The sequence below is a fragment of the Oryctolagus cuniculus genome, chromosome 9 (genome assembly GCF_964237555.1).
Source record: "Oryctolagus cuniculus chromosome 9, mOryCun1.1, whole genome shotgun sequence".
NCBI lineage: Eukaryota > Metazoa > Chordata > Mammalia > Lagomorpha > Leporidae > Oryctolagus > Oryctolagus cuniculus.
The window spans coordinates 123,417,161-123,489,075 of NC_091440.1; the positions used below are offsets into that span (position 1 = coordinate 123,417,161).

Genomic DNA, 71,915 nt, shown 5'->3' on the forward strand with positions numbered 1-71,915 from the left:
TCAGTTGGATTCCAGAAGTTAAAAAGAAAGGGAAGCACGTATGCCTCTTGGAAAACACGACCAATTTAACTTCTGGAAATGACTTCACAGCTTGGAGCCCAGCAATGCCTATTTCAGATTAAATTGCGCATTAATTAAACGCAAATGATTTCAGCATTCATCACCTTGCATTGCACCTCCCAGAAAAACCAAAACAAATCCTGGGGTTTTGAGCAGAGCGGGTACAAGCTCGTGCACACACGCGCGTGCACACACGCGCGCGCACACGCACACGCGCACACGTACACACACACACACCGCGGATCGGAAGGGCGCAGGCTTTAGGAGGCCAAAGCCCTCACGCGCTTGGCAGCCTGGGCCCTGGCCCGGCGGGCGATGCGTCCCGGCGCGTTGGCAGTAGGCGACCCCCCTCGAATCCCCCCTCTGCTGCGAGCTCCCCGCGGCCCGGGAGGCTCCCGGCGCCTCCAAATGTTTTCCATATTTGTTCAGCCTCCGTAATTCGAATACCAGGGCAGGCTCGGCCCGCCCCGCGCTGCGCTCCAGCGCCCAGGGCGCCGCACACACGCGCCCACCCAGCCACCCGGCCACCAGCCGCCATGGGCAAGGACAGGCAGCCCCGCGGGCAGCAGAGGCAGGGGGACGCCGCCGGGCCCGACGACCCGGGGCCGAAGAAAGGCGCCGGGACCCGCGAGCAGCGCGGGGAGGAGGAGGCCCAGACGTGCTGCGGCTGCCGCTTCCCGCTGCTGCTCGCGCTGCTGCAGCTGGCCCTGGGCGTCGCCGTGACCGTGGTGGGCTTCCTCATGGCGAGCGTCAGCTCCTCCCTGCTAGTCAGAGCCACTCCATATTGGGCTGGGATCATTGTAAGCATCAAGTCTGTTTTGCCTTAAGCGCGGTTGCCAACCCGGAATGCGAAGCCGCGTGGTCGAGTGGAGACTAACCCAGCTGCATGCGCCCGCCCTGCCCCTCTAACTCGCGCCCTGCTTGGTGACCAAGGCGGGGCACACGGCCCCCCCGGGGGGCCTCGCGGCCCTGCTCCCGCTGGTCGCTCCCGCCGCTGCAGCTGGCCAGGCCAACCCAAAGGCAGCTGCTCAGGGCCAAACGGAACAGCCTCCATAACCAAGCGGCTTCACTCTGGCCTTGGCCCTCCCCTACCCCCCACCCCCCCACCCCTGCCTCCACCCTTGTCCCTAAATAAGTAGCCGAAAGTGCAGGAAGTTCATCTGGCCCAGGCAGGCTGGGGAAAGAAACGCCGGGACTTGGAGTTGCTACATCGGGCGGTGTTCAGTTTATTTGTTTGAACAGAGACTCCATTAGTAGGTTTTAGGAAATCATGTTCTAAGGCAGGAAATGGGAACGAAGGGAGCACAGCCTTAATCCACCGGAGTCTACAGTGGGAAAACCCAGCGTGCTGGCCACGGCAGAAGTCAGCCTGGGGCCCAGCTAAGGGATGCCCTGTTCCCAGCCGAACAGGGCCCCGTTGTTGGGAGTGTACTGACACAGGTACACACCGTGCTCCATTAAATGAATGTCTGAATGTCAACTGGGTGCCATTATTGAACGCCTACTGTGTGCCTGCCCAGCTAGAAGGTTTACATGTGTTGTTTCCCCTTATGGGGTGGTTGTTCTCACTGGCGTCTCTCAAAATGGACCCAGGACAGAGTCACCCAGGACCAGGAGTTGCGAAGCATTCGGCCAGGTTGAGTTCTTTGCACACCAAAGGCCACTTGCATTTTCCTCCTTGAGGCACCTGACCGCCACGGGGGGTTTGTGATTTTCAGGGGACATCGTATCACAGGGCGGTGGCTTACTAAACTCTTTCCTGTGCGTCGCTTCATTTGACCCGTGAAACACTTGTCACTTCTTGGGCTGAGGGAAGTGAACGGGGAGAGACCCCACGGCCTCTGCCATGACGTCACTGCCGTTTCTGACCACAGCAATGGAACCGTGTGTAACCATCCTCGGAATGATCTCGTATCAGGGCCAGATGGTAAAAACACCTGATAAATATACATGGAGAAAGGAATTTCTCATTAAGAGTATTTGCCTTCGCAGACTCTGGCGGAGTAATTTAAAACTTTTAATTTGTGTACTAAGAATTCCCGTGAAATTACTGTGATGGGAGTTTTCTCAATCAAGTGAATTTAAAAATAGCAGTTCAGGGAGATACTCTGGATCCTTGAGTGGCCTCAGCAACTGTCACCTTACTCGGAGGGAAACGCGTCTGTCTTTCCAGGAGAGGCGAATTAAAGGGACGAGCAATGGCAAGGAATTCCCTATTTTTTGCTTCTTCCAGCTTTACATGGCCCAGTACCAAAGAAGCAGATCCGATGGCGAGAAAACTGGCCTTTAGTAGTTGAGGCACAAACGTAGAAACTGCACCACTCTGAAATGTCCTGAGCCCAGACTGCTGCGGGATATGACGTCGGTCATTGCTGCCGGAGTGTGACCCCAAGGGGGTGACGTGGAGCCAGGCTCTGGCCCTTCTGGTTTGCTTTATTGGAATCCAGGCCTCATTGGAAGCCTGCTCCTAGTGTGCAGCCCGGTGATAGCTATAATCTCGCTCCTTCTTTCAGCAGAGAATCTGGGTGGAGCAGAGCAGGTGGCAGAGGTGCCCCGAGACCAGCGAGCAGGGTGTCTGAGAAGCCAGGCCCGAGCTGAGGCAACGTGTCACCATGCCGCACAGATACGGTGCTTGTCCTCGCCGTGCTGTGTGTGGCTGCTCTCCGGGGGGACGCGTCCAAGTTCCTGGGGGAAGGTGCAAGACAGTGAGGCTACCGGAGAGGTGCAGATGTGTGCTGGCTGTCCCTGGTGTGGAGCGCAGCCATTCTCTGCCGAACAGTTCCTTCACCTCTCTGGGTTTTCCTTTCTTCACTGCTATCAGAATGGCAGTAATAATGCCAACCTCTTAGAGTTGGCCTGAGGATTAAATAAGTTAAAACAAGTAAAGAATTTTGAATAGCATTGGCTGAGGTGAGCATTCAGTGAGTTAGCTCTTCCTATTGACTCTTGGTGAGACAGCCACTAGTAGTAGTGGCTCTGTTTCATCCAGCCTTTCAGAATGAGATTTATTTGAAAGGCAGAGAGAGAGAGAGAGAGAGAGAGCAAGCTCCCAGCCACTGGGTCACTCCCCAAATGCCTGCAATGGCCAAGGCTAGGTCAGGCTGAAGCTAAGAGCCAGGAACTCCATCTGGGTCTTACATGTAGGTGGCAGGGACCTAACCACGTATACCATCACCTGCTGCCTTCCAGGTACTCATTAGTAGAAAGCTGGAGTTGGGAACGGAGCTGAGACTTGAACCCAGACCTTCTGATATGGGATTTGAGTGTTCCAAGTGGCATCTTAAGCACTGTACTAAACACCTGCTCGGTACAGTCATTTTTAACTCTGTAAACTTTTCATAACAGTTCTATATTTAATTTTATTTATTTAATGTTATTTGAAAACTAGAGAAAGAGAGATCCATTCACTGATTCACTCCCAGCTGAAGCCAGGAACCGGGTCTCCAACATGGGTGGCAGGGACTCAAGTACTTGAGTCATCGCCTCCTGGCTTCCAGAATGGGCATTAGCAGGAAGCTGGAGTCAGTAGTGGAGCTGGGAGTGAACCCCAGGCACTCGAATATGGAGTGCCTGTGTCCCAAAGGGCAGTGGCTTAACCCACTGCCCCACACTGCTTTGCCTCTCCTGCACCGCTATGAATCCTGAAGCTGACATCAGTTTGTCCATCTCACCTCTCTCGATTTCCAGCCAAATGATTACTTGCGATCTCAGTGATGTTAGACTAGTCCAGCGCTTTCTGAATCTCTCTGGAGGTTTATTGAAAAGGAACTAAAAGAAGAGAGGCTCATCTTCCCTCAGTAATATACCGGGATTCTGGGCTGGTATATCCTGTGGGGAATACTGGAAAAGTTTTCCCTCTTCAGTAGACTCACTAGACCGAAGTACAGGTTCATCCATGGGGCTGAAGGAGAGTCAAACCCACACACAGGGAGCAGGCTGAATTCAGACTGACGCACGCACCCACCTGTGGCTTCACATGCCTCCCTCGGCCGTGTCTCTGTGTGCTGGCTGTCTCTTTGCAGCTGTCATCACCTCATTTTACAAGGGTGGCTAGCCCACTGACTTGGGATTTGGGGAAGCTGGTTAAACAGTACACTCTCTTCACCGACTTTTGTTGACCTGTGCCTGGGTGATGTGATGAATATTCATTGAGGGGACAAAGCCTAAAGAAGCCCTTGGAGATGTATGATTGGATATTAAGTCCAGTGGCATTTGGGGAAAACACATTGGTTATTTCTTGCCTACTCATAAATGCGACTCTGCTTGCCCTCAGAGAGGTGACTGAAGTCTTTTATTTCAGTTACAGAATAGTCTGATAAAGGAAAAGGAACTCTCTTCCCCAAATCCTTTATAGATGGTTTGATGGGTGTAGGTCACACCGTAACGACAACACAAAGTGATACAGGATCTTTGAGGATGAATTTGCCAGGCGCAGGAAATCCTAGGAAATAATTTGTTTTGCATTTTCTTCTTTGACTTGAGTGGCTGGGTCAGATGGGATTCAGATCTGCTCATCATTCTGGAATCCTTACTGGTAAAATAAAGACTGTGTATGGATGGAAGGGATGGAAGGAATCTATGACCCTTAGGGTCTTTCCCCATTTCCTTCCCAGATGAACAAAGCTTTGGTTTAGGTGAAGCATTGTGTGTTTGAACTTGGACTTGTTTGCTGCCACTCAGTACTGTTTGTTGAGGTTGTCTGCCACACTAGGCACTGGTCTAAAAATAATGACTCATGTACACTTGTAGGAGATTTCCAGATGTGGATGGACATGTTCCCTTATTATATCTGACAGTCACGAATACTTCCAATTAGAAAATTTAACCTGCACAAAAATTGTTAAAGCCCATTTGCCTTTCAAAGTAATTCATTTGCAGTGATTTATTTCGTTGGTATCCGAGCTCTGAAGTCAATCTCAGAGCAGATCTCCCATCTCCAGTGGGGATGTTTAGTCATCACTGCCCTCTTGGCCTCTGTAGGGAACATTCCCATGGAAAGTGGGACTTTGCCTTATTGTGCTTTTGAACTTCCTCCACTCTGTCTGCACGGGTCCCATATCCCATCCACTGGAATAAGAGCCTTGAAGAAATACCACATTGATAACATTAGAAAGTTTAAAACGAGGTCTTAAAAGAAAGAGATGCATGGTTCCTTTATTTAATGTCATTGGTAGAACTCATCGCATTAATCTGGAATGATTAAAAGTCCTGTCAGATATTTCAATAACAGTTTTCATATGGTAACTCCCCCTAAGGAATTTAACATTCAGATTTTAAATGTTTAAGTCAACTTAATTGTATGCTTATTTATTTTAAAACAGAATACTGCAGAATACAGTATGCACATGACAAATAGCAGGCAAGGAATAGTTAGGGTCAATATCCATATTTTTTAGAGAAGCACATAATAGTTTGGCTAAATCATTTGATCATGGTTATGAAGAGAAATGGGAAGAGAGAAAACTTTGGCAATGGGATCTTGGATGGAACCGTCAACAAGTGGAAGGCAGAAGTATTGATAATTTTCTATGTAGAAGCATTGATGTTTGAGAACTTTGATGCGCAGTTATCTTGTTAAGGGTACATATAGTGCATAGTAATATAAGGGATCTTGAGGAAGTGTATGGAAAATACATATGAAAAAACTATGCCTGAATTTCAGAATTTTTTTGCACCAAGATAAACCTAACTTTCAATTCCATTTTTCCACAAAATTTTGCAATACTCTTGCACTGTGTCCACTTTCAGTTTGGTCCGAGAAAATGGGTGTTTTCTAGACTTTGTTTTGGTGTTAGCCTTGTCCGTGACATTGCTGTGAAGGGTGCTGTTTAATTAGATCTGCTCACTTGCGTGGCACCCTGAAGGGTTTGCATCAACATTAAAGGGTGCACCCAAGGCAAGCCAGGCGTTCAGCTTGCGAGTGTCTGTGTGCCTGTGGGTCAGGGACAGAATCTTGCCATTAAATTTTAATTAGGCAGCATTTCACTGCCAAACTCACTTTGTTTTTAGGGCTTACCTCCTGGAAAACTAAAAAAGTGCTAGTCAGAATCCAGGGCTGGATGGGACCATAGGCTATCAGACTCCCGCCTCGTCCTTACCACTTGCTGTGAGTGTTTGGATCTGGGTTGTATGACGAGTTCATGAGCTGCTGCTGAACTTCTTTAAACAAATAGGCGTTAGGAATGGGACTCATGGCATGAGCGTACGACAGCCTAGCTCAGAGGCACACCCTCTTTCAGATGGCTTGGATGCAGCCTCACATCTGCATGTACTGAGATACAGACTTGGCAGGAGCAGCCGTCAGATGCCTGAGTGAGGCAGCCACTCAATTGCCTTGGTTAATTTTAAAATTCATATGTGTGCACCTACACATATGGCATTCACTAAAATCCATGTTTCTTTCTGTCTTAGTCCGTTCAGGCTGCCATAATGAAATACCGTAGACTGGGTGGTTTGAGCAACAGACACGTTTTCTTACCGTTCTGGAGGCTGCAAGGCCAGGGTAAGAGCATGGCCATGTTGTGTCTCATGTGGCCTTTGCTCTCTCCGTGCGGGTGCAGGAAGGGAAGAGTTCTTTCTTTCTCTCCTCTCCTTTAAACAAAGCCACCAGTCCTACTGGATTAGATCCTTGCCCTCAAGACCTTGTTTAACCCAAATTACCTTCTAAAAACTGTCTGCAAATATAGCCACTTTGGGGATAGGGCTTCCACATAAGAATCTGGGGTGCACACGGTTCAGGCCATAGCACTCTTGGTGAGGTCCATACATTGGACAGCCACATCCGGGATTCCTCAGCTCATTTCACAGATAATTCATGAAAGCCCCGGAGCATTCTGGGAACAGCCAGACATCTGAATGGGTGCCGCAATGGCCTGAGCCACAGAGCCGGCACGTGGTGCTAGGACTGGTGCAGTGCTCTGTGCTCACAGCAGCACTGACAGATAGTAGGAAGTTGCTTTCATTGTATTTCTAGAGTGCTGCCTTTGTCAAATGTCTGCAGAAGCAAGGTCAAGTAAATCTGGCGACCGATCCGAATACACCTCTGAAGAGAGCTTGTGCACTTCACGTGCCACAGTGGTTCCTTGAGGCTTTGGAGCCACCTTTCCTGCTCCAGAGTGTAACTGAGGGTCAAGAAGTCACTGAGTGCCACCTCTGTTGGTTCTCTAGGGGCACTGCTGGAGGCTGCCCGTACTGCCGGCAGCTAGCAGAGCCCGCTGTCCCACGAGGGGCAGTGCCCTCACCATGCGGGTTTCTGGGCCTCTCTGCTATGCGTGTGTCTGTTTCCCACTGCACTGCAGCAAATCAGATAGATGCTTAGTTCTGTGGAACAAGTCAGGGTACGACCATGGGGCGTCCCCACCGTGGGCCCTACTCCTTGATACTTAGTTCTCGGCCCAGCTGTATCACCTCGGTGGTTCCCCGCTCAGACCATGTCAGAGCTTCTCCGAGGGTCTTCTTTGTCCAGCTTATGTGTTCCTTTTTTTTTTTTTTTTTTATCTAAGAGTTATTATTTGGGAGGCAGAGTTACAGACAGAGAGAGGGATAGACAGACACAGAGATTTTCCATCTTCTGGTTCACTCCCCAAATGGCCCCAACAGCCAGAGCTGAGCCAGACTGGAGCCAGGAGCCAGGTGCTTCTTCCACATCTCCCATGTGGGTGCAGGGACCCAAACATTTGGGCCATCTTCCACTGCTTTCCCAGACCGTATACAGACAGCTGGATCTGAAGTAGAGCAGCTGGGACTGGAACCAGCACCCATATGGGCTGCTGGTGCTGCAGGTGGAGGCTTAATCTACCACTGCTGCAGTGCTGGCCCCAAGCTTAGCATTCCTAACTGGGTTCTGCATTCCCTCTCCACAGGGCCACGTGAGACAGACTAGCCTTTCAGAAGGACTGGTCCAATCTCAGGCCCAAAATGGAAAGCCGGTAATAGGCGTGGCCAGTGTCAAGCTCCAGCCAGCATCATCCTGCAGCCCCTTCCTGGTGCCCCCCTGAGCATCCCAGTGCTATGTTTCCTGGGGGCTGGCAACGGACCAGAAAGTACCCAGACCACCGAAGGCAAAGGCTTTGCTCACAGATGCGGTTCCGGGGACCTTGCTCCCGCCCCTGCATGTCTGAGCTGTTCTCTCCTGGCTGGGAGGGGCAGGGAGGAGCCCTGAGAATGCTCTCTTAGTGGTAACCCCCACCACCCCCCCTCCACACTCTTGTTTATAAAGTGTTTAGCTCAGCACTCACTAAAGGAGCCATTTAGAGGCCCTTTTAAGATAAAGTATCAAGACCTGGTTCTTGGATGGGAGGTACGGACAGCAGACAAGAAAAGAGGAGAGTTGCTAATGTGTTGACTGGATCTTGACTAGGGAGAGAATTTTAGCTTTATTCTTACTACATGGGGGTGGGGAGGGGGGCCAATAACACTCGCCTGCCGTCTGGGAGTATCTCAGGCTATTGGGACAGGCTGGGCCTCACCTGCCTGGCAAGGCCAGGAAAGCCACACGGGAGGCCTGTTCCAAGGGGGCCGAGAGCATTCCCTCTGCAACCTTCCCAGTGGCAGGTGAGGGAGCAGTGAGTAGGGTGCTTGTGCCTACCTTAGGGGGACAGTGGGGACACCCAAGCCAGCGCACTGTGCCACCTGGGACTGCAGGTGGGCGCAGATTGGAATAAATGGAGCAGAACTCTTCAGACCTCGGAGTTCCCAAGGGCCCTCTCCCCAGCCCTCTTCTCAAAGGGCCAGACCCAGCAGGCTGCCTTCCTCCTGGGGGATGCCTGCTGCGAGGTTTCACTCTGTGCAGGGCTCTGAACCCACCTGTCCTTTGACACATGGCCCTGGAGTGTGTTCTAGAACCCTCAGTACATCACTGTCCCTCCAGCACCAAATCGAGTGCGTCGCAAACGCTTCCAGCACGAGACCCCCCCTCTCCCTCCCTCGCTGCCCGGCTGCCGTCCTCACACTCACATCACAAAAAGCTCAGTGTCTCGACAAACCATGTTGCCATGGCAGGCCAGGGGCGGCGGGGTGGGGACGGCTGGGGCTACCTGGGGCGCTGCCCTCCTCCTCGTGGCAAGAACACAGGACTTCCCAAGTTTGTGCTCCCCGGTAGCCTGTCGGGTTTTTAAAAGTTACTCCCAATGACAGAAACCACTTGACAATCGTTTGTAAAGGGTTGAACAAGGCGGTTCTCCCACTGCCACTGCTGTTCTGGTGGTGAGGAGTCGCATTTATTTTTATGTGCTGCACAATTTCTATTGGCTGTGCTGTTCAATATATTGCCATTGATTGCCCCATCGCGCATATATGAGCCCGGGGAGGGGGGGGCAACGTACAGTCTTTTCTGCAGTCATTTGTTAAGTGGGACTTGATTTGAGAACCTGTTTATTACACCTGAGTAGTGTAGACCAGACTCGGAGGAGACCATCCCGGGGGTTTTACAAAGGAAAACAAATCAACTCTAAGTTGCTATTTCTTGACCACACACGTGACAGCTCCCCCACCCCCACCCCCCACCTGTGCCCTCTTGTGGATTCATAAGAAATGCTCCAACATATTTCTTTCTCTTCCCTTTGGAAGTGGGTATTTCTGCAAAACGTGGAACTTGCTGGTGATTCGCTTCTGGTAATCGCTACAAGAGTGAGCCAGGTGGTTGATAAGCAACACAGCAGAGGCCTATCAGAGAGAGTGCTTTCCAATCAGACAGCAACTTCTGGTTAGCCACCCTCCCTCTGTGTTTGCAGACCCCAGGCCGGCGCCCACCTGCAGCCTAGTGTCTGGCGGAGGAGACTAACGCACTACAATCACAATGTAGTTGGAAAAACCAAGTGTCTCGGTGGAGCTTGAACAACACGCAGGGGTCGCACAGAGAGGGTGGAACGAGCCCAGCCTGGGAGGATCAGAAAAGGCAAGGGGCTGGGTGTTTGACCCGGTGCTTAAGATGCTGGTTAACAGTGTCTGGGTTCAGGCTCCTGGCCTCCAGGTTCCTGCTAATGCAGGCCCAGGGATGCGTCAGATGATTCCTGGGCTCCGGCCACCCACATGGGCCCTGGCTCAGCTCTGGCTGTAGCAGGCATCTGTAGAGTGAACCAGCAGATGGGAGTGATGTGTATCATGTATTTGTCTATCATCTACCTATCTAAGGAATAATAAAGAAAAAGTTTTTTTACAATTACAATTTTGCATTAGATATTCAAAGTTTCTCTAAGGCATCATCCTAGAAGTTGAACTATTAGTTCATAAGATATAGGCATCTAACTAGATATTGCCATATCACTATCACACATCCATGGCTGTGCTAATTTATACTTCTACCAATACTAAGCAGGTTTTTTTAACCTATCTTATTTGTGTGCAATAGCATCTTTTTAATTCACATTTTTCTGATTACTATTGGAATAGAATATATTTTATGTTGATTGGCATTTTATTTTGTTTTCTGTCATTGATTTAGTAAAAAATTTCTATGGGTTGTTTCTTAATGATCTGTAGGGCTTGTAACTTTTGTTAATTTTCTTGATGTCATGTCTTTTGGTTATGCTTCTTTGTTATGAAAAAAGCTAAGTGTAATAATTTATACTTATCAGTTCTTTTTATGGTATTGCTTCCATTTTTATTTATTTTAAAGAAGTTTCTTCAAGGTCAAAAAGCTATTCTTCTATTTTGTTTTTTTAAAATGTGAAAGATTTGCTTCTTTGTATTTATATCTCTAAGCCATCTACTGAGTGTGTACAGTGGGAAGTGGGGTCTATATTTTTTCTCATTGTTCCAGCACCATTTAGTGCATTACGCATCTTTTCCACACTGATATAAGGATTTATCATCTAAGTTTCCATGTTAGATTGAAATTGTGCTTCTTGTTAGTCTCATTATTGTGTGTCTCCCTGTGCCAATACCACATTGTCTAAATTAAAACAACACTGGAGTGCATCTTGTTAGAAACCTGTCAGGAGAAGCAGTCTTTTTCTTCAACGCTGTCTTGGTGATCTTAGCCATTTTCTCTCCCATATAAAAGCAGTCTTCAAAAATTTCATAGAATATGCCTTCTATGAAAAAACTATGCATGGATCTCAAATTTTTTTTTGCAGTAAACTGATCCTTTAATTTTACTTTTCCCAGGACTCTCTGAAGTACCCCCTGTACACTTTATAATCGGCTTTTCAAGTTCCCTGAAAAATACTCCTGGTATTTTCAAGGAATTTATACCTTCTATACATGAGCAAAGAAAATCCCAGCACTTATTTTGGTATTTTGGTACTCTGATGCCTTTATCTTTTGATTATCGACTTCAACTTCATTACTTAGTGCTTGGTTCATTTTTCATCATATCAATTTTTGATATTTGATGAGATTTACTTTGTGGCTACTGTTTTTTTAAAGACTTACTTTATTTGGCAGAGATACATAGAGAGAGAGAGAGGGACAGAAAAAGATCTTCCATCCGCTGGTTTGCTCCCCAAATGGCTGCAACAGTCAGAGCTGAGCCAGACTGAAGCCAGGAGCCATGGAGCTTCTTCCCAGTCTCCCACATGGGTACAGGGGTCCAAGCACTTGGGCCATCCTCTGCTGCTTTCCCAGGTACATTAGCAGGGAGCTAGGTTGAAGTGTAGCAGGCGGAACATGAACCCCTGCCCATATGGGATGCTGGCATCACAGGCAGCAGCTTAATCTGTTATGACACAATGCCAGCCCCCAGCTACTTTTTTTAAAAATTCATATATGCTTGAAAAAAATGTGGGTTTTCTCATTTCGGGGTTTAGGGTTCTATATGAAATTTTAAAATGAACTTGCTAGTTATGTTTAATCTTCTACATCTTACTGATTTTTTCTTTTTTGGACTAGATCTATAGGTTACTGAGAGATGTACCTCCTTAAATTTCTCTAAATCATGTAGATTTATTTATCTCTCCTTATAACTCTCATTTTAATTTTTTAGTGTACTTAATAGCTACATAAAATGTAATATAAAACATTCCTCTAGTCCTAGGTGGACAACTTTTTGGTTTTCTTACTTGTTTGAAAATGTGATTCCACTGTCTTTGGACTTCAATTATTGCTGTTTAAAAGTCTGCTTACCATCTCCTTGTTCCTTCATAGATAACACACTCTTTGTGTCTGATGGCTTTTAAGATTTTCTCCTTGTTTTTGGTGCCTGGTAGTTTAGCTATAATGTGTCTTAATGCTCATTCTGTTTTTGTTTCTACCACCAGAGGCTTGTCATGGTTCCTTAATCTGAGATCTTTGTGTCTTTCCTCAATTCTAAAAAGCCTTCAACCATTTCCACGCCCCCTTCCCCCAAAACACATCATCTCCCCCTTAGAGTCCCTTTGTCTAGAGCTCCTATCAGCTGGGTGCTTGGTACCTGCCTGTTCTGTCTTCCTGTTCTAGTCCATTTTGTGTTGCCACCACAGAATATGTGAGCAGCGTCTTTATAAAGAAAAGAGGCTTAGTGGCTCACAGTTCTGCTGGTTGCACAGCATGGCACCGGCATCTGCTGGGCTCTGGTGAGGGCCTCCTGGTGGTGCACATCACAATGGCTGGAGCATGAGCAGCGCTTGTAGATGAGGGAAACAGGCGAGCAGGCACAGCCCAGTGCCGAAGCAGGAGAGTGGGTCACAGGGAGCAAGACATATCCAGAGCAGGTGGCAGCCTTCCTAAGAACAGCCCCCTCTTGGGACATCCCTTGAGAGTGAGAACGCGCTCCCCCGAGAAGAGCATGACCCAAGTGTTGGCCTTCACCAGGAAATCAATTCTTCACGTTTGCCAATTTTGGTTCCTGAGTTCATCTCCCAAGAAACTTTATGTGTGACAATTCTGTGTGGCCAGTTTCAGGATGTAGCCCTTCCAAATGGTTTTATCTTGCCTTGTCTCCCAATGGCATCATAGGCCTAGAGCCAGTTTCTTCCCCTAACCTATTTATTATGGAAAGCTTCAAGCAGACAAAGTAGATAAAATTATATAATGAGCCTCTGTGTTCCCATCACCCGGTCTCAATAATTATTAACTCATGACCAGTCTCGTCTCGTGTGTATGTTCTTTTGCTTCCTCCTCACCCGCACACCACACACGGGCTGTTTGGATATACATCCCAGACTTGTAGGCATTTCATCCTGAAGTCTTTCACTATGACATTCCAACGATGAAGATTATCAAGTAACCAAAACAGCAGTATCACATCTAGCAAGTTAAATTCTCAGTAGGATCAAGTCAGTGTTCAACTATCCGTAATTAACTCATGAATATTTCTTCAGTTTGTCAAAACCACTCTCACAATAGAATCTGTATATTTCAATTCATTCATATATTTATGTTTATCTTATCGGCAAATCTGGCCTTTCTCTGTTCTTTCCATTCCCTTTTTCTCTTCCTACCCCTTTTATAATTTGTTTGCTCAGATAAAGCTTTTTTTTTTTTCACAATCACTTTCATTTTACCTCCTGCTAATGGGTTCCAGGTCTGTGCACGCAACAGGAAAACTTCAAAACCCCTGCGCCATCAGCTGAGACGGAACAGCTTTCTTGATGGTTCATTATTTTCTAGTCCTGTAAGGCTACAGCCATTTAATGGGCCACCTTTATGCCAAAGTATGGGTCCCACCTCTTTTCCTGGAGATGTTCGGGGCATGCACTGTTGACCCACGTGGCTATTATTAAAACCAAACCCTTCTGGTGCTGAGTCTGCCCAGTGTTCTTCCCTCCTCTCTTTGGTTTTTGCCCTGGTCAGTTTCTTTTATTGTCTTGCTAGCTCTGATATTAATATAAAGGATATTTGCTACATTTTATCCAGCATTTAGAGTACTTGATAGGGAGAGCGTTTTCATATGATGTAGTCTTTTATATAATGCAGATATAGAATCTCTTGATTGTCGCTCCCCCTCTTCGTGGAGGAGCAACACAGGACCCTGCGCTGTTCTTTCGTCTGCTCGGCCCTCCCCGGGTTTGCTGCTGGTTCTTCCCGGGTTGGCTACTATCCCTTCCACCTCCGTGGAAGGGCAGTTCCCCCTGGCCGCATTCCCCACTTCCGCAGGGGAGCGGCACACCGCCGGCCGGCTCTCTGGGGGGCTGCACGGGTTCCCTTAGATGTTCCCCATAGATGTTCCCGGTGCATGCCGTCTCTCTCCTCCTTTATAGTCCTCCTCCGCCAATCCCAACTCGGCTGAGTACGCTGCTCTCCAATCAGGAGCAAGTCCTACAGTTAATTGGTTGAACTGGAGGCAGCTGTGCGGAAGCTGTTTACTTCTCTCCCAGCGCCATATTGTGGGAGAGCAGATGCATAGAATAAGTCCTAATTCGAGTAACTTAGTCTAGTCCGGATTGCTCCCCACAGATCCCCCTTTCTTTTTATTTTTTGGCGTTGATACGCGCCTGTCTTCGGTGTCCCACGGCACACACTCTGCTCTACTTGCTAGCGTTGCCACAGGCTCTTACAAGTCCTATCAATCAGGAAAACCGAATCCGGGTCCTCTCTTCGCCATTGTGAGGAGGTTTTTAGGCGCTGATGCGTGCCTGTGTTCGGTGCCCTGCAGCGCATACTCTGCTCTGCTAGAACTGCCTGCAGGTGTTTACAAAACCTATCAGGCAAACCGAATCCAAGCCTTCTCATTGCCGTATTGTGGGGGAGACTTATTAGTGTTGGTTTGTGCCTATCTTCGGTGACCTGCAGCTCATACTCTGGTCGAGCTTTGCTGGCGCTTACCGCCTTAAATCAGGCAGACCGAATCCAAGCCTTCTAATTGGCATGTTGAGGGGAGGCCTTATTTTTCTCTATTTCTCTATCTCCGGGCATTTCTATTTCTCCCATTTTACTTCTGTCTGCCAACATTCCTATTTCTCTTTTACTTCTAAACTTCTGTTTCTCTTATCCCCGCAGCTTTCCGGCACCTCGCCCCGCCGGCGGGTTCCCGGCTCTGCGCCGCTTCAGCCCGCGCGCCTCTCTCATCTGCGCAGCTTCCCGGCTTTGCGCGGCTCGACTTTGCGCGCTCCGCGGTCTCCACGCTTAACCCTTTCGCGTCTGAACCATGGCCTACGCCAGCGTTCCCTATCTATTCACGCCCCGTGCTCTCTCTGCACGCGGCGGCTTCCGCGAGTAACACAGCGTAGCTTGCGTCTCCGCCACTAGGATTCAATCTAAGTTCCCCGGGCTAGCCTGGCGAATTCAACCCAGCGTACGTCTCCGCCCCACGGTTTGGCTTCCCGTCCTTTGCTCCCCGGGCTAATCAGACGGATCCCAATCTGGCTTACGTCTCAGCTTCTGGTTTCAACTTCTCGCCCCCTATTCCCGGGCTAACTTGAGAATCCCAAAGTGGCTTTCGTTTCCGCCTTGGCCTGCCCCCCGCGGCTTCAATTTCTCTAACATTTTTCTCTACCCGGTATGTTTCCCCAAGCTTTCCTCCAACAATACTCCTCCCTCATTTCTCCTGGCCTCTCCCCACAGTCCGCGTCCGAGTCTGTTTGTTCTAGCTTTCACTTTCGCTTTCGACCTTAGAGATTTCTCCCAGCTTCCCCCCGTAGTCCGAATCCGAGTCTATGCCTAGGCTTTCAATAGCTTCTTCCGGCTCCTTTTTCGTCCGGCTTTTCCCTAGGCTGTTTGCTAGTCTCTCTCTCCGATATTTTCCCTATTTCTTCCCGTTTCTTCCCTCCTAAGTTTTTTATCCGTCCTAGGTTTCCTATCCGAGTCACGGCACCATTATGTCGCTCCCCCTCTTCGTGGAGGAGCAACACAGGACCCTGCGCTGTTCTTTCGTCTGCTCGGCCCTCCCCGGGTTTGCTGCTGGTTCTTCCCGGGTTGGCTACTATCCCTTCCACCTCCGTGGAAGGGCAGTTCCCCCTGGCCGCATTCCCCACTTCCGCAGGGGAGCGGCACACCGCCGGCCGGCTCTCTGGGGGGCTGCACGGGTTCCCTTAGATGTTCCCCATAGATGTTCCCGGTGCATGCCGTCTCTCTCCTCCTTTATAGTCCTCCTCCGCCAATCCCAACTCGGCTGAGTACGCTGCTCTCCAATCAGGAGCAAGTCCTACAGTTAATTGGTTGAACTGGAGGCAGCTGTGCGGAAGCTGTTTACTTCTCTCCCAGCGCCATATTGTGGGAGAGCAGATGCATAGAATAAGTCCTAATTCGAGTAACTTAGTCTAGTCCGGATTGCTCCCCACACTTGATGCTTTTAAAAATCTTTTTTATAGATCAACGTGCAAGTTTCTTAACCTCCCTGAACCACAATTTTTCATAAAACAGAGCAATACTTTTTGCTTACTGAATTGTTTTGGGAAATAAGTGAGATAATGTCTACAAAGTAAGTAAAAGGTACCACTTGCGGCTAGCAGGGTTTGACGAATGAGCGTGACTGGATTCAAGAATGTTGAAGCGGGGGGAGGGTGCCGTCCCTGTAGATAAGGAAGAAGGGCCTTGTAGGGCAAAGGTCTAAGTCATGTCCTTTTTAACTGTAGCCCTGTTTTCCTCCATAACCAGCTTCATAGCATCACAATTCTGTTTGCCCTTTTTCAGCCTTTTGAGGTTGTAACTGCACAAATTCCCAGCAGTGCCTGCAAAATCTGAATTTTCTCCTAGATACAAAGCAGTGTTATCATACTGAAATGAAACCCAAACCTTTGGGATCTACTTGGAGCCCTGGGTGAACAGTCACACACTGGGACGGCTGTCAGATTTCCCGTCTCAGTTTTCCCTGAGTTGATGAAATGTCCAGCTGTGGGATTCATTGATTTAAAATGAGGAGCTCTTTGCAATCATTTTCAAGCAGGTTTTCGGAGCTCATGAATCGTGCTAACGTGGTGCTGACACGTCTCTCACAGATCCTCCTGGCGGCTCCAGCCTCCCTTTGGAAGGGACATCAAGGAAAGCACACTGTATCCGCAGGATTTGGGGGGGATTCACACTCCCCGCATCCAGCTGCTGGGCACAGGTTCCAGCTCATGTTTATCAGTTCCCCAAGGTGCTGTTCTAATATCTATAAAGCAACATCTGAGACACAGGGGAACATCTGCAAAGCACACTGTGTGCTCGGGAACAGAGCAGACATTGAACAAGCACATTTTTCTTCCCACTCTTCCTGGGCTTGTACAACAGATCTGGTGAAACGACACCACAGTGCAAATTACGATGCAACACTGGTGGGAAAGAAACTGGAGAGAGAGAAAATCCTCGTTCTGGGCCAGTTCCAAATGGTGATGAAACCCACCACTTTGAACTAGAAAGGATGTATCCAACCATACTAAGACTTGAGCCTGGTCCATAAGCACTCCTTAGGACGTGTAGGTCTTTACCAAGCTTTTGTCACGATGCAGCAGGTGACTCCTCTCTCACGGCTGGCAACTGCATGAGAAACAATTTGCTTTAAATCACCTTGGGAATTCTTAGCAACGCTTTTACAATTTATTTTCCAGGGAGATCAAGATCTCGCAAGGTTGTAGGTGAGGATAAGCCTGCTTTAGTGTTTCAATTTAATTAACCAGCACACTCATCATTTTTTTTGAATTTGCGTGTTTTTGCATACTCATGTATGAAGATGCTTTTATAGCAATAGCATTTCAGAAACAGACCTGTCAGGTGTCAACTTCTCAGCCAGGAGGACTATTTTATGATAATGGAGCAAGATAAAGATGGAGCAGATGTTACAGATGGGCTCAATTTAAGTGTGACTGAGCGAGTGTCTTTTTTCCTTAGCCCTTGAGGAGATACTTTCTCATGATAGAGTTTATCACCCAGAATGGTCTTCTCTCTGAGAAATTTGAACCTAAACCTCTAATATTTGCTTCTTAAAAAAAAAAAAAAACTCACGATTCATCCTTATAAAGAAATATTTTTATGAATAAATGCTAATTGTTTCCCCCAAGTCCCAGGAAAGATATGGAAATTAATTAGTGAGGATGTTGAAGCCAAAGCCTTCATGCACAAGCAGAACTTAGTGCTTCGATAAGAGAGGGTCTCTGTGCTAGAACTTCCCATTGGCAAATTTCACTCTCATGAAAAAATTTAACAAGAATAAAACCAGTGACGCTCTGGGGGTGCAGGTTGCTAAGGCAAATGGAAAGACACGGAGTATCTTCCTGAGAGATCACAGACCAAATAAAACATTCTTCAGCGGAAGTACCCAGCTCTAAAAAGTTGTTCGTAGCTATAGTTTTGTTCATAGTAGAGAAGAAGCTACTAGCGAGAGCTTGATTTTACAGAACCGAGATTATCAGTAGCGCTCTGAGTTTTAACCTCTGTACATTCGCACTCAGTGGCAACTTGGGACAATGTTCCCTGCATCTTGATCAACCCTGCCCTAAACCCTGCGGCTGATTTTCAGTCTTCACCTGTAATTCTTATCACTTCCATGATTTGCTCTGAGTATCTGCATTAAGTTTCGTTTAAATAAGTGTGTGTGTGTGTGTGTGTGTGTGTGTATGTTTTAAGCAATACAAAGTTTGGGTTTGGTATGGACAGAAAAGACTTTTAGCTGAAAATAATTTTTTCAGAAATTAAATGCTCGTCTTCATAAAACCACAACAATGTAATCAGAGAAACATATAGAGGTCGGCATGGTCACTAAGATTGGCATTTCCTCGGTAGTTGATAATAAATTAGGTTTGCAGCAGAAATAAAAAGGAGCAGAAAAAGAAGTTGAATAATTTTAGTGTTTGCAAACTATTTATGTCAACGTTGTTGGAAAGATTTTGAAGAGTGGGCCCTTGTTACAAAAGCAAAACTGGCCCAAGTGACTAAACAAATGGATTAACTAATTCATTTGGCAAATACGTATTGCCCTGCTCGGATGTGCTGCGTATTTTGCTAAACCTTTTCTGTGTGCTGCCTCATTTCATCCATATGGCATCTTACGAGGGAGGCCTTATCGTGACCACCCCAGAGGCGGTGGGATGGAGGCTCAGGAGGTCGCCTTGTTGCGGGTCAAACAGCTAGAACATAGTAGAAGCAGCTTTTGAACCCGTGTCTGTCCCAACCAGCTGAGATGGACTGTGCTGGTCTCTGTCTCAGGTGTGTGGCCCATTTGGGTGTGAAACTTTCTTAGAATTAGCTCTTGTTGTCTTTTCTTTGGAGATATGTATATGTGGCACATGGATCCTGTGAGGCCTTGGATAACAGATAGTAGATGCACAGTGTTGAAATAACAAAGCCAGCAAGGCTCTCCTAAGAAACAACTAGGAGTCTGCCTTATTTTTTAATCAATATATAAACAGGGAAATGCATGTCTATAAAGACGTATTATTTGTATTTTGCTAATTGCTCCCTGTCATGTTTGCTGGACAAAGAAACTGTGGTGACAACTGCTGTGTCTGCCATCGCTCTGCTCGACAGCTGATGTCGATTCATGTATCTGCTGTGGGCTGCCTCTCTGCTTTAAAACATAAACCCCATCAAGGCGGGGATTTTTGCGTCTCCTGTTCACTGTGGTACTGCCAAGCCTCAAAGAGCACCTGGCACGTGGTGGGTACACAACGATTATTAGTTAAATGAGCAGAATGAGAATATTTCTAGAGTGTTTATATTTACATATATTATTCATTTTCAGAGTAAGTTACACCGGCACAGTGAGAGGTCATATGAGATGGAAAAATAATAATACCTACTACCATTCCAGGCACATTATCAATGATCCTAAAAACAAATTGTAAAGTAAGTATCGCTTCCTCTGTTCGGTAGGGACACTGAGTCTCAGTGAGGAGGTCGTGGTCCCTGGTGCTGGCGTCATTTGGATCTCAGAGACTTTCTTCTTCGGGCTCTGCCTTGGGAATGCTGCTTCAGCCACGCAGGAGAGCGGCAGATGACAGCGTGTTCTCCGGCTCTCTGCAGTTCTGGTTGCTAGCGCTGTCAGGCTCCCTCCAGAGAGGTGGCCAGGCCTTCTAGGTGGCCAGGCCCCGTAGCGGTTGAGATCCGGGCTCTGTCCTCTGACAGGCACAGCTGTCGACTCTGACAGATGTCTGATATGTGAAGGGAGCAAAAGCCTTTCCGAGCTTCCGTTTCGCATCTATGAAGTGGGACTTGGTTTCAACGTGGCCTCTCGCTGACACAGCGCTTGTGTTCAGGGAACCCTGATTCTACCAGCAGTGCTCCCCCCGCCAGCGTGAGGATCATGGTAACAGAGATAATGCTCCAACAGTGTCCTTTCAGGAATATTTGACTTCATTATCAGTTATTGTTTTTAGCCCCTTACTGCGCCTCATTGATACATTAGACTTTATCATGGGTATGTATGTATAGGAAAACACAGGGCACGTCAGGCTGGGGTACTGTCTGTGGCTTCAGGCATCCACTGGTGGTCTTGGAATGGATCCCCTCTGGATAAAAGGAACTATAGCACTGGGATTTCTCCCCCGCACCTTTGTACTGATTCTGTCAGCTGATGGCAGGGATGCCAACCAATTAGTAAAGAGCAATGTGGCAAACACACTTACAAACCAATCCCACTTGGTCACCAGCTGCTCCTGTCCAAGAAGGGACGTGGAGGAGGCAGAGGCGGGAATGAGCCAAAACACTTCCGGCGATCGTGCAAAAAGCTGATGCTACACATCTCGTCCTAATTCTGCTCTGTGACTTCACTTTGGTAGAAGAATTCACACCATGGAAATGAGCAAATGCTACCATTTGCCCTGCCCCGGAGGTTGAACATCTGCCATCACACCACCATCGAGGTGGTGGCTCTGGAGGCGATGGCTTTGCTTTGGGTTGGAAAGGTTGTGCCCATTGCTGATATGCAGAGAGCCACAGCTCCTTCACAGAGGATTTAGAGACATTCCCCAGATCACCACGCAGGTGCCCTGAGCCTGCCAGCTCTGGAATGAGCTTCTATTTAAGTAGCAAGAAGACAGGATTTTTGTTCCCAATTTTAAGGACTTCTGTCATAGCAAAGACGAAATTTTGGGGAGGAGGGAACAATGGAGACAATACTTCTATTACTATTATTCATTTTATTATTATTATTTATACACATGTGGGATCTTCAAGAACTTCATGGAAATGCATTTATGTAAAAAGTATACAGGATGTCAAGAAGTTTTTGTACCAAAATAGACTTGTTGAATTCCATCACCATGAACTATCTAATGTATTTCCGTATATTCTTAATATAAAAAATCAGGTGTAATACATGTATACCTAAGCTTTTACATTTCTGTAACCTTAGGGTTTTTTTTCCCTTGTAAAATGTATTCCTTATTCAGAGTCATTTGTTCACTTATTCGAAAAATAGTGAGGACAGCAAGAAAGCAAGAGCAAGCAAGAGAACCCTCCCATCCTCTGGTGCACCCACTCTCCAAATGCTAGGGCTGGGCCAGGCCAAACCAGGAGCCAGGAACTCTATCTGGGTCTCCCATGTGGGCAGCAGGGACCCAACCACTTGAGTTACCATCTCGCAGAGAGTGGACTAGCAGGAAGCGGGATGGGAAGGAGAGGCAGGACTTGATCCCAGCACTCTGATAGGGAAGCAGGCTTCAGTCTGAAGTGGCAGCTTAACCTGCTCTACAGTAAAATGCCTTCTTGAGATGATGAGAGTAGGAATGGGTTAATCCTTTCAAAGATGTAGATATTTGCTTATCACTTACCAAAAACAGCTCTGTATAGGAAACTCCACTAGTCAGCTATCACTCTGGACCCCATCCCTAACCCTTCTGATAACTCCCACGGGAGGCATCAGCATTTAAAAGGCTGCATCTATAGCTTTGACCCCTGGTTCTCAGGAGAGTGGCCCCCGCCTAGCAGCAGCAATGTTACCTGGAATTTGTTAGAAAAGTGCATCTGCAGTCCCCAGCCAGAACTTGGACCAACAGCTCTGAGGGTCGGACCAGTTCTTAGCAAGCCCACCAACAAGGCCATATAGTGATTCGGAACTCCCGGACTTGTCTGACCATCAGGCAGTGGCAATCAGAATCCAGTAAAAATACTTGAGGCTAAAATGTTCTCTCCAAGCCTTCTGAAATCTTGATCCAATAAACAGCCCTTAATAGGACCTCATGAAATGCTCTGTTTCTTATTACGTAATTTTCTGGTGCATTATGTGTTAATTCTCCTGGGAAGACTGCACTGTTAAAAGGCAACGGCATATTTATCATGTGTTGGACACGGACTCTGAGAGCTCACCTTAAGGTATGTTCAGTGGATGAAAATCCATGGACGTTCTCTTAAGAAATTCCCAGAGACATTTACAGTTCTGCTGCTTCCCTTGTTGATCAACTGACTGAGCAAACACAAGAGGAGAGTTCATCTTGTTACTATATTGATTGAATTAAAGCACCTTGATTATAGGGGTGAGAGTTGATTGACTTACAGGGTTGAGTCACATTTCAGGGATGCGAATGAAAGTGGGGGTGGGGAAGGCTGGCGCGTGGGAGGAGAAGAAATGGTTGGGAGGCATTTGCCAGGGCAGGCTGTCTTCCCCCAGGCAGCCCTGTCAAGCGGCTCCGTCAACAGCAAAGAGAAGAACACAAATAAATTGGAGGTTGTGTGAGCGTCACAAGACCAGAATACAAATACACATGACATGGGGAGAAGTAAAGACAGTGCTTCTGATTCTCAAAATATGCTTTAAGGGGACACCTTCTAGCCGTGACAGAGGAAAAGGAAAAAAGATAATATGCAAGAAAATCAATACGCTGGTCCAGCATCTACCATGTATTCATAATACAAACACGTAAAAGGCACCATTGCAGGCACAGGAGGCCAGATGACGAAAGTGAAGACGGGGTGTGACAGGACAGGGGAGATGGACATCTAGAAGTGGACTTAGCATTCAGGCAACACTGAACTGTCGAACTTCCTAGAGAGAGGCGGACTTCTCTCTGGACAGATAAGGACTTAGGAGTTTTTTTCTTTATGCTCAACAAATGATAGAAACAAACTTCCCAAAGTAGCTGAACATGACAATTGTCTTTTCATTTTCTCCCAATGAAAAATCACTTCAAGGTTTCCCGGTCAGCATCATTGCCCAGCTGCACAAGGCTGGGTTTGACCAAGCTCCCCTCTGCTGGTTTTCCACCTGGCTTGTCATTGGCTTTGAGCTGTGAGTCAGGCCTCAGTGTCTGCTCGGGCAAGTGCCTTCTGGGAAATCCTACGTCGCTGCCTCCTTCCTGCTCTGTGGCCCCACCCCACCGTATCTGATGGGAGCTCTGTCTGGACCCCGGGACTGTTCCAGAAAGGCCTGCTGCACCTCCCTGCCCATTCACACGCGCTCCCCGCTCCTCGCCTGGGAAGCCAGAACACTGTGTCTCCCTGGTGCGTCCACAACCTGCCAGCTCAGGAAATAAGACTCTTCGTCTGGCATGAGCGATCTCTCTTTCTGTCCACTGGCCGGGAGCCTTGAGTAACTGCTCTTCTAGAACGTGCTTACCCTCCACACCAGGAAGGTCCGGTGAAGAAATGTGAGCAAGGAACTGGAAGCCTCCTACCCCTCCTAAAACCCATCCAGCCCTCTGGGAAGGCCAGGCCTTAGAGCAAATACCTCATAGAGGGAACTCGAAGGGACGCTCTCAAAAATCAAAACGATGATTGGTTTCTCAATTCTTGGCTATCTGTGACGTGCAGCCAAAGTTACAAGCAGTGTTTTTAAAGTATTTTCTGTTTGAAAGATGCAGATTCTTCATACATTCATTCATGGTGCCTGTTCTCACCAGACTCCCTAGATGTGCCAGCCCATCCCAGGATCTCAGTGGCTTCACGCTCACAGATAACCAGTAAATCCCACTCCTGGGCTCAGCCCTCCTTCCTGAGCCCGGAGCCCGCCAGGCTGAGTGTGCCTCCGTGTGAGTTCGTTATTGCCCACTGCTCTTGGGTCCCTCCTCCCTGTCTCAATCAATGGCGAGAGCCCCCCGCTGGCAGCTCAAGTCAGGAAGGCATCTGAGGACCTCTCAGCCCCCACTCCCCCCACCCCGTCTCCTTCTTCGGCCCTCATCAGTGTGGGGAGCCTCTAGACTCCGATTCCTCACTGTCACTCAAACACAACCACTCTCCACCCGACCTGTCCCTGGGCTCAGGCACCCAGCTGTTCTCTGTGGGCAAAGTGCAGTCCTCACCGGCCTCCTCTTCCCAACACTGCCCCATCCAATCCCCTCTTCCCAGCCAGAAGCACCGTTGTAAAAGCAAAGGCGAGCAAGCCCTTAAGGTCTACTGTTTCTCCATGCATTTGCACCTGCGGGGCTCTCTGCCCAGCATCTTCCTCTTTGTAGCCTCCATGCTTGTCCTTCAAAACCCCACCTTCCCCTCCCCTCGGTTCGTTACCCCTCTCATGGTTCTAGTACTTCCACGACGGTACACCCTACCCTCCTGTCTTTCCCCAGTGGAGTAGGAACTCCTTGGAGGCCAAAGTGTCCTTGGAGTAAGGAACTATGTTTGTCTACCTCTTAATTCCTGGAGTCACGCAGCAGCACAGGGTCTGGCTGTTTATTCTAAGTCCTCAGGAACGTGCTGCTAAGCAAGTAAGTGGAAATGCTGGAGAATGAGGTTACGTGCTCCTGTGCTGGAAACCAGCTGCTTTGGAAATGGGACATTTTCTTCAAGAAAAGGCCCCACTGAGGTTGCTAAGATGCTAGTCTGTTGGTCCTGGTTGTTGGGATGTGTGTTTTGCAAACAGGAAGAGGAAAGTCTGAGCCATTGCCAACCTGAGTACAGCAGCCTTTAGGGACAGACAGTTGGGAGGGAGTGAGGCTCCCCCGTGCACCTGCTGACGCAGACTGGCCAGGGGCACATGCGTGTGCTTAGCGATGTAACAAGCCCCGTGACATCACGGGGAGAAGCCTCCACCTGGTTTGCCACCAATACACAAAAAGTAGGTCTGTCCTTGCTCTTTCCGTCCTGGAAGATCTTAATGTGAGACTAGATAGTAGACCCCTACAGGCTTTAACAGATCCATCCTCAGTTTCCTTTTTGTTAACAAGAGCTTTTCAAAAACAACGCCACCCTGGCTTGGAAATGACAGCCACAGTACGGTGCTATGTCACTCTCACGGAGATGACATCACCTGCTGTTAGGTCATGGAGCCCATCCTAATGATGGGCAGCTCCGCAAAGAGCCAGGGCTCAAAGAATGTGTGGGGTTTTGGCTTTGTACCCTCAACTAGGAGCCTACGAGGACCCAAGCAGATGTGGATCGTGGAACCAAGGGGAGAGTAAGACAGAACTATTCCCTTCGAAGGGGAAGCGGGCAGTGTGAGCAAACAGCTCTACCACCGCCCCCCCCCCCGCCCGCCATGGGGACAGTGTGGGTTTGAAGCTGCCATAAGGGTAGTTAGGTACAGATTATGACTATTACCGAGCCCCTTGTTTAGTGATTTGCTAGGTGAGTTACCCACCCTCTCAACAACCAGCTCTAGGAAAACTGTGCTTAGCAGAAAATGCGATTTTTTTTGTTTTCCATCTTAAAGTGTAGAACTTTATCCGCATTTTAAGCTTTCCAAAAGTAAATGTGCTTATATATGCTTCAATTAGAAATGCTAAATCATAGGTTTAAAGCTCTAGCTCAGGCATTTGGCCCAGCAGGTAAGGTATCCCACGTCCCATATCCGAGCACCTGGTTCAAGTATGGGCTCCACCTCTGATCGACCTTCCTGCTGATGCATCCTGGGAATGATGGCCGAAGTTCTTGGGCGCCTGCCACCCATGCGGAAGACCCAGATGGAGTTCTAGGCTCCTGGTTTCACCCTGGCCCAGCCCTGACTATTGAAGGCATTTGGGAAGTAAATCAGCAGATGGGAGATTCTCTCTCTCTCTCTCTCTCTCTCTCTCTCTCTCTGCCTTTCAAGCAGATGAAAATAAACTTTTTTTTTAAAAAAGATAAGCTTATTTTTGTGGGAAAAATTTAAATCATCATAATAAGCATTTTCATGAGCTGTTTGAAGACCCTCCTCACGTGTGGGGCTTTCAAAAACATTTTGCACCAAAGTAAACTTACCTTTAAATTCTATTTTCCATGAATGTTTTCAGGCGCATGGGTATGTTTTGGCTATGTCTTCCGTTTCCTGCCACCATCTGACTCTGGCCCATTTGATAGAGTAGTCCTGCTCAGATTAGGAAAACACTATCCTGTTCTCACTGTAAATCCCTCAACTCCTCTGCCTGGAAACGTGTCTCCAGTTGTGTCATTCCCCTGCTTGCGAATTCTCAAGGGAGCTCCTAGATCCTTACCTTCCTATCTTCCAGCTCTGAAATTTGTTATTTCAAATATAGGTGTGTGTTTTCTATTCTTTTTAAAAAATAATTTAATTGTGGGGAGGGGGAGAGCACCAGATAGACAGCCAGAGCTCCCGTTTGCTGGTTCACTTCCCAAGTGCTCACAACAGCTGGGACTGGGCTGGGCTGCAGCCAGGAGCCAGGAACTCAGTGCAGGTCTCCCACAAGGGTGGCGAGGCCTTGGACCATCACCACCGCCTCCCATGGTCTAGGAGAAAACTGGAGTGAGGACTTGGAGCTGGGTACTGAACGCAGGCACTGTCACAGAGGTCTTGGGCATCTTAACCACAAGGCCTAAGATGCACCCCCAACTTTCCTGTTCTTCCAGCACACTCGGTACAGCCCTGTGTGCACCACACTACACTGTCTACACACAGCAGCTCTCCACCCAAGCTTCCTGGCTAGAATCCTGGTCCCATTATTCACTATCTTACTCCTCTGCTTCCTCATTACGAGGATCACAACAGCACCTACTTTCCAGGGTTTCAGATGATTACATGAGATATGCACATGTTCTTCCAAACATTTGGGGAAAAACAAAATTAAAAGGTTAATTCTGGTGCAAAAGTATTTCCAGATCCATGCCAAGTTTTTCCACAATACAGTTTCCATGCATTTTTGCACACGCCTTGTGTATACATGATAATCAACCCTGCTGCCTCTTTCAAGGATCATTACAATCCACCTCTTGTGTGAAGCCTTTTATCATGTCCAACTCAAAGAAATTTCTTCCTCTTTTTGTACTTCTCTGAGTAGCATTTGACATATAGTGCCCTGAGACTACGGAATGTATGCATGTATTTTTGGTCTCACTTGGGCTATAAACTGATTAAGGTTGAGGACGTTCTATTCATCACTGTATACACTGCGGGACCTTGCGGAGCACCTGGCACACCAAAGGGGTGTACTAAATACTGGCTAAACGGGAAAAAAAAAAAAAAAGAATGGAGTTCACTGTTTTAAAAACTGGCTCCACAAATTGGGCGGGAAACACAGCACAAAGATAAGGAAACGAAATGAACAGCTGAACAGCTCGGCCACACGGACGTGACTGGTCAAAGGCACCGACTAGATGTCGTTAGGACCTTGACCTGCCTGCTAACTTGCCTTATTCCATGTTCCCCACTGCAGGTCTGCGTGGTGGCCTATCTTGGCTTGTTTATGCTTTGTGTCTCGTACCAAGTTGATGAACGGACGTGTATCCAGTTTTCTATGAAAGTAAGTTGTGATTTTTCTTTCTCTTTCATCACTGCATAGAAAGAAACTCGAGTACAAAATAAAGGAGTGCTTTCTAAGGGGTTGTATGCTCATATCTGATGAGTCTAGAAATTGCATTTTTAAGGCAGGCCAAAAAATGTTTTATGAGGGCATGGATCCAGACCCCAAGGTAATACTGGTTTTTTGTTTTTTTTTTTTTAATTCTTCATTTCCGTGGACGGGGTTGGCCCTGGAGCATGTGAAGTGTGTCCTTCGGTGTCCTTAAAAGGAATATTGAGAACTCGACAGTGCAACAAAACACTTGGCCAGTGAAAAGTGTCTCTATCAGCACCCACTTCCGTCTCTCAGGGGTTATTTGGAATATTTTAATAATGAAGCAGTCTGAGAGTATTTCCTTTTGTAGGTGGGACCAGTGAGACAGAAAAAGTACACTGGGTGCATCCAAACGCCCCGTGCCAGGAATCTCAGGACAAGGGGGGAAGGCCGAGATGCGCATGGCTTGGCAAGCGTGCGTGTCTTTCACTGGCATGTGATTTTTTTCTCTGTAAGCACAGTGCACTTGGTGGGATCCAAGTACGCAGCATTTTCACTACGCAGTAGAATTTATCCCAGAATGAAACCTACATATTCCCTTCCAGAGTTCAAGGATAGAAACACCAAATCCAGCAATCAGAGCTAGGAGAAATCAAATCCCTACATTTTCTCTCAACTATGTGGTAGAAAGAGAATAAAAAGCTTTCTGTGTTATTATTTTTTTGTCCATGCAATCGTTTGCTTTTTTTATATAAGAAAACATAAACAATTGGATATCTGAGGAAGGCACTGTGGCACAGCGGCTTCATCTGCTAATTGGGACACCCACATTCAAGTCCAGTCCCCACTTTCAACCCAGCTTTCTGCTAAAGTGCATGGGAGGCAGCAGACTGAGTCTCAAATACTTGGGTTTCTGACACCTACGTGGGAGACCTGGATGGAGTTCCTTGCCACTGGCTTTGGTCTGAATAGAACATCCTTAGTTACTGTCAGCACACAAGGAGTGCACCAGGGAGTGGAAGATGGATCTCTGTCTCTCCCTCTGTCCCTCTAGCCTCCAAATAAATGAGTCATTTCTAAAAGACTGGGTACACTGTTGATAACTCCAACAAGAAAACTTAAGAAATAAGAGTAAAAACTTGCCAATATTACTTGGAAATTATCAAGATGAAAAAATAAAACGTGTTAGAATATTCTCAAATCATTGAAGCTATTGACAAAAGAAGTGCTGATCCTTTAAAAAAAATCATGCTGTGAAGAACTAATTAATGGATTTTTAAAAAAGGTTTATTTATTTGAAAGACAGAGACACGGAGAGGCAGAGGCAGAGAGAGAGAGAGAGAGGTCTTCCATCAACTGGCTCACTCCCCAAATGGCTTCAATGGCTGGGGCTGGGCCAGACTGAAGCCAGGAGCTTCCTCCAGGTTTCACACGCGTGGCCAGGGGCCCAAGGACTTGGGTCATCCTCTTCTGCTCTCCCAGGCCATAGCAGAGAGCTGGATCAGAAGTGGAGCAGCCAGGACCTGAACCAGCTTCACCTACTATGCCACAGCTCCAGCCCCAATTAACAGATTTTAAAAGTTCACATTGTATGAATTAATTTTAAAAGCTGTTGAGATAAAACATATGTACAGAAGAAAAGCTATCTTTTATTGTGTATAGAAGAAATCGTTAGGGCCAGCATTTTAGCATAGCTAGTAAAGCCACTGCTGTGACACCACCATCCCATATGGGCACTGAGTCAAACCCCAGCTGCTCCAGTTCCGAGCGAGCTCCCTGCTAATGGCCTGGGAAAACAGTGGAAGATGGGCCAAGTGCTTGGGCCCCTGACACCCATACGGGAGACCTGGATGAAGCTCCCGACTCCTGGCTTCAGTCTGATGCAGCCGTGGCCATTGTGTTATCTGGAGAGTAAACCAGTAGATGGGAGATCTCTCTCTCTCTGTCTCTCCCCCTCTCTAACTCCCACTTTCAGTAAATAAATAAATCTTAAAATAAAAAGAACTATTTACCTAAGAGTGGTAACAGCTACAGGTTATTTTAAAAAATAGAGTTAGGTTTTGAGTGGATAGGCCTGCATTTGGAGTTTTATTTTTCTGTCTGACAACCTTCTTTAAAAGAAAGTTTAGGGGTTTTTTTGCTTGTTGTTGAGCAAGGCTTGGTTAAAAAAGAAAAAATAAAAAGATCTGATGAAGACTTGGTGGAAAAAAAGAAGCCAGAAAACTTGGTAAGAAATGGGCTCTTAAATTACAGGAACTTCATTCAGTTGATGAAAAACACTATAAACTAGATTTTCATCAACTTTCCCCTTTCCCTCCAGCTAACCCCAGTAAACAGCAGAAGCCAAAGCTTCAGAGAGGCTCCAAGCCCACCTCACCATCAGCACCTTGGTTCAAATAAAGAGCAAGAGCAAAAAAAAAAAAAAAAAAAAATAGAAACATAAAAAAAAAAATAAAGGGTTGGAAAGAAAGTGGGGCAAAGTCACTGCCAACGGCAGGCTGAGCAGTCCCCACTTGGGAGCTCACACTGGCCGCCGTGTTTCCTCCCTGCGATGCCGCTGACAGATGTGGGGGCTCTGCTCTCGCCGAGCGTGACCCTTCCTGATGCTCTCTGTATCATCTCCAGGCCGGGCATGAGCTCCAGCCAATCTCTGGGCTCTCCACTGGCTCAGGAGGCCACGGCTGACTCCCTCTGTGCTTCCCATGGTATTTCGGGGTTTTGGGGGGCTGGGGATGGATCACATCTTCATAAAGGCCACTCACCAGCGTAACAGCCACTTAGTGTCTCCCAGAGTGACCACTGGCTTCAGCTTTGTCTGGGAGCTCATTCCGGTCCCCTTCAGTTCCCAGAGAGCAAGCACCCTGCCCATGCGACCGTCTGGGCCTTATCTTCTGTGTGCACACATGCACATATATTGTTTTTAAAGATACATTTTTTGAGATTTATTTTTATAAGTAAAGGTCTATTTTTATTTCTTTCTGAAAGGGAGAGAGAGATTCTCCATCCGTTGGCTCACTCCCAAATGGCCTCATTGTCTGGGGCTGGACCCAGCCAAAGCTAGGAATCTGGAACTCCAGTGGGGTCTCCTACCTGGGTGGCAGGGGCCCAGGCACTTGGGCCATCTTCCTCTGCCTTTCCTGGTGCATTAGCAGGGAGCTCAGGGGAAGCAGAGCACCCAGGACTTGAAGCAGTCCTCATAGGTGATGCGGTATCACAGGCGGCATCTCAGCTCGGTGCACCACACACTGATGTTAGTGCACATGTGTGGTTTTGCTGGCTTCTAGCATGTTGAAGAGGCTCAGTTACAACTAGCAGTCGCTGTGTTTGTGTATGTGTTTACATCCTTCCTACTAGCCAAACACCTCTCACTACTCCCCCACGTCCACGAATAAGACACAGCTGGCAGGGCTGATGTCCTGAGAATTAGCATTCTTCCCATGTCTACTAACTTGTTTATTTCACAAATATTTAATTGGGGCTACTGTGTCCCCGACGCTGTTCTAAGCCCTGAACAGATACCACCTCTTTCAATGCTACAAAGTAGGTGCCTTTCTGATCGGCACTTCAGGTTTCCCGATGCAGAAATACAGGTGCACATGGATCGATCGATTTGCCCAAGGACCTTGACTAGTGAAGGGAGAAGCAGGTGCTCACCCAGGCAGCTGGGCTCCCTGGTTCATGCTCTTAACCATCACACAGTACCTCTGTGCACTTGTGAAATGGCCTGAAACGGCCTTGTGCAAATCTTTTCATCTCTTAGCCTAAAGGTCATCCCTTTAAAAATAGACAAAATTCCCATTTCAGCCAATGGGCTTTTCCCATATGAACGTTGCAGAAATCTGCTTGCTACAAATGTGTTTGTGTGTAGAACTGGAAGTAGCAGGGACAGTACAGGAAATCTCTCTCTCCTGTTCACATTCACTGGTGACAAAGCGTGCAGGGGGCCCAGGCGGGAAAGTATCACTTTAACATGGGCCTTCCTTGTTGGCGTCATGGTTGTACTGATGTTCCCAGAGCAGAGAGTCCCCTGCTCTCCGTGGGCTACAACAGAGATGCACGCAGTGGGTGTAGGCACACAGCATGGCCAGCACAATTTGGCTGTTGGCACCAAGGGCTTGACTAAATCATCAAGCCTCAATATTCTAGAACAACCCGGAATATTTCGAATATTCTGTCCCATCAGCCCTGCAAAATAACCCCCTCTTTTTTTTTAAACCAGTATAAACACTCCAGTTTTTGTTTGTTTGTTTGTTTGTTTGTTTTGATAGGCAGAGTGGACAGTGAGAGAGAGAGACAGAGAGAAAGGTCTTCCTTTTGCCGTTGGTTCACCCTCCAATGGCCGCCGCGGCTGGCGCGCTGCGGCCGGCGCACCACACTGATCCAAAGCCAGGAGCCAGGTGCTTCTCCTTGTCTCCCATGGGGTGCAGGGCCCAAGCACTTGGGCCATCCTCCACTGCACTCCCGGGCCACAGCAGAGAGCTGGCCTGGAAGAGGGGCAACCTGGACAGAATCCGGCGCCACGACCAGGACTAGAACCTGGTGTGCCGGCGCCGCAAGGCGGAGGATTAGCCTAGTGAGCCGCAGCGCCGACCTTAAACACTCCAGTTTTACATAAAATGTAATCGGAATATATTAGAGACAACATCAAGGCACTGCCTCAGTATCACAAATTAAATTTTCCTTTAACATTTTATATTTCTTGGGCAAGAGTTGGCACTACAGTTAAGACACCACTTGGGGCCTCTGCATGCCACAGTGCAGTCCCAGCTACACTTCCAAGTCCAGCTTCTTGCTACTGCACACCCTGGGAGGCAGCAGATGATGGCTCAAGTACTAGGGTTCCTACCACCCATGTGGGAGACCCGGAATGAGTTCCTGGCTCCTGGATTTGACCTGGCCTGCCATTGGATGGCTGTTGTGGGCATTTGCGGGAGTGAACCAGTGGTTGGGAGACCTCTGGGTGATATTTAAAAAGAGCAAATAAAAAAAAAAAGAAAGCCTTAATAATGCTGCCACTTTTATCCGTCTGGTTCTCTGGTTCCACAATATTACACATGTTGGGTGTGAGCTGCTCTTGGGGTCGTGAGATACACCACATTTCTATAAACTGCTTCACAGATAGAGAAACACAGGTCATCTCTGAAAATCCTTCCAGTTATCTGAAAAATCTCGTGTGTGTGTGTGTGTGTGTGTGTGTGTGTTTTCAAGGTAGCATTGTGAGAAGGTCCACAGATCCCCTCCACTGCCTTGGTAAAGACGTATTAAGATCCATTAAAACACAAATGGCTTTGACTAATTCCATGCTCTCCCAGAGACCCAGACACACGGCACAGGTGCATACGATTCTGCAGGCTCCCTCACAGGCAAATCAGACACTGCCTGGGGCACAGCACCCTCCTCCCCACTCTGAGGGAAGAGAAACAAAATTTTAAGTATTTCACATTGAACACTTAAAGTTGTCATTGTGTGAAAATCACTCATTTGGAGGACTTGCATTCACATATTTCATAGTTTCTTACATACGTTTTGATTTTTGAATTACATATAATTGGAAGTGGGAAGACAGCATATTCTTGGTTTGAGCTACTTTCTGAACTTGGCAATGACTGGAACTAATCTTACTTTAGGGAGTTTTCACTCAACAGAATTGTTCCTTGTAAAGAGGAATTTAAAATTTTTTTAGAAAAAAATATTTGAGAGGTAGAGTCAGAGAGAGAGAGAGAGAAACAAGTGAGTGAGTGCAGTTCTATCCACTGGTTCACTCCCCACATGCTCACATTAGCCACGGTGGGGCTAGGCCAAAGCCAGGAGCCAGGGACTGAATCCAGGGCTCCCACATGGATGGCATGAACCCACCACTTGAACCCGCTGCTGCCTCCCAGGGTGCACATTAGCAGGAAGCTGGAATTGGGAGCAGAGGCAGGACTCAAACCCAGGCCCTCTGATATGGGATGGGGCTTCTTCACCAGCGGGCTACGCGCTGAGCCCGGGGAGCACCTTGTGACTGTCAGGATACAAATCTTGCACCAAATACAGGGGCCCCTGCCGCTCACCTGGCCCTCAGCAGGAGGACATTGAGAGGAACGTGGCCAGCATGTGAGTCCAACCACAGGAACATTTCTTGTTCTGCACCCTGGACTGCAGTTTGCTCTCATCCATGAGATCGTGGGATCTCTATCAGTTATTTCACGTGTAAGCCGAAGGGCTGAAATGTTTGGCCATTCCGATGTTCTTTAGCGGCACCGAGAGAACTGGGGCCAGACTTTGTCGATCCACAGCTAACGTGGAGGCCAACGGCACTGAGGACCTGGGTGGCCGAGGGGCCGCTGCTCAGGATCCACGTCTCGGTGCTGTGTCCGAGGGCACAGCTCCCATGTCAGGCGTGCACTGATTCGCTTTGTGAGTCGGCATCCGTGGTCTTTGTAACCCAGAGAACTTTCCTCCGGCTTTTCTTTCAGCTGCTGTACTTCGTGCTGAGCGCCCTGGGGCTGGTGGTGTGCGTGCTGGCCGTGGCCTTCGCCGCCCACCACTACTCGCTGCTCACGCACCTGACCTGTGAGAACGCCCCCGACTCCTGCCAGTGCAAGCTGCCGTCCTCGGAGCCGCTGAGCCGGACCTTTGTGTACCGGGATGTGACTGACTGTACCAGCATCACGGGCACCTTCCAGGTGTTCCTGCTCGTCCAGATGGTTCTGAACTTGGTCTGTGGCCTTGTGTGCTTGGTGGCCTGCTTTGTGATGTGGAAACACAGGTATCAGGTCTTTTATGTGGGGGTCAGGATGTGCCCCCTGTCGGCTTCCGAAGGCCAGCAGCAGAAGGTGTAGGAGTCTTGCTCAGAATTGGGAGAGAAAATGGCACACTGGCTAGCTGAGGTTAAAAAGAAAAATTATTTTTAAGGAGAAAGAGAGAAAACTTTTGCCAATATTTACTGCTCTAAATGAATATTTTTTATATTTTTCAAGAAACAAAAGAGCATTTCTTCAGGTTTCTATTGTATTTTTAAACATTCGTATAGGTACAACAAGATACACATTGATTTGGGGGATATTCAAAGTCAAAAGCACACCAAACTGGGAAACAATGGCACAGAACTGTCCTCACAGTCTGGGGTTTACTCTTCATGCTCACTTTCGCCACCACTGACGTACAGCTTTCTGGTTAATAAGGTCTGAGGTTTGTAACGGCTGCCCCAGGTCCTTCCCGCCTCCTAGCACTGTCCCCCACTGCATCTTAGAGAAAGGCAAGGTGTGGAGAAGTCACTGGGCAACCAGGTGGAATCTCTTCATTTCCCCTACTGGGGATGTTGTCAAGGCCCAAAACATGAGCGAACTTCAAAAATCTCATGGGAAGTGGAGTTCGAAGTTTATTTTGCTGCCAAAAAATTAAGATCCACACATATATAGGGATCTTCAGAAAGTTCACAGAAAATGCATAATATGGGGAAAAAAAAGATTCACGGATTTCAGAATTTTGTTTGGACCAAACTAAAGTTATCTTTTAATGCCATTTCTGAAGTGCCCTCATAGCTTGGAAAGCCAAGCAGAAAAGAGGCTTTGCAAAAATACAAGTAATTATAAACACCTGGGCCAGGGCGGCTGTCTCAGCTGCCTTCGCTTGGCTCTGTACGTAGATCACTCGCGCGGGGCTTGGCAGGGCTCTCTGCTTCTCAATAATTGAAATATGGTGGTAGTTGTATTCTTAATGATGTAGAAGGTTTAAAAATAATTACATTACGCTTCCATTCTATCATCTACAACAAATCATTCAACCTAATTTCTAGCTAATTGTTAATTATAATTATGCTCAGAAGTCTATTTAATGAGCTCTGGCTGTACTTAGGCAGCTCTGCCAGTGTAAAGAGAAATTATTCTCGTAAGAGAAGAGGCCTAAAGATTCTTTCTTCTGAAAGTCAAGCGTTATAAGGGAAAACTTTTTTTTTTAATTAATAGCTCAGGATAAAAACACCAATTTAAACAAAAACAAGAGCATTTATAATAGGAAGTACTTGTACAGATAGCACGTTTGTGGCACATTGCAGAGTGTCTCTCTTTGCAGCTAAATAGCTTTGAGGAAGGCTGGCGGGTGCAGATGTATTCTGTGCACAAAACTGTATTTGGCTCATAACCCTATTATTGATTCGTAGGCACAGTCCAGCCAGCAGCTCACAATTCTGCTTTCAAGTCCTTATTTAAGCACTACGTCCTTTGATTAGGGGGTAGTTTTTGCTTTGTTTTGAAGTGGCGTGACTTCAAGCCCAAGTCCCCTGTGATGGGAAACTCCTGAACAATATCGATGTTGTACAAAAGGAGCTCAAAACAGAATTTCCTGCAGTTTCAATGTTGTCAAGAACTTTCTCTATCAGTGTACTCAACTGAAAGCAGAAATCCAAGACAGCAGCTGGGCTGCCTCTGCCTCTCCACACTGCCCATCGATACACTTTGCTAACAGTGAAATGCTGTAGTTAAGAGAAAGGCATTTTCTTGTTTGCCCTGGAAGGCAGATGAGTGATTCCGCTGATAGTGGTAGTGGTGCCAATCTGTACACCACCGAACTCTCCAAACTGAAAGCAAAATGGTCAGTCGGTCAGCTGGGGGACTGCACGTACCTTGCATGTCTTCCAGGTTAAGGAACTGATTAACAAATGTCACAGCCTTCCTAGGCTGTGACTTGTTGATTGGCAGCTCAGCAGATCAGCTCTGGAGTAGGAATGATCACACCCAGAAACTCCATCGACAGGACACCATGCCTCCTGGTGAGGACCCAAAAATGCTTTGTGCCAATCACTGAATCCATTCAGCTCTTTGAGGAGTTTCCTATGTAAGAAGAATATGAGAGAGAGTAAGCCATGCTGCAGGCTGTCCCCCAAAGAGTAGGAAAGCAGAGCTTTAATGCTGGCTACCAGAAGCACATCCTTAACACTTTCAACCTACAGCTTTTTATAACGGACACTGCAGGTTTTTAACATGAGAAAATCAAAGACTCCCCCCACCCTTATGGTGCTCTATGCTTTCCAAGTGATTCACAGAATATTTCAAATGGTAGAATAATTTTAACCGATAGGCTTCTGTTTTCCAAGGAATGCCACCAATAAGAGCTGACTTTGATGTTAGTATAATAGAGTATGGGGTTTTGCTATTGATTGATAGAATTATCCTTGAATCACCAAAAAGAGAGAGAGAGAATGATTATAAATGAATGGAAGGAACAAGAAAGAAAGAAGGAAGGAAGAGAGGAAGGAAGGGAGGAAGGAAGGGAGGAAGGGAGAAAATCGTCCTTTGCTGCAAGCTCCTGGTAAACTGACATGTGTAAGAGTTGGGTTTCATGAATAACAAACTGCTTTGGGCTGGATTTGAAGTATTCTGATGTTATGTTTTGCAAATATTGAAGTTACAATAACGACAACAGAAAAGGAACAGACACACAGCTTTACACTTAGCAAAATGTTACATTTAAAACCTGACAAGGAGCCAAGATGGTGAGTGTCTCCCCCAAACCATAACACAGTCAGAATTGCGCAATCCTCCTCCTCTCCCACCGCCTTCGGGAGAAGTAAGTGAATCAAGGCTCTGGAAGGCGGAGGAACAGCCGGGACTTGGCAGCGCTTGAAATGGGAGGAATACAGCAGCCCAAATGTACAGACTTTGCAAGCGAGCGGCCCGATCGGGCTGTGCTCTCACGTGACAGCCATCTGTACCTCCCTGGCTCGGTCCAAACGTGCGTAGGCCGCTCCTTGGAGCCAGGCCTAAAAATATAGCTGCACCAGGGCCCTAGAAACTGTAGTCAAGTAACAGGCCAAACTTCCCCCCTTTTTGGATGAGAAATGTGTATGCTCTCTTCTGAGACTTTTCCAGCTGCACACATCTGTGTATTGTTCTGACAGGGAGGACCCGTTATATATGTGTTTTCCTTTCATGTCCAGCACATGAGAGTCTTTTCATGTTCTTGCATGCAGCATCTCTGGAAAATGTTGATCGACTTTTAGTGACGGGTGGGATGGAGGGTGATGGGGGGGACGCTGAGGACAGTGGCACCGTGTTATTGAGGGAAAATCGCAGAAATGAGCTTGGACGTCGCCTTGCAGAACCAATCACGTCCTGTCACAAAACAGACTTTCACATCGTCTAGCGACTGCTCCGAACTACTGCTACGTAGCCATACATTTCTGTAAATCGGGCTGGCTAGCATTCCTCACCAGACTCAAAACTCTATCTAATGTTTTAGATGACACCGTGTCCAGGGTAGCGTTCAAAAGAACTGATGGCCAGATATTTTGACCACAGTGGAAACATTCGTTTGGATGAAGACTTCGTGGTTTAGCCTTTGAAATGGATACCCTGGTTCACGTCTTCTGATTTTCTAGTACTCTATTATCTTGAATGGCGATTCTCCCCCTCGAAACTGTTGGTCAGGATTTTGGTGTTGTGGTTCCATCTCTCTGGCATTGATCAACTAGCGAGGGGAAAACAAAGTATTTTGACATGTTTGAGGTGGTTGTGTTTCAAGAGGATGTGGATAGCGCAGATTTTATTAATAAAATACTTGTAATCCCTGAAAACACGGTGTTTGGATGTGCTTTCAAGTGACTGTGCGTTGTGCATGAAATATCTCAGGTGGGTGTTTACTTCAAACATCTGATTTTGGAATAGACAAGAACTCAGTCATTCAGGCTCCTCTGTGGTTCCAGCCCCTATTTCTATATTCATTCTGAAACCATCATAGAAGACCACGGTGGCAACTGCTGAGCAGGCAAAAAAATTTTCGAGCTGGAAAAATCACGTGCGTGATACCTGGAAGGCGGGGTTGTGATTTGTATCTGTTAATGTCAAATAAAGCATGGCCCAAAGAAAGGATGCCCGTTGGGTGCTCCACATTCAATCCTGTTCTACAACTGATTATACGGAAAAACACAAAGCCTTTCCCATCTCCAGCCTGAATTCCAGGCCCTCTTCTTCCCAACTCTGAGGCACTTTAGATCATTCATTATACTCGAAAATGCAGTGGTTGTTTCTGTTTCATTAGAAGAGCTTGTGGAAGACAGAAGAAAGCGGTCATGATTCCACACACGTGCTCTGAGCTGGACTTCCCACCCTCGGTGCTGAGGGTGCAGGTCCTGGGTCTGGAAGTCTGGCTGTGTGAATTTGGGTCAGACCATTCAGCCTGCAGTGATAGGCGATCCGCAGAGAAAAACAGAGCTGCTCTGAGCATCACGGGCGAGGTAGTGCTCCGCAGAGCAATGGGCTCAGAGAAGGGGCTTAGTGCGTGTCGGTTTCTTCCTTCCTTCCAGCGTGTTCTGTGTAGCCTGTGACCCGATCCTCACGGTGCAGGCAGCTGTCCTCACATCGCTCTAGAATACTAGCTCTGCTTTGCTGTCTCCTTCTGAGACTTTCTTTTCTTAAACCAGAAACATCATGCAATGGGCCTCACACAGAGATCCTGCATTTACAATTAGATAGGCCCAAGTGTTGTTGCCAGACATTCAGTACATGGAATTATGTGCAGGTGGGATCCCTCCTGGTTGATCTGTACATGTGGTGGAGTTTGAATGGGGCCATTTTGTCAGTTCTTTTTCCAGGCAGAAGTAGAACCCAAGGCACTTCTGCTTTTCACAAAACTTCTAATTTCCTATCATAGAAGCATGTTTAACCCAAACTTTTAAAAACAAACCTTTACTGAGCGTTTATACACTGTCAGTCCACTGCCTATTAGGCTGTAATGTACAGTCCAACATTTGTTTAACACCAACCACCTCTGATAGACTTGACTCTGTGGGTCATTAATTCTCATTCAAGAATCCGTAAAAGGTTTTCTCTCTTGAGTGAAGTCAGAAAATACCTAACGGAGCTCCATTCTCCAATCTGGACATAAACACATCAGTCATAGATTTTTACATTTATATTAAATTGAATTATTGAAATTTTACAGCCAGTCACCTGCTTTTTCCCTTGACATATTCTCTCAATCTTCATAGGTCATGAGAAGTTATTATTTTTTATGTGTCACCTCTGTGTCTTTTAATAAGCCTTTAAGACATGTAGGACTAACATGAGACACTATATTACTGTTTTAAAAATTCTGATTATAGTTAGGAGAAAATAAAACTACCAGGTGGGAATGCCAGCTTGGAAACAACTCATTCACTTCTTTCCAACAAATATGTACCTATGCTTACTGATCCTTTCCAAAGCTCGGGTGCACACAGGGAGTCTGCTTTGCTGAAGAAGGTGTGAAGGAAGATCTGTTAATCAAAGGAATGGGGGCCATACACACAGACCCTAACCCTAACCCTAACCCTAACCCCTAACCCTAACCCCTAACCCCTAACCCTAACCCCTAACCCTAACCCTAACCCTAACCCTAACCCTAACCCTAACCCTACAGCAGAAATCTAATACACAGATTTCAGCTGAGATACGCAGTCTGCCATGTAGCAAGGTGCTCTCTGCAGTGAGGGGACAAGGGCACTTGCGGTTTCCTGCAGGACACGCAGGCTGATACTGCTGCTTCCACAAGGAAGCTGTCAGAGAGGGAGGCAGGGGCTCAGGCCCACCGGATGCTGCCTGGAACTGTGGAGGAGGCCTGGATACCTCCGGACAAGGGGACGGCACCGGGAGACGCCGGTGGCCATGTTGGAGCTCCCAAACCTCGAGACTCTGGGCCACCTCTTCTTCTGGACGGGACGTGACTTCCACCCAGACCCTGCTCCTCCGACACCTCACTGTGCAGCCTTTGCCCAGCCCCGCGTGGCTGCAGAGAGCAAAGCCCTCCCAACAACCGCAGGGCATGGGACGCTGTGACCAAGCAAGCGACGGCAAGCTTGTGAGGTCTGCCCCCAGTCGGTCTCCCTCCAGCTTCCTACACACAGGACCATTTGACCACTGGCTCCCCAGGGCTGTGCCAGCCACAGTGAATTGTCAAAAACACAGGAGTCAGTGTGCAAAGTGTGTGACTGAACTTGTCACGAACCTCAGGGGTCTGGAAGGCTTTCACTCCGGATCGAATTTAAGGACTCAGAAACCGGGCAGTGTGGCTTCAGATGCTTTTCCAGCAAGAGTGGACTTGATTCATTTTTTTTCTCCTGGATTGCAACAAAGTATAAATTTTGAAAACGAGAGAGAGAGAGAGAGAGAGAGAGAGAGCGAGCGAGCGCGCGAGCCAGCTTACTTCCTTCTGATACAAGGAAGCTTAGGAGCTGAGACACAGCTGGGCCACTTAGCCCATGGCTAGAACTCTGATAAATGCAAGGTGCGGCGTCGCAGGGTGACCTGGGGCGGAGCCGGGCACGCTTCAACCCCTACTCCCAGATTCTAAAGCCGCCTTGGGGAAACTACCCCAGGAGGCCGCCTCCACTTCTGGATTTAGGTCTCTTCCTCCGCTCCTGGGCTCCCACTGCTCTTCTGGAGAACAGGGCCCCTCCCCCACTCCGGCCACGGCCACGGCTGCCTCTTCTTCCTCCCTTGTCCCATTCCTACGAGACTCTACCAAGGCTCTGGTAAGCTAAGTGCACCTGGCTAACACCGAGGCACCCATAAAGATCGCTTTCGCTTCAAGGCTGTATCCCTGCAGGGCTGAAAACCAGTCAGACCCAGAGAAACGAAGCCTGAAGCCAGGGAGCGGAGCCCTCAGCTCAACAGCGTGGGTAGCCACCCTACGGCCTGACCCGAGCCAGCACACAGCTCAGAGAGCGGTCAGCCCCGGCTCTGACACCCTTCTGCAGCTACGCGGGCTGCTGGCTCCACCCGGCCAGATCTCTGCATGGGGGAGGCATCCAGGCAAAGTCCCCGGCCGGGGATTTTTCCTCCCAGGACTTCAGGGGGAGGGCATTTGATGGTGAAAGGCAGGATGAGGAAGGGGCAAGAATTCCCGCAGAACCTCCTTGCCCCCCGTGCCTGGCTCCCCGGATGCTCCTTGGGACGACCTGGCGAGGGTGAGCAACCCCCGGCTTCCCTGCGCTCCCCCCACAGAACACCCTCAGACGCTGGGGGGGGGGGGGCTCACCCTGCTGGCCCTGTCAGCCAAGAAGTGGGAGAAATGCTTGTTTCTTGTTGGAAAAATCCCCACACTGTAACTTCACAGGGTGATTTTTCTTTTTTTTTTTTTTTTAATTTCCAAAATGTGTTTTTCCCCAGAGTCCTTGAGCACAGCCCTGTGGCTTTCTCCCTCCCGGTTTTACAGTCCATGTGCCTGGAGCCAAGAGACTTGGCTCGGCTCCTCCCTGAGTCAGAGTCTCGGCTGGTAGCTGAACCCAGGAAGCCCTGGCCCCACGTCTCTCCCTGGAACCACCAGACCACACAGCCTCCTGTGCTCCACCCTTTGGCTGCGTGTCCTGCCTCCTCTTTGTTTGGAAAGAGATGTCTTACGTAACTCCACAACCTACTAAATGCTCCATTGTCTTCCACTTGGGAGAGCTCAGAATAACCCATTAGTGACTTAGGACTTATCTCAGAGACAGAATCTCTTACTCACACGTATGCACAGCCCCCCGTGGAGCCAGCCTCACCTATCTCACTGCGGTTGATAATCAACAATGAGACTTAACGATTGTGGTCCTGCGGGAATTCCAAGTTCAGCACAAGGTGCAGGAAACACACAGGCTGGTTCATCCATGGGTCACAGTTCTTTGCTCAAGCAGCACATGAAAGTCATTTGCAATGCAAGATTGAGATAGGCATGAACAGTTCTGATCTGATTATTCTCCTACTAATCTGATTTTGATCAACACCTGATGAAAGGGGAGGTGTGTGCCATCAGAGAGAGATACCCAGGCAGTGAAATCAGTGTCTCTTATCACACCGAGCGGGGATTTATTTCAAGACTCCTATTAATAGTCCAAAGTACAAAGACCGGTTGATCTCTGCCCTGGACTGCGAGACCTTCTGAGCGGAGTGACAGAAACCTGTGTGGGCAACGTCTTCTCCTCCGTCTTGATTTTCTATGAATCTTGATCGGCCCTGTTGGGATTTTTAGTAATTACTTTTAGCTGAGACCTCCAGAAAAAAAAAAATATATACCGCTTAGGATTCAATTAAAAATGAGAGGAAGCTCTGCGTGGTGTTGCCTGGGAGCCTTCACGGCAGGAGGGATGGGGACCAGGAGGAGTGAAAAGCCGCACCTGGCTCTGCTGCCACGGCAGCCCTGGGGAGAGGCGCGGGAGACGGCGGGGCCAGCCTGCTGCAGCCTCTGCTCTCTCTTCCCCTGAGACCGCACCGTCTGGCGAGGATCCCTGGGGCCCCTACTGGTTTCTTCCTGCCGCAGACGCTATCTCATCTGGGACTAGCAACGCAACATGGTTCAGGTGGAGGCACAGTGCTTTCCCCTGCTCGGTGACAGAGAGTCCTCCTCCAAGCTTCCAGAAAGCGTCCCTGAACCTGGTGCCGGGCAACCCTCTGCACCTGCCTTGTGAAGCCTCTGGGCAACACCACAAGGAGACGTGAGAGGCTGTGCATCCCAGGCCCCACAAGGCTACCGCGTCATGCACCACGCCACCAAGTTCCAAGCCTGGCTCTCGGGACAGCAGGTGCCAAACCAAGAAAGCAAGGCATGTTGCTGTGCTGAGTTTTGGGTGCGGAGGTGGCTCGGGTCTCACTACAGACTCTCCACTGGGGTTCAGAAAGCTGAGCACGGAGGGGCCTCCCAGTCTGGCTTGAAACAAGGGGTCTCCTCGAGGATCTCTGAAGACGCCTACGGCATCTCTGCTCCAGGGTCAGGCGGGAGCTACTTGTTCACTTCCCAGGACTGATCTGGGGGCCATGCAGTTTGAAAATCCCACCGGCTTTAAAATACTGTGACAACACCTCTACTTCCTTTGATTTCTTCTTCTTGGGAAACAAGGTGAAGTTCAAGGTCATCTCAAACGGAAACACTGGACGGCTTCCGTTTTATTTTGCTATACTCTGCAGCCCAGATGGGTGCAGAATACTCTGCAAAGGGCAGGGCAGGTGATTGGCACAGCAATTAAGACCTCCCTTGGGATGTTCAGCTCCCACATCAGAGGACTTGGGTTCGATCGCCAGCTCCATGCCTAATGTCAGCTTCCTGCTAACATGCACCCTGGCAGGCAGTGGTGCTGTCAAGGAGTTGGGTCCCCACCATCCAGCTAGGACACCTGGATTCAGTTCCTGGCTCGGCTTTGGGTTGGCACGGCCCTGGCTACTGTAGGCATTTGGGGAGTGAACCAGCAGATGGGAAGGCGCTCTCTCTCTCTCTCTCTCTTTCTCTCTCTCTTTCTCCTTTTCAAATAAAAATGAAAAGTGAAAAGGGCAATAACTCAAAGGGCAGTGCTCTCAACAGAGCTCAATAAATCGTTACAAATTCACATTCTTCAATGCTACCTGGCCACATAAGAAGGATCTAGAATAGAATTAGGAAGAAATTTCTTAATAGGAATGTGTATGATATGCAAGAAATTGGCAAGGGAACTTGTAGAATCTCGATTGCTGCAAAATATGAAACAATTTTCTTCAACGATTTCAAAAAAAGCTGCAAACAATTCCCTTTCTAGAATGGCTGCACTGAAATCTACCCAGAAACTGTAAGAAAAACCTCCCACATGGGAATTTACCAAACCACACAGACTTCCAGCGGTGTCACTGAACCTCCTTACTTGTCCCCCGGCTCCTTCTGTCTCAAAAATACTTCTGGTTTAAAGAATCTTGGAGACACAGTTAAAAATTAGGGAAGTTCAAGACCTGGGTAAAGGAGTAGGACTGAAGTGTCAAGAATGATCACTTCAAGGTCATAATAAAAATGAAATCTAAGGTAAAAAATTCTTAATAGTTTATGTATTAAAATATATATATATGATGAAAATAACATGTGAAAGTACAGTCTTCTTTAACTAGTCTTAGGGAATCCCAGAAGGACGTTTTAAGGAGATCTTGAATTCAGCATCTGTAGGTAGAGAGGCCCTATTTTATGCTCATGAACCAGACTGCTTGGGGTTGAGCTCCAATGTAGCCTGAATCTGCGCGCCTCCCTGCCTCAGTTCCCTCACTGAGATCTGCTAGTAAGTGTTTTTGAGAAGAATGAATGAATTATACGTAACAGATTTAGAACAGTGTCTGTGGTCAACACTATGTGAGTGCTGGATGGTGCTGGGGGGGATCAGAACCACTCAATGCATAGAACTTCATGGGCACATCCAGAAACCAGAGAGAGCGGGGACACTCTCAGTAGGACAGCAAAGCAGTGTGCAGAAACCAGCAAGGTGATGGTTTCTGTCTTACGGAGCCAAGACCAGCACTGCAAGCATGGGAAGGTGGTTGTCTTGTGTTTGTATTTTTCAGCCATAATCTCTACTCTGTGGGCAAACGGGTCAAAGTGCCGGCACGCGGAAGCCCCAAGGCTCATTCCCCCGGAACACGCCAGGGCCAGAATTCAACTCTTGGAGCCCAGAACCATCCTGCACATGTCTCCCCGCTCCTGCCTAGAATCACTTCCTCGCCTTTAAAGGAATAAGAAGGAACAGACGCCCTGAGTAATGGGTGGTGCACAGTGGGAAGGGCTACCCCACCACCTTTTCTCTGGAGACCCCGACAGGTTTATGAATGAACCGTTTGCACAGACACACATGACTGCTTCCTTCAAAGCCAACAGGCAGAGGGATTGATTGTCCTGCTCATCCGATAGCTCTGTCTCAGTCACTCAGGTTCCACCCAGAGGCAGGGCCTTGGAAAAGCCCCACTAAGAATCTTTATGTGGCAATGAGATGGCTATTGGCAAAGTGGGATTCTAGAATTTTACCGATCTATGTCGCAGCTGCCAAGGTCAACCCTGTCCGAGGAGTATCTTCAGAGTCTTTTTCCAAAGACCTGGAAGAGTTGTCACCAGGCCAGACTGCCTGCCCAGAGGCCCCATGGGGTGGTGCCATCATCTCTTACTATTGCTCAAACCTAAATGTGAAATTCTATAAATTGACATCTTGGGGACTCCAAGGAGCTAAGACAGATGGGCTTTGGATTCACAGAATGCCTATGAATTAAAAATAGACATAAAATACAGCTGTGGCCAAACTCTACTGCTGGGGGAGAGATGCCTTCCTTGCCTCTTAGGGCAGTGCCATGGATGCAGCCCCTGCCGCGAGCAGGTGCACCCAGCCCCAGCCAATGCTCCAGTGGTGATAGATCCCTGCGGTTCTACACTTGACCCTGAGCCACCTCCCCTCCTGCTACTGTGGTGACTCTTCCCCAGCTCTCTTTCCCCAGAGAAAGCAGAACCAAAACCAGGTCAGGGACCAAGGCGGGGCAGCATGACAGCTCCTGGCTATCTGCCTGCAGGGCTTTGTACGGGGTCCTCCCATCAGAAGGGCAGTTTCTGAGTGACAAGGAGTTGGAGGTCAGAGTGAGTGACCACGAAGGAGGAAGGTGTGGGAGTAAAAACAGAAGTGGTTGTGACAGCCATGGAGGACCCAGAGCAGCACCAGGGCTCCAGCCGTGCTCTACGCACAGCTCGGATCGGCACAGATTCTTGCACCCTTGTCTAAGAGCAGCTGGGCCCCGCCTGGTGTTTTTAAGTAATGAAAAGATTTTAATGCAATTTTTTAGGGATAGCATTTCTCTTCTGTTACTGCCAGGTAGCACTTCCATCTACACTGGACAAGAGACTCTCTAACATTAGTGGAAAATGTATGTTATGAAAAGCTCTGGATGGAGTTCAAGAATCTTTTGGCATCAAAACAAACTTATGTTTTAATTTCATTTTTCCACAAACTTTTGAAGTCACCTTGTCTGTCTGGGCCTTGTTCCCCAAGTACAGTGCTGAGCCTTGACATAAAGCAAACGAAGAAATCTTGCGCTGCTCTTGTGTTTTAAATTTTGGGCCTTGTTACTTAGAGTCAAAAAATTACAATATTTGTTCTAGTATAATAAGAAAAACTATTAAAAGGGCAAAGAAAATGCAATTGTAACCATTTTCCATTTTCCCCCACATTTTTCTCCTTAAGTTACTTCTGATCTTAAAATCACTGTGTATGGCCGGCGCCGCGGCTCACTAGGCTAATCCTCCGCCTTGCAGCTCCGGCACACCGGGTTCTAGTCCAGGTCGGGGTGCCGGATTCTGTCCTGGTTGCCCCTCTTCCAGGCCAGCTCTCTGCTGTGGCCCGGGAGTGCAGTGGAGGATGGCCCAAGTGCTTGGGCCCTGCACCCCATGGAAGACCAGGAGAAGCACCTGGCTCCTGGCTTCAGATCAGCGCGGTGCACCAGCCGCAGCAGCCATTGGAGGGTGAACCAACGGTAAAGGAAGACCTTTCTGTCTCTCTCACTGTCCACTCTGCCTGTCAAAAAATAAATAAATAAATAAATAAATCACTCTGTTACAGCTCACAGGAATCCTTCTAGTCGAACTTGCATGTTTTACAGAAAAGAAAACTAAGGCTGGACAAGGTCTCTTTCTCTCTTGCTTAACTTGAACTTGTGGCTTAAAACAGACATACATTTTCTACTTTCCACTTCATTTGAAAGGCAGAGAGACAGACAGGCAAAGATCTTCCATTCGCTGGTTCATTCCCCAAATGCCCGCGACAGCCGGGGCTGAGCCAGGTCAAAGCCAGGGGTTCAGAGCTCAATCCAGATCTCTCATGTGGGTGGCAGGGACTCAACCCCTTGAACCATCACCTGCCTCCCAGGGTGCACCTTGACAGGAGCTGGATCAGAAGCAGAGGAGCTGGGACTAAGGAATGCAGGATATGGGAACATCAACAGGTACTTACAGCTATACTAAACACCTGCTCTCCTTTTGACTTCTTACTTCTTGCAATATGAATTTGAAACTTTACTGTTTGAAAAACACTCTGACTTCCAAGTTTGAATTCCTGCCTGACATTCTCAAGCAGGCTAGGCGAAAACTCATTTTTAGGAAGAGGGGGTGAAACTGCTGTGTAATTTTGTTACAAGGTCCCTGAAAGTTGCTACTGCATTTTTTTTCTAGAATAAAAGAAAGTGAAATAAAATGTAAATCATCTTCTCCCAACCTCAATGAGAAGAGAAAAGGTGTTTCGGGGTGAGGGTCCCAAGCACCCATTTGAAGAGGGGCCACTGCCAGTGTGACACCAAGGAGCAGACCAAAGAACCTGCGTCTGTGAGAACATGCCTTGGTGTTGCTTCCACAACACGGGCTGCACACCCTGAGGGCTCAACGTGACTCCGTGGTTAAACACAATCCCCTGACCGGTCAGGCAGCCTGGCATCCAAGCCTAGGTTTAGTTACCCATTTCCTAGCTACCAGGCTAACTCAAAAAGTTCATGGAAAATGGAATTAAAGATGTTTATCGTGGTGCAAGGAACTGTTGAAATCTATGTGCATGTAACCTATTCATGAAAATTGACTATTATGAAAACATGCACGTTTCAACACATTTTTCTTCTGCAGAACGATAAACGTATCTTTTAGTTCCATATTTCCATGAACTTTTGGAAGTATCCTTGTGTAGACACTGGGACAAATCCCTAAACTCCTCCATCCCTAAATCCCTTGCCCATAAAATGGGAGTAAAAAGCGCACCTACGCCGTGGCGTGGTGGGGCTTAGGCCAGCCGGGGTCTCTAATATGCTGGTACTGAGGCCTGGAAGATTCCAAGACTCCCAGGGCTCCAACTCTGCCCAGAAACTTCACGATTTGTTATCAATCCTGCTTCCCAGCTCAACCCTGAGTCTGAAAATACCAGCCAGAGATGGTAGACAAGGGGAATAATCCTGTGAGGTTGGGGCAGGTGAGATGATGTGAGAATGAGGGACCCTTTGTTCTATGCCTGAACCCAGCTTAAGCCAAGAAGACCTACATATGTGCTTGTGACTCACGTTCAGATTAGAGAGGCATTTTCAGAACACGCCATCTTACTCACAGAAATCCCTGGCAGATTTCAGACTTCTCAAAGCTGGTTTTCGCTCACGTGAGAAGCCCTCTTGGAGACTGGTGTGCTGGGGCTTTGTGTGGCACATCAGCACCAGGGAATGACCGCCCCACCAACTCCAAGTGTCATGAGTAGGACAGGCCTCTCGATTCTGTTCCCAAATCCCCAACTGCCAACAAGCATTGGCTACTTCTGCCAGTCACTGCCTGTGTCAGAGTCCACGGAAAAGTCTGGAGGGCGGGAAGGGAGACAGCTCCTCAGCCCTGCGGTGCCGGGTCAGTCCTCTGGCAGTCAGATCTGTCTCCGTGGACAGCTCAGGGAGTATCCCATAATTACCAACACATAAGGAGAAAGCATGGAGGATCTAATGAGAACTTCCAGGGGTGATTAACTGACCTGACACCAACAGAGGCTGAAGGTCATTCTGTGCTGGAGAGAGAAACGGGGGTCTGGGAGACCCTGAACCTGCACGTGGAATCGTGCTGCCAGAAAACCTAGCGCCACTCCTGAGATTCTGTACGTGTCTGTCATGGGTCCACCACGGCAAACACATGGTATTCATAATGTATGAAGAACCTGGTCAGTTGTGTAAACTCCTCCCAAAACAGTCAGGCCTTACCCTGTCCCCCTGTTTGCGAGAGAGACCAAATACACAACTTAGAGCTGACAGACAGGGAGGCAACAGGTAGAGCAGAAATGAGCACCATCCTTGGTCACGCTGCTGCGACAGTCGGGAACAGTCTCCACCTGCTGAACTGGAAGAGTGCCCGGCTCCTGCTCCTCTCAGGACGTGACTAACGTGACATGAGGCTGCGGAGGCTCCCCGTGGCCTCAGAGCATCCTCTGTACCCCCCCCCCCCCCGCCCCGCGCACTCCCGGGAACACACCAGCAGACCTGGAGAAGCTGGGCAAGGCCAGCCCAAGAAGAAAAGAATGGCACGAAATTCAGCATCATTGCCCAGGCTTCTTGTCTTTAACTTTAAATTATCTCAATTTCTGGACCTCTGAATTCCTACTGAAAGGAGAAAAAAAAAAAAAAAAAAAAAACCTAGAGAAGATCATCTGTCCCCTTCTGACCTAACAGCAAGTGGGCAGTAACATAATTCAGGCAGAGACAAGACCAGCCCAGGAAGAACACTAGGCCCCCTGCTCTCTGTTCTGGTCTTGTCTGAGCCCTCGCCTGGAGGGAGTCACCAACCTAGCCCTTCCAGGCTGTAGGGGGCTGTGGGGGTGAGTGCCGTCTCCCACCTTGCTTGCCCATGCTGGGCCTGTTGTACCATGATTAGAAATGACTGATGACCACCAGGTGATTAAGTGACTTATATGCCCTGTCTTCCAAGTGTATGCTGGGGAAGAAGTGAACCAGATGCTACTTAGCCCAGCTAGACCAGTGAAGACTGGGATGGGTGGGTAGATTGTTGGGGGGCTGGGGGAGGCATTGACTCTTACCCCAAGTCCCCAAGTACTCAGCAAGACCCCAGCTCACCAATCTTCTGCGGGGAGGCGCCCTTTCTTAGAACTGGACCTATGGATCTCTGAGAGCCCTGAGCGTCTCCTCTTGGTTACAGGAGAAACAGGGAGGGCAGGAGGGAAAGCAATGGGGAAGCGTCCACACTTGATTAATGTTTACTGAGAACCTGCTTTGTGCTGCTCCGTGTTCCAGGAGCTTGAGGTATAGAGAACAATGAAACGGGCTTCCATTCAGTTGGGAGAGGCAGACCAGGACTAGAGAGGCGCCCGCAGCGGCAGCCTTTGACAGCAGGCAGGTTGAGTGAGGCCCACGGAGTCCCAGGGGAGACAGTGAAGGGCAGGGCAGCACGGAAGGCCCTTGCACGACTTGCCGTGTGATCTGGACCCTGGGTAACAGGAGAGAGCCAGGCGGGGATGGGAACAGGGAATGTAAACACGCAGGGGCGAGGCAAGGCCATCAGAGGTGCAGGGAGAAGTTGAGGTTCCTTGCTCACCGCGTGTGAGGGCCAGGCTGCCCCAGAGGGGAGGGAAGCAGTGGAGCGTGAGCAGGTCACAGCCACACTTGTGGGCCGTGGCAAGGAGGGCAGGAGCCACGGGAGAGCTCACAGGCGGCGGAGTGATGTGCAGATCACGGCCTCTGCTTGCTGCTCACAGGTGAAACATACACACACATGCACACCCCCCCCCACACACACACACACACCAGGGGAGAAATGGAGCTTATATTGTGAAAATATTCTCTGTAATAACTGTTCCGGGGGCAGGCGTTGTGGCACAGCAGGTTAAGCCATCACCTGGGACACCAGCACCCCATACGGAGAGCCAGATCAAGTCCCTGCCATCTGCTTCCAGTCCAGTTTCCTGCTCCAGTGCCTGGGTAGCACCAGACGATGGCTCCAGCACTCAACTCCCTGTCACCATGTGGGACACGTAGATGGAGTTTTGGTTCCTGCTTTTGGCCTGGACCAGCTGTGGATGGATGATTCTCTCTCTCCCTCTCTTTCTCTCTCTCTCTCTCTCTCTCTCTTACTCTGCCTTTCAAAGAAATAGATCTTAAAAAGTCATCACTGGAGCTAACACTGCAGTGTAGTAGTGTCTGTGGCACTGGCATCCCACATGGGCACCGGTCCATGTCCCAGCTGCTCCTCTTTGAATCCAGCTCCCTGTTAATGGCCTAAGGAAGCAGCAGAAGATGGCCCAAGTGCTTAGGCCTCTGCACTCACTTGAGAGACCCAGAAGAAGCTCCTGGCTCCTGGCTCCTGGCTTCAGACCACCTCAGCTTCGGCTGTTGTGGCCATTTGGGAAGTGAACCAGCAGATGGAAGACCTCTCTGTCTGTAACTCTACCTCTCAAATAAATGACTGCATCTTTAAAAAATACAATCATTGACTCTTACTTCAAAGTTGATATTTGGAAGGATGAGCGGTTTCTCAGAAGTATGAAAGAAAGGAGTAGATTGGGGTAGAAGACAAATATTTCTTTGAGATTCTTGTGTAAAATGAATACCTGAAATGGAAGAGCACTGCCCAGACACATCACGTAGGATGCCGGCCTCTGAGACACGGTCAGGGCCAGGCGGCCGTAACGCAGCAGGGAGAGAAAGGCTGGACGGCTCGCTCACGGAGCCCCCGGGCTCCCACGTCCACGCGAGGACGCACAGCTCGCTTGAAGGAACTCAGGACCAGTCATTCACAAGTGCCGTGGTTTATCCCTATTTGCACGGGGCCACAGGCCTCCCTCTGAGACCCAGACAAGAACCTTCAGTCTGGCCCATCTGTGTAACCACAGCGGTCTCTGTGTCCCGGGACGCTGGCACCATCTGGGAGGCCGTGCGCATGAAAGGACGTGGGGAGAGCCAGGGTACGGGAGCTCCACCTGGGACACGGCTCCTGGTGCTGCCTTCCTGTGGCACTTCCCTCCCTCCCCCCTCCCCCCTCCTTCCCTCCCCTCCCTTCCCCTTCCTTCTTCCTTTGTCTGTATTTCCTTCTTTCTTTTTTCCTTTCCTTTCAAGAACTGTAAGAGCAGAGCAGAAGCCGAGAGAAAAGGAGGAGGAGTTTCTGATCATGAGCCCTGGCCGAGGTCCAGCGTGACCAAGAGTGCCTGGCATTCTCCTTGCAAAGGAGGGAGCCTGCAGCACCTGGAGATCCGAGGCATCCGCTCAGACCACACGTAAACGGACTGCACAGCCACACAGCTGCTTCTTTAAAGCGCACATGTGCAGAGGGTAAACAAGCAGTTTATTTTTTTAATGTCTGAGGAAGATTGTGCTGGACTTGAATTGGGTAGTTATTAAGAAAGAAGACATGAAACCATGAATTACTTATTTTTTTAAACTTGGTTCACCATATTTACCCCTTGTCAGTTGAAACTAAAGACAAAATGAAACGTTAAAAAGTAACAAAAGGGGCCGGTGCTGTGGTGTAGCGGGTAAGACCTCTGTCTGCAGTGCCAGCATCCCCTATGGGCACCAGTTCGAGACCCGGCTGCTCCACTTCCAATCCAGCTCTCTGCTACGGCCTGGGAAAGCAGTGGAAGATGTCCCAAGTGCTTAGGCCCCTGCACCTGCATGGGAGACCTGGAAGAAGCTCCTGGCTCCTGGCTTCAAATAGGTGCAGCTCCAGCTGTTGCAGCCAATTGGGGAGTGAACCAGCAGATGGAAGACTCTCTCTCTGCCTCTCCTTCTCTCTGTGTATAACTTTGACTTTCAAATAAATAAATAAATATTTTTAAAAAATAAAATAAAAAGTAACACAAGGATACTAATAGAGTATAACAGTAAGAGAAGATGCTATCAATAGGCAAGACCACTAACCCTGCAAAATGTGGACACTTCTCACCTTGTATTTCACTTTCCTGGTGTTTCTTGAATGCAAAATAAATTAGATTTTAAAATTTCTTTTTCACTTCAGAGTGATTTCCTCCCTTTGGACAAACACTGGAAGCTAGCTCAGTGATTGAAAGAAGAAAAGTGTGGTAACTTAACTATTGGCCCCCCAAGGATGCCCGCGTTCTCATTCCTGTATCCTTTAGCTGTCACAGCAGGGTACAGGATAGACATGATTAAGTGCAGCATCGGTAGATGGGCCAGTCGTCCCGGCTTATCAGGGTGGGCCCCAAATGCCACCTCAAGTGTGATTCTGATGGACACTGTGGGAGGCTGGCAGAGAAGAGGGGAAATCCATGCGACCGCAGACTGGGAAGTCAACCTGGGGCTTTCTGGGAAGTATGTAGAGACTTTCCCACTCTACTTATCGCCAAGATAAACCAACGATAGTCATGAAAAGGACATTTCCCGGGAAAATTCTGTCAGTGTGACAGCCACAAATTGGTGCAGATCATGAGGGAAAGGGCCAGTTTTTATGTCAGCTGCTCCTAAGGCTATTTACTTCTTTTTATTTAAAACACAGACAGACTCTCAGACAAGGACAGGGTATTCCCATCTCTTAGTTCACTTCCCAAATGCCTGCAACAGCTGGGGCTGAGCTAGGTCAAAGCCAGGCCCAGGAACTCAGTCAGGTCCCCCACATAGCCCCAGGAACCCTCCTACAGAGCCCTCATGGCCAGCTCCCAGCGTCTGCGTGAGCAGCAATGCAGAATTGGGAGCAGAGTTGGGACTTGAACCCAGGCATTCTGGTATGGGATTTGGGTATCCAAATGCCTTCCCCAAATACTCCTGAATTTTCATCCTACTTCCCCCGATGTGCTCTCAGGAGAGCATAAGCAAATGATTAAATGATTAAAGGTAAGTAACTAACGTTCCAGAGTCCAGCATCCTTATCTTTAAAATGAGGATAGTAGGACATGGATGACAATTTTAAATACGGCAAACTGAATAAGGCAGTGATGGGGTACATGGAATATGGTGCATTGGACAGGGTGCATGGTTTATTGTGCTAGTAACTCTAAATGGAGCCGTAATCTCTGGGCATGAGACAGTACATGATTCACGGAGCAAAGTAAACTCTAACTAAATGGGAGCCATAATTTTGTTAGTCAAGCCTTGTAGCTAATCACCCTTTCAGTGTTTAACTCACCCATTCAAAGAGAATTACATACCTTTAACTTGAATATAAATTATATAAGAAAAAACCTGTCAAATTTAAGTGTCCAGGAGCTGGCATTGTGACACAGGGGGTTAAGTCACTGCCTGTGATGCAGGCATGCCATATGGGTGCTGGTTTGAGTCCCAGATGCCCCACTTCTGATCCAGCTCCCTGCTAATTCACCTGGGAAAGCAGCAGAGGACGGCCCGAGTGCTTGGGTCTCTGCACCCATGTGGGAGACCAGAGAGAAGCTCCTGGCTCCTGGCTCCTGGCTCCTGGCTCCTGACTCCTGACTCCTGGCTTTGGCTTGGCACAGCCCTGGTTGTTGTTACCATTTGAGGAGTGAATGAGTGAATAGAATCTGTCTCTCTCCCCTTCCATGTAATTCTACCTTTCAAATACATGTAAATGTCCAGTTTAACCAATAACTGAAAAATGGATGTACAAACACACAATTTTTTAAAAAATTACTTTGCCTGCAGCTAGAAGCCATCACTGTCCCCACCCCTTTATTTCCTTCTACCTTAAGGGTAATTACCATTTAATTTTCAGTTTTCTCAATTTACATGATTAATAATTTCTCATTTTGCTTTCTGTTTTATCATCTAAAGAGAAATAACTTTAGCAAGACTTCAATAACCTAGGAGTTGTCCAAGGAAGTTTGGTAGATTTATTTCCTATTTCTTGGGAGAAACAATGTACAGACCCTGTATAGAAACTAATAAAGTGATTTACTGTTTGCTTTCCAGTGGCTTCTAGGGATGAAAAATAAAGTCATGCGCTCGGCTTCTGGCCTACCTGATGCCCTCCTGCCACTTTCCCGTGGAGTATCACAATATTTACTAGAAGGAAAAGCAATACTAGAAATCGCTCTTTCTAGAACTGTTTTCAAAGCCAACTTTGTACTCACACCCCAAGATATGAAGAGGAGATGGGAAGGGACTTAACTTTTATTGAGCACCTTCCTCACGCCTGGCAGTGTGCTGAAGTTTTTCCATTGTATTTATTGTTACAACCATCTAACATGATAGTATGGGACAGAAAAATAAGTTTTTCTCTGCCCAGAACAATTCTTAGCTGGGATTCTATATTTAAAAAAAAAGAGATTAGCAAGAGAAAAAAAATATGTTTATAAATAGGCATGTCTTATGCATACATGGAGGAAATAGACAGAAATTAGTAAAAACCTCTAGAGTGTATCTCAAAGAGTTTGAACATCAGGAATAAATATCATCAGTTTCATAAAGAAAGAAAGAAGGTGTAGGGAAAAGCCAAGTTAAGATGAGATGGCTAGGTAAAGGATTATTAGACAAAGATAAGGATTGTTCCAGAGACTGGAGTTGATACCTTCTCCAGGGTGTAAGTCTAACACTTTAGTGTCCTTCTCTTGGAGAGAGAGAGGGAAGGAGAGAGGGAGACAGAGACAGAGAGAGATGGGGGGAGGGAGAGAGGGAGAGAGAGACAGAGACAGAAAGACAGAGAGAGAGACTTACAAAGAAAGGTTTCCTTCTGCAGATACAAATTTCTTCTTTCATAGATGTTAACTTTAGGTGGTATATTGTGGTCTCCTGTAGTCATATTTTGGGGATGCTGTGTCCTGAGTTCCATTAGTTTTGCTTGTGAGGGAGTGGAAGCAATGGCTAAGAAGTTGAGACAAAGCAATCTTAAAAATGGAAAATGATGACTTCCGTGTCACTGTATCAGGAAGATATAATAATTACAAATGCAAATGTTCCTAACAAATAAAGCCCCAAAATGCATGAAAAAAATCTAACAGAGTTGAAAGAGAATTATTCAACAACTATAGCTGGAGATTTCTATTCTCAACAGCTGAGGTTAATACTAGGCCAAGTATTAGCAAGAACACAGGAAAACTGACCACATTATCAACCAACTCAACCTAACTACCATACAGACATGCTCCACACAATGACTACAGGGTGCACTTTCTTCCCAAGTACAAGTGATGACACCATGATAGGCCACATGCCTATCTAAAACACATCCCACTATATTCACAAAGATACAGATCATAACAAAGCACTCTCTACAATCATGACGGAACAAGAACTCAACAACAGAAAGAGACCTGAGAATGCCCAGATATTAGGAAATCAAGCAACACATTTCTAAATAATCTAGAGTTCAAAGAAGAAATCACAAGGAAAATTAGAAAAGATTTAGCCAAATGAAACCAAAATATAAAATACCAAATGTTATGGATGCAACTAAAGCGGTGGTAAGTTTATCATTTTAAATGCCTATGTCAGGAAGGAAGATTCAAATCAATAACTCAAGTTAGAAATGTGCCAGGGGATTCTAATACAATCCCATCAAGGTTGCATGTACCAATGCCATCTCACTAGTCCAAGTAATCAATTTCAGTTCACAATTGATCACACTGATAGGTCTAAGAGTCAAAGGGATCACACAAACAAGACTAGTGTCTGCAAATACTAACTGTTAGAATAAAAAAGGGAAAGAACGATCCAACATGGGAAGTGGGATACACAGCAGACTCATAGAATGGCAGATGTCCTAAGGAGCACTATAGCCTCAGAATCAGCCCTTAAGGCATTCGGATATGGCTGAAGAGCCCATGAGAGTATTTTAGGCATGGAAAGCCAAGGCACTCTGGAAAAAAAAAAAAAAAAAGAGAGAGAGAGAGAGAGAAAGAGAGAGAACCTAAATGAAAGATCTCTGTGAGTGAGATCACAGTGGAAAGAACAGGGCCATCAAAGAAGGAAGTACCTTTCTCTGAAGAGAGGAGAGAACTTCCACTTTGACTATGACCCTGTCTGAATAAGATCGAAGTTGGCGAACTCAAAAGGCTTCCATAGCCTTGGCAACTCATGACTAGAGCCTAAAGAGATTACTGACGCCATAAATGAGAGTGTCAAATTGTTAAGTCAACAACAGGAGTCACTGTGTACTTAATCCTCATGTGGGATCTCTGTCCTTAATGTGTTGTCCAATGTGAATTAATGCTATAACTAGTACTCAAGCAGTATTTTACACTTTATGTTCTGTGTGGGTGCAAACTGATGAAATCAACATATACTAAATCGATCTTCTGTATATAAAGAAAATTGAAAATGAATCTTTTTTTTTTTTTTTTTTGACAGGCAGAGTGGACAGTGAGAGAGAGAGACAGAGAGAAAGGTCTTCCTTTGCCGTTGGTTCACCCTCCAATGGCTGCCGCGGCCGGCGTGCTGCAACCAGCTCACTGCACTGATCAGAAGGCAGGAACCAGGTACTTATCCTGGTCTCCCATGCGGTGCAGGGCCCAAGCACTTGGGCCATCCTCCACTGCACTCCCTGGCCACAGCAGAGAGCTGGCCTGGAAGAGGGGCAACCGGGACAGAATCCGGCACCCCGACCGGGACTAGAACCCGGTGTGCCAGCGCCGCAAGGTGGAGGATTAGCCTACTGAGCCACGGTGCCGGCCTTGAAAATCAATCTTGATGTGAATGAAATGGGAGAGGGAGTGGGAGATGGGAGGGGTGCAGGTGGGAGGGAAGTTATGGGGGCGGGGAAAGCCATTGTAATCCATAAACTGTACTTTGGAAATTTGTATTACTAAATAAAAGTTAAAAAATTTAAAAAAGAAACTAGAAAAAGAGAATAAACTTGGTGTATTAATAAATATTCAGCTAGACTGACCCAGGGAAAAAAAGAAAGAAGATAAAATCAGGAAATAAATAGGAGACATTACCACCAACCCTACAGAAATTTAAAGAATTATATGCTGACATTATGAATAACAGTATGCCAAGCACTTAAACAACTTACATGAAATTAGCAAGTTAACAAAAAGTCACAAGTCACTGACTGTGACTCAGAGAGAAACAGAAGATATGAGTAGACCTATAACAAATACATTAGTAATTAGAAACCTTCCCCCAAGGCAAAGCCCAGGCCCAGACTGCTTCACTGGTGAATTTTATCTAATATTTTAAAAAGTATTACGAGTTGGAGCTGGCGCTTTGGCATAGTGTGAAAAGCCACTGCATGCCGTGCCAGCATCCCATATGGGTGCCGGTTCGAGTGTCAGCTGTTCTACTTCTGATCCAACTCTCTGCTATGGCCTGGGAAAGCCCCTGCACCCACATGGGAGACCCGGAAGAAGCTCCTGGCTCCTGGCTTCAGATCAGCACAGCTCTGGCCAGTATGGTCATCTGGGGAGTGAACCAGCAGATGGAAGACTCTCTCTCTCCTCTCCTTCTCTCTCTGTATAACTCTGACTTTTAAGTAAATAAATAGGGTCGGTGCCGTGGCTCATTTGGCTAATCCTCCTCCTGTGGCGCCAGCATCCCATATGGGCACCGGGTTCTGGTCCTGGTTGTTTCTCTTCCAATCCAGCTCTCTGCTGTGGCCTGGGAAGGCAGTGGAGGATGGCTCAAGTGCTCGGGCCCCTGCACCCGCATGGGAGACCAGGAGGAAGCACCTGGCTCCTGACTTCAAATCGGCGCAGCACCGCTGGCCATAACGGCCATTTGAGGAGTGAACCAATGGAAGGAAGACCTTTCTCTCTGTCTCTCTCTCTCACTGTCTATAACTAGCTGTCAAATAAAAAAAAGTAAATAAATCTTTTTTAAAAAAAGTAATACAAGTCTTCCACCAGTCATTTCAGAAAGTAGAGGAAGGAACAGTTTCCAACTCATTATATGAAGCCCACATTACTTAAAAATACCAAAATCCAAACAAACATTTCCAAGAAAAGAAAATTACAGATCAATGACCTTCCTGAACACAGAAAAAAAAATCACTACCACAAAATTAGCAAGTTAAATCCAACCATATGTAAAATGAATTATGCACAAAGTAGGATTTATCCCAGGAGTGTAAAGTTGAGTTAAGATCTGAAAATAGGGGTATGGGTGTGGCACAGCATCTTAAGCCACCTCCTGAAATGCATGCATCCCATGTGAGTGCCAGTTTGAGGTCCAGCTGCTCCATTTCTGACCCAGCTCCCTGCTAAAGCTCCCATGAAAGTAGCAGAAAATGGCCCAAGTACCTGGTCCCCTGCCACCCAGGTGGAACACCTAGATGGCTCCTGGCTTTGGCCTGGCCCAGCTCCAGCCCTTGCAGCCATTTGGGGAGTGAACTAGTGGATGCAAGATAGATCCATCTCACCCCCACCCCCTTCTCTCTAACTCTGCCTCTCAAATCCATAAAAATAAATTTTTAAAAATAAAAGTAAATCTATGGGACCAGAGCTGCGGTGTAAGGGGTAAAGTTGCCACCTGCATTGCCAGCATCCCATATGGGCGTCAGTTTGAGTCCCGACTGCTCCATTTCCAATCCGGCTCTCTGCTATGGCCTGGGAAAGCAGCATAAGATGGCCCAAGTGATTAAGCCTCTGCACTCACTTTAGAGACCCAGAAGAAGCTCCTGGCTCCTGGCTTCAGACCACCTTAGCTCCAGCCATTGTGGCCATTTGGGGAGTGAACCAGCAGTTGGAAGACCTCTCCTCTCTCTCTCTCTCTCTGCCACTCTGTAACTCTGCCTTTCAAATAAATTAATTAATTTAAAAAATAAAAAAGAAAAGAAAATCTGAAAATAAGGGACAGGTGTTTGGCCGACAGGTTAAGATTCTTGTATACCGGGTCTAGTATTGTGGCACAGTGGTTTAAGCCACAGCCTGTTGCACTGGCATCCCATATGTGCACCGGTTCAAATTCTGGCTGCTCTACTTCCATTCTAGCTCCTTGCTAATGTGCCTGGGAAAGCATCGGAAGATAGCCCAAGTGCTTGGTCCCCTGCATCCACATGGGAGACCCAGAAGAAGCACCTGGTTCCTGGCTGCAGCCTGGCCCAGCTCCAACTCTTGTGGTCATTTGGGGACTGAAACAGTGCATGGAAGACCTCTCTATGTCTTTCTCTGTAACTCTGCCTTTTAAATAAATAAAAAAAAACTTTAAAAAAATTAGCTTAAGAAAAAGTTCTTGCATTCCACATCAAATCTATTTATGATTAAAAACTGTCAACAAATTCAGAATAGAAGGGAATTCCTTCAACCCATGAATTTGATGGTGCTTGCACAATTCTCTAAAGTCACTATAATTATTTGATTGAATCTATACAAGTAAATTTTATTGTATATAAACTGTACTTGGGTGTAGCTAATTTACAAGATGACAAGCGGCTAAGGTGCTTTAATTCTTATCAGTAGAAACTTTCATAAGCGAGAAGTGCATCTTTATTACGTTCTCTTTGGAGCATGGATCATTAGGTTTGCTCAGTTTTTCATAAATTACTCAATTGAGCTTCTAAAAAAACCAACCATGATCCATGGCATTTGAGTTACCACAGGCCCTTGCCACAGCTAATTATCATTTTTTTCTTTTTTAAAAAGATTTATTCATTAGTTTGAAAGGCAGAGTTAGAGAGGGGCAGAGGCAGAGAGAGAGAGAGAGAAGTCTTCCATCCACTGGTTCACTCCCCAGATGGCTGCGACAGCTGGAGCTGCACCAACTGAAGGTCAGGAGCCGGGAGCTTCTTCTGGTCTCCCGCGTGGGTGCAGGGGCCCAATGACTTGGGCCATCTTCCACTGCTTTCCCAGGCCACAGCGGAGAGCTGGATCAGAAGCGAAGCAGCCGGGACTCGAACTGGCGTCCACATGGGATACTGGCACTGCAGGCAGCGGCCTTACCCCCTACGCCACAGCGTCGGCCCCACTAATTCTCTTTTAACTGCCCTGTGTTTCTCAAAGCAGCTTTGTGTGCCCTCTTCTCTTGTACCCTGGCTCATACCCTATTGAACCCTTCGCCACTAGGTGGTACGTTCAGTGTGTGCAGCTTGGTTGCAGTCCAGAACAACTCCAGGGTAGTCTGAGAGAGGAAGATACATGATGTGACATAAACAGGACATCTGTCAGTGAGGCAGTCACAAGCTGCGGAGGGCCTTTATCAGACAGAAGTAGACAGTGTAACTCACATTCAGAGTGTATCTCAGAGGGGCTGGCGCTGCGGCACAGCGGGTTAACGCCTTGGCCTGAAGTGCCAGCATCTTGTATGTGCGCCAGTTCAAGACCCGGCTGCTCCACTTCCAATCCAGCTCTCTGCTATGGCCTGGGAAAGCAGTAGAAGATGGCCCAAGTCCTTGGGCCCCTGTACCAGGGAGACCTGGAAGAAGCTCCTGGCTCCTGGCTTCAGATCGGCACAGCTCCAGCGGTTGCAGCCAATTGGGGAGTGAACCAGTGGATGGAAGACCTCTCTCTCTCTGTCTCTCCTCTCTCTGTGTAACTCTGACTCTCAAATAAATAAACAAATAAATCTAAAAACACACACAGAGTGTATCTCAGTTCTCTTCCACAGCAGAAGCTGACTAAAGGATTCACGTTTCCAAGTTTTCTGCAAGCGTGGGTTCTTCGTGCTCTTAGGAGCGCCCTGCAGCTCTGTTCCTGAATTCTCCCAGCCACGTTTATTCAGTACTTGTTCTGTGCCGGATACTGGAGATACAAGCACAGCCCCGCCCTCACCGGGCTCACTGTGTAGATGGAGGAGAAATAAACAGGAAATGAACCAGTGGTGATATTCAGGCTGTGAGGGCCTACGCAAGCCCTGAATCCCAGCAGGGGAAAGGAATGGTGGAGGTGGCAGCTGCTATGAGATGGGGGGTGGACATGCAAGACGACACTTGCGGGTGTCCAGAGGAGATGAGGGAGGAATCTGCCACTGACACGGGAAAAAGCAACTCAGGCAGAGGGAGGAGACACCAGACTGTAGGCAGGAGCGGTCTTGGGGTACTGAAGCCGGACTCGAACTAATACTCACGGAATGCAGGTGTCATAGTGGTGCCTCACCTCGCCGAGCCACTGCTCTGGTCCTTCTTGCAAGGAATTTTAATGCCTTTGGATTTTACTTTGAGTGAGATGCAAGGTGTTGAGGGATTCTGAGCAAAGGAGTGACCTTGCCTGACTCTTGTTTTAAAGAGATTTCTCGCGGTGGCGTTGCTGTGGCCTCTAGTAGGAAGAGGCAGAAGCAGCAGCACCAGGAAAGATACGATTGCGGCAATCCAGGCAACAGGTGATGGCGGCTCAGACCAGGGTGTCAGCATTGGCGGAGACCAGAAGTGATGATATTTTGTATATATTTCAGAGGAAGAGCCAACAGATTAGCTGGTAATTAGATACAGGGTGTGAGAGAAAGAGAAGAGCCAAAGATGAGTATTTATTTTAATCATTTAAGTAAAGTTTATGTAGTACTAATTATATGCCAGGCACTGTTCCAAGTTTTTGACAAATATTGACTCACTTAATCTTTGCAATAGCCGTATGAGATAGGTACTATTTTGATCCTCATTTTTCTGCCTCCAAGGTTTTGGCTCTGAGAAGCTGCAGGATGAAATGGTTATTAGTTTGAGAGAGGAGAGGATGTGAAGAGGAGGGTCAAGGTGATACCTGAGGGCTGATGTTACACTTGAGATGACTGAGGACAACTGCCTGGAGATGTCAAGCCAGCACTTGGCTGGAGTTGGAGTCTGGAGTGAAGGAGGCTGTTCTAGGCTAGGGATGCACATTTGGTGATTCTCTATGAGAAGATGCTACTGGAAGTGCTGACACTGGATGGAATATCTAAAGAAGCCCAAAATAAAAGAGGACCAAGAACCAAGCCTTAAGGTCAGTATTAACTAAGTGGACAAATTATCAAAGAAGATGAAGGAACGGCCACAGAGCGGAGCATCCTGGAAGCCAGGGGCCGAGGTGGAGGTGAGGAACTGTGTTAAATGCTACAGATTGTTCAAGCAGAGTTTGTTTCCTTTGAACAGAGCTGCTCTGTTGAATGGTGGAGTTGAAACTTTGAAGAAATGGGAGAACAGGAGACACAGGATAAAGATGACACATTTGAAGTGTTTTCTACAAAAATAAATAAAGCAATATGGCAGCCAAAGACAAACAGAGACTCAAGGGAGAGGTTTTTGGCTTCTTTATTGGCTGGTGAAATGATAACTTACTTGAATGCTGATGGAAATGATCCATCAGAAAAGAAAAGAAAAAAAAAATACTGCCATAAGAGAGAGGAGATTAGATGATGGTGGTAAGCAGCAGAGACAGGATGCCCAAGCAGTGCGCTTGGATTTAGAAATAAAGAGAATTTGTCCTTAACAAGTGGACAGAAGACTGGCTATATAGAGATACAGTCACACGAGAACATACGGCTGACACTCGCGGAAGGTCTTCACTGGATTCTGTCTTTTCAGTGACGCTGGGTAAGAGTGCTAAGCTGCACTGAAGCTCGGAAGCACTGGAGTTGGAGGACAGAGGCATGGAATGAACATCTAGAAAAAGCAGGACAATCACCCAAACCATTAGCCAACCACAAGACATTCCATCATTCCAGTCCCATTACTTGGGTCTAGAAAAGTCTGGTTTGTAAATAGAAAGAACCCCCGGTGCCTTTCATCTGGTTCACTCGAGCAGCACGTTTGCATTAGAGAACATCTGAGCCGCGAGACAGCTGACAGCAAGACACCTCAGGTCACGAAGCTTTGACCAAGACTTTTTCTGGGAAATGTCAATTTCACTTCCTTTTTTTTTTTGCAAGAAAAGTTATTAAATGTAGAATTAAGTATAATTCATTTCAAACACTTTGCAAGATTTAATCTAATTAAATCCACATATCAGAAAAATAATTCATCACACCACTTGACCCATTTTTCCCCCTATAGAGAAATAAGATGTAAGTCTAGTTCCATGATGGGAATCCAGGAAGAGGACTAGGGGAGACGCTTGTTCTTACAAAGCAAATAAGAACTCTCTGCAGACCAAAACTAACTACTTTATAACTGTGGGTGCTCTCTGGGTCCATCCAACTCGAGTATGTATCATTTTATGAATCTCCTCTTCCAAATCAATACGTCCTGAACAGCAACACACTGACTTATCCTTTCTTTTATTGTTATAAATTTCTTTTTTAAATATACATGAGGGTAGGGGGATGTGTGTGGCAGTCATCTGGCGCTGCAGTCAAGACACTGTTGGGGATGCCCACAATCCATATCAGAGTGTGTGGAAGTGGCTCCGCTTCCAATTCCAGCTTCTTGCTAATGTGCACCCGGGCAGGCAACAGGAAATGGCTCAAGTACGTGGGTCTCTGAAACCAACATGGGAGGCCTGGACTGGGTTTTGGGCTCCTGCCTTTGGCCTGACCCAATGCTCACTGTTCCAGGCATCTGAGGAGTAAACCAGTGGACCAGAGCTCTGTGTTTATCTGTCCATCATCCATGTAATTGTTTTCTAATACCTGTTTGGGTCGCCTCTAAGCTGACCATAGGGTTCTATGCCTCTGATGTACCTACCAAGCTTGAGTTAGAATCCCAGTTCCACCCCATGCTAACTTGTGATATTGGGAACGTCCCATGCTCATAGAGTTTCCTCTTGTTTAAATCAGGAGCTACTGATGCGAAATGAATTGAAGCAGCATGTCATAGGAGATGTGCGGTCTGTGGCTGGCACAGTGGAAAGACAACTGGCTGGTGACATAATTCTACCTGGAGGGACACCTAGAGCTCCCTCTAAGAATTTCTGTGGCACTGTATCATGAAAACTGTTTTCACCAGGCTCTTCTTCACTCAATACTTCAATTCTGATCAACAAAATTAATGCACGTCTTCTTTCCTACACCAAGCAAGTCTCTACTTCTCTGTGGTCAGCAACAGAGTGTCTTAACATTCAATATAATTCTGACACTAACCAGACTCAGCACAGACCCCACAGGTCAAGGGCTCTATCTCACAAGACTGCCCCCACTTGAGAAACCTTCTGCAAGCAGTAGATCTCCAGGTTACCCACAACTTCTATCTTCATTGGCCACAAATCAGAGATTCTCATGGCTCCCCTTCTGGGGTTGGGTAATATGGTGGAGTGGCTCACAGACCCCAGGAAAGCAGTTTAGTTACTAGGTTGCCAGCATTACAAATGCTGTATAACAGGACACCAGTCAACAGCCAGCTCAACAGACACACAGGCCGAGGCATGGGAGAAGTGCCATGGGGCTCCCATGTCCTTGCCCTGCACCGCCCTCCCAGCCCCTGGGAAGCTTTGCAAACCCCATCCCTTGGGGATTTTACAGAAGTTTCATTCTGTAGGCATAGTCCACTGGTGATCAGCTCCACCTCCAACCCTATCCCTTCCTGGAAGCTGGGGTGGAGTCTGAAAGTTCCAACCCTCTAACCACAGGAATGGTTCCCCTGGAAACAAGTCCCCTACCACCCCCATCCTCAGGGGCTTTCCAAAAATGACCTCATTAATGCAAATTCTGGTGGGGATGAAAAGGGTTTATAATGAATAATAAAAGACCTTTATTCCTCTTATCACTTAGGAAATTCTAAGAGTTTTAGGAGCTCTGGCTAGGAACCATGGACAAAGACCAAAAATATGTATTTCTTAATATGTCGTAATAGCACAGTATGGACTCCGAAGACCTAAATGCCACCAGACAGGAGTAAAGAAGAGTTGGAAGATGGGGGATGCACGCGCTGTGTTTCTAATTGTCTCCTTGGTGATGTAAACATGTCACGGACTGCCATATATTTTGTTCGTCTCTAGCTTGCCTAAGACTCCGGGAACCCAACTGATGAGGAGGAGTTCTTCGTCTGCCCTAACATTTTAAAAGTTCCAGAAGGGTGGAGACCATGTGTCTGACTGAACTCAGTAGGGCTGCTTAATAACTCATGAATGAAGGAAACAATCCAGCAACAGTGTGTTGGGTGCCTTTGCTCAGTAGGTGAGTCTCTAAGGACGGCAGTCACGAGGTCTGTCTCCCACTGGCTTGACCCTGGGAAGTGCAAGGGTGCGTTGGCGGCTGCACTTGAAGCTGGAGTTAATGATGCCCTCCGACAACGGCACCCTTTGCTGATGTTACTGCTTTAATCTTGCAGCTGTTTTGCTCTTTGCATTTTCATGGCTGTCACTGTTTAAAATGAACACAGCGGGGAAACTCGTTGGAGCCACCTATGCAGCCTCCATGAGCAGAGTGTCCGCTACTGAGGGTGCTTGGGGAGCAAGAGGCGCAAGGCTGGGTGTGGGTGTGTGAACTCTGTATCAGTCAGCCCAGATGCCAGACACGTTAGCTTCTACAAAGGGTTAGGGCCCTGGGACAGGCCCACCAGACAAAGTCCTGGCTGATAACACGACTGTTACTCATTAACCAGACCAGGTGGCAAGGAGACAGTTTGTGCCTGCCACCCCAGTTTACAGGCCACAGCCATCGGGCCATATGTCTTTTACAACCAGCTGCGGTGTGGGGCCACTCTCATGCCTGTCACCTGGCTCTTTTCTCTCCTGGCAGGTGACTGTTTACTCCTCTTTCAAGTCGTCCAGAATCTGGGCCAAGGCTATCAGTGCAGGTTGTAGGTTATGCTGTGCAAGGGTTTTTAGAGGCTTTATTTAGCCACGGAACCTCCTGTGCCAATAAAGTCTCATGCCAAAGCCCTGTATTTAAAACAGTTAACTTTGGAAGTATTTGGCAAGAAGCAGAAGTGGATGATCCAAAGCTGGCCACGTCCACTCCACAAATCCATCACACACACACACACACACACACATTTGTTAAGGCACACCTAAAGAATTTCTAGTACTTATGCAAAGAGAGTTTGAACCCCTACCCCGCAGTAGTCTTACCCTTTCCTTTTGTATTTGAGAAAGCAAGTATGGTCTTCCCCATCCATTATGGTAGCCAATGGTCCCATGTAGTCACTTTGCGTTGGACACGGCTGGTCTGAACTGAACAGCATGCTATAAGTAAAACCAGGCAGAATTTCAAAAGAACTTCAGTCTTGGTATTAAAACAAAAAAGGGTGGGCATTTGGCAGTTTTGGTTAGGATACTGCATAGGATGCCCCCATCCCATGTCAGAGTATGTGGGCTCAAGTCCTGGCTCTACTTCTGACCCACTGTCTGCTGATGGGGGTGATGGCTGATGTACTTAGGTTCCTGCAACCCATGTGGGAGATCTGGATTGATTTCTGTGCTCCTGGCTTCAGCCTGGCTGAGCTCTGACTGCTGTAGGAATTTAGAGAAAGAACTAGCAGATGGAAGATCTTTCCCTCTGTCCATCTCTGTCTCTCAAATAAAATAAATATTAAATTTTAAAAGAATGTGAGTTATCTCATTAATATGTTTTTAAGCTGAGGACAAGTTAAAATGATACTATTTTGGTTTAGAAACTGTATTTTAAAATCTAATGCCACCTGCTTCGTTTTACTTTTATAATGTGACAGCTGGAAAATTCACAAGTACACAGTTGGCTCAGAGTTGTGGCTGCATTGCAATCCTATTGGACAGCACCGGTCTAGACTGTTCTGCTGAATGTTTTGCTCAAAGCTGCCGAGATCAGTGGAAGCAGGTCAGGACCCAGGACTCCCAAGCCAAGGCTCTCTTCACCCCTCCCTTCCCACTTGGCTCATTTACATGGAGACATAATTGACAGAGAGTTTACAGCGACATCTGGGGCGGTTCCACTTACTATGATGGATAGAGGAAAGAATTTGCAGATGAAGGTCAAGGTGGGGTCGGACTAAGCCCACGGATGGCCTGCCCAGACATATACATTTGTTAGGCATCTAAGAGGCACCGACTTAGGATCACTGATTCACAAATAGAAGGGCAGAGTCTAGACCCTTTGAGTGCCACGCTCTCTCCGGTGCCACCAACCATCTTGGGTCTCATTCTTATCTAAAGAGAAGTTGACAGTGCCTGAAGTTCTCTTCTAGCTCTAGAATTCTGTGATTTTCTTCTTCTTTTTTTTTTATTCACCTGTACTCTTCCCTGCTAGCAGGTATTTATTTTCCTTTCTTCATAGCCTCCTTCTCTTAAAAGCCAACACCAGCAGAGTGAAGTTGAAGGGCAACTCCACACCAGTTCTCTTCACCCTTGACCCCGACAGCAATGGAAGTTTAGCTGTGTGCTCCCACCTCTTACCGCCAACGCAGTGAAGGAGGACCAGCAGGAGCGAGAGGTTGAGGACGGGATGAAAAGGAGGAGAAAGCAGAAGGCGGCTGGGGAAGAGAAGGGAAGAATAAGAAGGAAATGGGTGGGGGCTGGCGCTGTGGTGCAGCAGGTGAAAGCCCTGGCCTGAAGCGCTGGCATCCCATATGGGCACTGGTTCAAGTCCTGGCTGCTCTACTTCCAATTCATCTCTCTGTTATGGCCTGGGAAAGCGGGAGAAGATGACACAAGTCCTTGGGCCCCTGCACCACGTGGGAGACCCGGAAGAACTCCTAGCTCCTGACTTTGAATTGGCTCAGCTCCAGCCATCGCAGCCATTTGGGGAGTGAACCCGCGGATGGAAGACCTCTCTCTTTGTGTCTCTACCTCTCTCTGTAACTCTTTCAAATAGATAAAAATAGATCTTTAAAAAAGAAGAAGAAGAAGAAGGAATGGGTTTTGGCACTGCATACCTAAAAGGGTTAGTGTTCTATCTGGACACCGTGGTTTATAATCTCCCAGAAAGCGTGGCCTATGCTCTGTAATTTGGGGCGGAAAGGGGAGGGAGGCGGCAGCGGAGCACGCTACTGTGCAATGGCCGTCAGATCCGACACAATCACTTCCTTTAGCTCTTGGCGTTTGCAGAGAGCCCCTGCCTGTTATATCTGGCACAGTTATCACAGGTGTGACTACAAAGGTGCAGGAAACACAAAGGGACCCAGACGGAGACAAGTCAAATCCAGCAACCAACTCATTACACTTTTCACCCTCCTTCCGAGCCCCCAGGAAGCAGCAAACACCCAGACATTGTTGTAAGTCAGGGAGTTTCCAACCTTGCAACTGATCTCCCTGGCAGAGGGCCAGGCCCTCTGTCAGCGTGTGGGAGGGCACGGTGTTCTCAGGGCTGTGCTGGAAGTCCCAAGCAGCACACGGGGCATTTATGGCACGGTTGAGCTGGCACCCACGGATCAGGGAGAGCGGTTCCCCCTAAAACACTCCTGATCGCTGCATTGCCACATGAGCTAAGAGGCTGCGTGTTCTCTCTTGTCTTCTCTATCCCTCTCTCCGTGAAGTTTTATCTCAGATGAAATTACGAGACTGGCAGCTTCTCTTCGGTCTCCCCTGCACCTGAGGGAAGAGAGGCGTGGAGGGAGGCAGCTCTGAGGAACTGTCCTGAGAGGTGGGCCCACAGGGCTTCCTTGTCCTTGTCTTCCAGGGCAGACCCTGGGTAGCTGGGAGAGGAAGCGGCACAGCTCTGAAAGGCAACTTGAACTCCACCTCTTTTGCCCATGCCAGGGACACCAACTGTTGGAGTTAGTCCAGCCAGGAACCAAACGGCATTTAATTAAAATAATTTTCTAGAGAGGAAACCCAAAGTGGACTATCTAGTTAAAATACCGGATTTCTGGAAGGTTAGAGGAGGGCAAACCTGGAGCAATGGAGACAGGAGGGGTGGTGGTGGCCCGGGCAGAATGCCCCATGGGTGTTTATTTCCCTGCAGGTCCTGGGGTCCACTACCCGCACCAGGGAAGAGAGAGCACGCGACTCGGCTCTGCCCGAGCTGAGAAAGAAGTATGTGAGCTGTGAGCCGAAGGCTTTGTGGAAGTACCCGAGACCCTCTTGGCCAAAGCACGTGATTAAGTTTCCCTCAGTATTCTCCAGGTAGATGGATAAAGCACTCCTCTGCTAGTCTCTCACCTGCACAGGAGCTGATGGGGTCTAAGGTGGGGCACTGCTCGCCCCTCCCACCCAGCTTGGCAGTGCTCTGTCCCCAGGGAGCTGGCTAGAAGGCCCTGCAGTGGGTCTCGAGGTTGTGCGTCCTTCCTGGACTCTTGCACGTCTCTCCAGGGCCGATCGGCCTTTGCTTTTGTCTCAGAGACTCAGGCACTCAGCGTGCATGTTTCCCTTCATCCTCAGGGAGAGTCCTGGGTGCAGGGAGACCTCTTCTTCTGCACAGCCCTGCGTGTCTCTGAGAACCATGCCAAAAAGGGGCAGGTGTGAGGCACAGAGAAAAGCCAAGAGCTCCAAACGTGGGGGAATGCAAGGGTGCCGGGTGTCTTTGTAGGTTGGGGCTGTCCAAAGATCTGTGGACGGGGCGGCTGCGAGAGCAGGCCCCCATGTTCTCACACTTCCAGAGGCTGCCAGTCCAGCACCATGGTGGGCAGGGCTGATTTCTCCTCGTCTTGCACGTGGTCATCCATCTCTGTGTCTGCTCAGGGCCTTCCTTCTCCTGTGTCTTGGCTCAGAAGCACACCAGCCACACTGGATTTGGGTCGACCTCATGCCTTATTTTAGCTTCACCACCACCTCAAAGGTCCTGTCTCCAGGTACACTCACATTCCGCAGGCCTTCCACAGATGGATTTTGGGACACATAGTGCAGTCCATACACCGAGTCTGTGACTTTTGGGGAGCAGGGAAGGCTGGACACCTCCAGGAGACCATCATGTCCCCACCTGTAGTGGACATCACACGTGGATACCCAACAGTGCCCTAAATCGCGTGGGTTTTCTGGCCTTCCTGAACCCTCGAGGTCAGCTTTCTCCAAGGCTCCAGCTTTCTGTGGGGAGGGGCTGTTTCCTGGACCACCCCCCCTTGGGAACTGCAGCATCGCCAAGCGGGGGACCAGTGGGCTCCGTCCCACGAGACTCCTCCCAACCCAGCCAAGGCAGACCTGCCAGAGGCTCAGGGAGGCCCAGGGATCCAGCTGTGGTGCACACACCCCACCCCAGGGTGGCATTCCAGGCACAGCCGTCCCCTCACCAGCTTGTACTTCTTGTGGTGTTAACAGTCTGCTCTGTGGCAAACAGGTTCCAGAAATGGACGTGCAGCGTGCGCAGGAATGCAGGCTGGGAAAGAAGCCGGGATGATGGAGCCCAGAGATGATCTTGTCTAACCCCTGTGTCATTGTTTTTTTTTTTTCCCCCAAAGAGCAAGTTTAAAGTCACTTCTCCTCTCCCAGAACCAAAGCAACCACTGTCTCCTTCACTCTGGTTTTGCAATTCAACACGATTTTCTGTGATCACAGCGCTAAGTTTATTACCCAAAAGGAGCTCTCCCGCAGATGATGTTCCTGGGTGGTCCTCCTTGGGTGGGTCCCCGGGCACAGAAACCCTGGGCCGGCCGCGCTTTCTGCCCGGCTCCGCCAGCTCGGCAGCAGCTCAGCCCAGCTCCTCGGGAGATAAGATCAGAGACGCCAGGGAAGAGCTGTGCTTTAGCAAGGCAGACCGTACAAGCTCTTCCAAGCATTCCAGCCTACTGTGCACACACAGCACCCTCCCCCCGCAGCAGCCCCCCCCCCCCGGCCGTGGGAGCCCCTCTCACAGAGGGCTGCTCCCCCCTTAAAGATGGTATCACGGGGTGAGGAGAGAGTCACGCCACTCCCAGCAGGGCTTCCAGTCCCAGGGCTTCACTTTCAATTACCAGGGCCGCTTATGTAAGGCCAGGCGGATGTGGAGGCACTGGGTGTTTGCTGAGCAGTGAGTCATGGCAGGGAGAGGGAGCAGAAGCCATGAATTCTCCCCAGCATTGCTTCATCCGGAACTTCTAGTAAAGAACGCCGGGCTGTGAGTCAGTGCCCGGCGGGGCTGGCCCTGCGAAGGGGAAGCACCAGGACGCCCGCACACACCCCCCCCCTTGCCCCGCTGGGGCCCTTCTGTGGGGCAGCTGAAGGGGCATGGTGGGGGGTGGGGCGCTGTGAGCACAGTCCCTGTGTGTTTAGGCCCCGGCTCCGCTGCCCAGGGGTTTTCCTGTCTTGGGGAGTTGCAGTGCAGACCCCAGGTGGAGTCCAGGAGTGCTGGGGTGAAGACCAAGTCTTCAAACAGAGTGTTCTGCAAACCTCATTTTGACTCTCCAGTCTGTGGGGGAGGGGAGGGGCATATTTAATATCAACCTAAAAGTCAAAAGGTTGGGTCTGAGCTAGAAGGAGAGAGAGAGAGACAGAGAGAGACAGACAGAGAGAGATCCCATTGCTCATAGTCTGGAACAAAATAAACAAATGAACCCCTTGGAGACAAAATTCAGTCCTGTAAGAAAACGGACCAGAATGATTTCGGGTTTCTAAGAAATCCAATCAGACTTCTAGATATTCCAGGTCAGCAAAGACACTCTTGTGACTCCCCGCCCCCTCCCGGATATGCTGTGTCCCAAGGAGAGGTCATGGGC

The 71,915-nt window shown here is 48.0% G+C and overlaps 1 protein-coding gene across 1 annotated transcript; it reads left to right on the forward strand.

The window, feature by feature from the left end:
- The first annotated feature begins 558 nt into the window (after nt 1–558).
- Nucleotides 559–35,606, forward strand: SSPN (sarcospan). Its single transcript, NM_001082050.1, is given in 3 exon segments — nt 559–860; nt 27,348–27,434; nt 33,926–35,606. Coding segments are annotated over 3 exon segments (717 nt in total). The 5' UTR covers nt 559–596; the 3' UTR covers nt 34,292–35,606.
- Nucleotides 35,607–71,915: the final 36,309 nt, after the last annotated feature.